Here is a 60948-nt window from a genome sequence, read left to right on the forward strand (position 1 = left end):
GGAGTGTATTTTACACACTTTTGGTACTCAAGTTGAAGATAAAGTTTAAGTTCTAGATATGATTGGAGATCATTTAGTAGAAAGGAAAGGACTTAAAGAAGGAATCAATGTTACTCATCAAGTTAAGTCCATCACTTGGATCAATCAATCAAGCTATTTCAAGTGAGTATCAAGAATGGTTCTTTGGAAAGAGGTCACTTCTCCCTAGTGTAGAGGCTTACCACCTATGTGTAGGTAAACCAAGTGTGGTACTTGGAAGGCTAACATGAGAAGTGGTGATCCGAGGAATATTTGAGATGCTTAGTTGAAGCAATCAAAAGGATTGATCAAGAAAAACAAGCAATACAAAAAAAAGAGCTAGTTATGATATTTCAAGTGGTATTCCAAATAGTTCTCTCATGCAAGCAAAGATCAAAAGATAAAGCAAGCCAATCACAACAAGAAAATGCACTTGATCATAATTGGTATTTATTTCATATGGGTGAAGAATGGAATTCAAAATGGTATCTATTGGTCTTCACCAAGCTTATAATTAGACTTCACATTGCTATTGGAGTAATGAATTAGAATCTATGTGACTATCCTCTACTCCCACATAGTAAAGGTATTATTGTAATGTGCATGATCATTTTGTCCCTTACTAGTATGCGGTTAGTGCATATAGTTCATACTTTATAGGATCATGCATAACAAATGAAATGTTTAAATTCATAGCCTACCACTATTGCTTGAATGATTAATTGATCTAGTGGTTAGTATATGAATTTGTTCATGAGCTAAGTAAACCCAAGTACTTGATTTAATTTGGATTGCCAACAAGTGACAAGTACAACATTGGCAAGATAACCCTTGCAAGAGGTGTGAAGAAGCTTGTCATTGGTTCAAACCAGACTTAGAAGCTTAGACAAATCAATTTAGTTCAAGTCAACATTAGAAGCTCATGATAGTAATAAAAGTACAAGCACAAGACAACAATGTAAATGGATATATAGTTTGTTTGTTCTAAGAGGTATCTAGACTCAAGTATTTCATCAAGAATTCACAAGTAAAGTCTAGATCAACCCACAAGTGATATCCTATAAGTGGTACTCATGAAGGTAGTAAATGTTCAAGAAATGGTCAAAATTGACAAATCCAACAAGTGGTTCCATACTAAAAAATGCTTTCAAGTGGTATCACATCTACACATGGTATCAATCATGCAAGACAATGGTTCCACAAGTGATCCTCAATTTTAAGTGATCATCAAATGAAGAATGCATCCCTCACCTACAAGAGCTCAAATGTATCAAATGGATGACCCATGCTATCACATAGGGGGAGGTGTCACACAAATTGATATCAAGATCAAAGATTCTATGTGTGGTATCTCAAGAAGCCCTACACAAGATACAAGTAGTACAAGTTACAAGTGGTATCTACAAGTGGTATCATTCCAACAATCATGAAGATAGCCAACAATAATGAAGATGTCCATTAAAAATGCAAGATTCAAGCCTCAACCATCTACCCCAAATGTAAACCTTTGCATCAATGATAAGCACACCTTTTATGGAAATTGATGACAAAGGGGGAGAGATTGTACAAAGATACGAAAGCTTTGAGATTGAGATTGAACAAGGGGGAGAGATAAGCTTTGGGAAAGATTGAAAGATCAAAGAAATAGAGGTTGGACATAGACATGGACAAAGAGGGAGCAACATTGGAGAAAAGAGATAGATCAAAATTCTTAGATAAGAGAAGTACACAAGTAGAGGGAGCAAGCTCATGAACTTTGATTGGTTGCATTTGATATGTGCATATTCATGTGCTTGCTTGCATTGCATAAGTTCTTAAATTCAATATGCATGCTTGTGTGATGTATGCTAGTTGTAGAATTTGATTGATGAAATGAAAACTAGCATACATAGGATGATAGCTAGACACTGGGTATGTTTTTCAAGTAATGCTAGTACCTTGATTTTAATGTTGATCTCATGAGGTATCTAGTGCATTTTATTTTTCCAAGTGTTATCTAGCTAACCATGGTGCTAAGGATAAACTTAAAAGTGCAACTCCTATTGGTATCACACTTCAAAGGTTTACTCTATATATCTTAGCATCATTTGGTAGTAATTACTCTCCCACGATTCCAATCTATGCATATGTGTGAGCTTCAAACCAAACACTCTAGCATATATGTAGGGAGAGCTAATACTACCATTTTGGGTTTGTGTTACTTGTCCAAAATCATTTTCACATGATAAAATTGCTTGGGCAAGCAACATGAATCCAAAAGAGCTTAATTTCCATATCTTTGTAGAGTTGTCATCAATTACCAAAAAGGGGGAGATTGAAAGGTCCTTGTGTGGTTTTGGTAATTGAGTGACAACCTAGGTGGACTAATTGGGTTTTTGTGAGATACATAGGTGATTAGTCCACAGGTACATGTGTGTGAGCAACATATGCCATGGAGGTAAAAATGGCTTGGAGATGTTGCAAAGCTCACACATGTGATGATGAAAGAGCTCATTGCAAATGAGACATGACATTGAGTCATGTGATCAAGGTGGAGAAGATCAAGACATGACTTGGCTTGATGGACCGGTTGCAAGCATGAAGGATAAGTTGGAGGCTTTGGAGTGATGGACCGCGTGGCGGTGAAGCTTAAGCAAGACTTGGCGCCGATGGACGAAGGCAACGGTGAAAAGCAAGTAAAGTCAAGATCGATGAACCAATATGATCACGTGATGATATGAAGTGGATCATATCATTGTTGATTGTGTTGGTGCATGTGTTGCATTGACATTGGAGGAGATGGAATGGAATGTGCAAGGCAAAGGTATAATCTAAGGCATTTCATTTCACCGGTCATAGGTGTGTAGAGAAGTTTATGACTGGGTTTAGGATAGATGGCCATACTATCAAGAGAGGCAAACTTGTTTACATATCGGTCATCTAGTGTCACTCGAGTGATCTAACTTTGCATCGTCGCTAGGATCGAGTGGCGTGGCAAGTTAAGTGGCTAATCCTTTGGAAAATGTTTGTGAAAAGCTAACACACATACACATGGTGGTGTACATTTGGTGGTGTTGGCATATTTGTAAAGGAGAAGAAGTTGGTGATGAAAAAGAGTTAGTCGCGCTAGTCACAGAGTGACCGGACGCGTCCGGTATGGCGACCGGACGCGTCCGGTATGTGGCTCAGGACTGAACTGCAGAGTGCGATCGGACACGTCCGATCGCCACACTAGACGCGTCTAGTGTGAATCAATGAAGTCGATGTTCAGTGTAACAGTCGACCGGATGATGGGAGCGTTCGGTCTGGAGTGACCGAACGTGTCTGGTCGGGCCTAGGTGCTTACTAGACTCAACCGGATGCTGAGGCTCAGTGTTCGGTCATTTTCTAACAGACATGTCCGGTCGGCCCTAGGAACTTGCTGAACTCGACCGGACATTGTGGCTCAGCGTCCAGTCATTTCTGAACAGCACGTCTGATCAACATGTTAGAGAGCCGTTGGTGGCAACGGCTAGTTTGAATGGGACACGTGGCGGTCAGGCTGCTATCGGACATGTCCGGTATGGTGACTGGACATGTCCGGTATACACGACCGATGCGTCTGGTGTAGCGTCCGGTGCAAATGAGCTGCGTGTCTGGTCATCCCAAAATTTGCCCAGTGAAGGGGTAACGGCTAGTTTAGACCATGGGGCTATAAATAGAAGGTGGTCTCGGCCATGGCTTCCAAAGAGCACCTCGGGGGACTTTGTGTCCATGCTTGTGAGTACTTGGGAGCCCTCCATCTCACATATGCTTGATAGTGATCATCCAATTGTGTGAGAGAGCGATTCTAGTGCGTTTGCATCATGAGGTTGCATCGAGTGGCACTAGGTGATCGAGTTGCAAGCCGGTGGTGCTTGTTACTCTTGGAGGTTGTCACTTCCTAGATGACTTGGTGGTGGTCTCCGTTGAAGCCCGTAAGAAGCTTGTGCAGTGCTCCGGAGAAGAGCTTTGTGAGGGGCATTGTGCTCGCCCCATAGGAGCCACAAAGAGCAACTCTAGTAAAGCATGTCATTGAGCTACCCTCACTTTCAGGGTAGGTTCTTGCGGCGCCCGACGTGCGGGCTTGGTGGGTGATGCCAATTAGCCGCCGAACCACCAAGTGAGCGGTCGACACAACGGGCACTAGCGTGTTGGCAAGCACGTGAACCTCGGGAGAAAATCACTGTGTCAACCTTGTTCTTCCCATTGGTTTGCAATCTCTTTTACACAAGCTTGTGATTACTTTTATTTACATTGTGCTTGTGTAGTTGCTCTTGTAATTAGTTAGCTTGTGTAGTTCACTAGTTACCTTTTTGCTTGTGTAGCATAGAAGTAGCTCCCTTGCATGGCTAATTTGGTTTGTGTAACCTTGTTAGTCACATTGCTTAGTTTGTGTAGCTAAGTATTTGCGCTCTCTAATTTGGCATTGGTTGCCTTGTTATTGAGCATTGCTAGTGAGCTTAGGTGGCTTTGTGCTTTTGCTTACTAGCATGTGTAGGAGCTCCCTTGTTGCTTAAAGTACTAGTGGCATAGGTTTGTATGACCTTGCTTCTAAAATTGGTTAGGTGAGCTCTAGCTAGCCCAGCACCTTTGTTGCTTAATTAGTATCTTTGAAAGGTGCTAGAGAACATAAATAGATGGGTGTAGTCTTGGCTAGACCGATAGTTTTAATTCTGCACTTGTTTCGGTTAGCCGACGTGATTAATTTTAGAAAGGACTATTCACCCCCCCTCTAGTCCGCCATCTCGACCTTACACCCGAACTACTCGCTCCGACCGCCTGCCGCATTGCAACAATGATCGCCGCATAGAACTGTGCTATGATGACCACGACCGCCGCCATGATGACAGACCGAAGGGCTCCAAACCCGACCAGATAACGTCTTACGTCGCCGATCAGACGTTCTCGCTAAAGATAAGTACCCTTCCTATATCTAAATTTAATATAATTTTCTCCAAGTTTCACCATGTTTTCTCATATTATTATTTCTCCAATATGTCTCCATGATTATTGTCTCCAATAATCTCCATTTGTTCTCCATGCGAATTTTTTAAGATATTCTCCACTCGACTGGCCGACCAGCCACGTTCTTACTCGCGGCACCTAGAAACAGCCCTTACCTCGACTTCGCTCCTACATGTGCATGAGCCATGCTCTGCATTAGGGACAGTCAGCAGTGGCTCCTTGGCAAATCTCTCTCTCTCTCTCTTACATGTATATGGGTGCCGGCCACTCTGCGCTATAGAGTTTGGGCTAGTCAGGGCTGGTGACGTGATATAGAACCAACTGGAAGGAAGTCACTTATATTTAAAATGTGATCACTTCAAACAAACATAATGTTTATCTACTCCGCTCTATTTTCTTCATCGTCGAGTTCATATATTTATTTTTATATCATGTGAAAGCATCTAGGCCCCTAGTTGGGTTTCGATGATTAATGATGACACGAGATTACTATGACTAACGTGTGTTTTGCAGAGGCAATTTGAGTTAGGTCATGGTAATGGAAATTGATTGGGCAATCATGGTTGTCAAGCCCCTATCAATGGAAATCATTTCAGTTTTCAAAGGATGGACAACAAGGTTAAGGACGGACTAGTTCTAAGTGTTATTTGGTGTTGGAAAGACATTTGGAGTAGTGTAGGACTTTGTTTTTTCTTTGGTCGTACTATTAAGGGGGGTATGGACTAGTAGCTTGACCTAGGTGAGTCTAGTGGATTAGGTGTGGTGCACACTTGTCAAACCTAGCACTAGGTAGCTCAGGAATAGCCCTAAGATCAATTGGAGTCAACTTCATTCACATAGGATTTTGAGTTGGAAGTGAATGGAGGGTCAAATGACTGACCGGACGCTGGTCTAGTTGTGACCGAACGCTGGAGGGTGAGTCTGGTCAGTTCATTTGATCAACTATAGTCGTCTGGTACTGACCGGACGTTGAGTGGAGGAGCACCGGATGCTGGGGTGCCTGCATTTGGTCAACTTCAGAGAGGTTCGAGAATGGTTTTTTCTTGACCGGATGTGTCCAATTGGTGCTGACCAGACGCTGGTCAGAGTTCGGTCAGAGCTTAACGACTCTCTCTGACACAGTGGAAGGTATAACTGACCGGAGCGTCCGGTCATCCCGTAGAGTGCTGACTCAGCCTCCAAACGTTATGTTTTGAATGAGGGGGTATAAATACTTACTCCACTCGACCATAGAAGGTCTCTTGCCCATTTGTTCAGCTAAGAAACACCTTTGGAGTGCAAGAGAGAGCAAGAGCCTAGTAAGGTGATTGAGATTTAAGAATCCAAGATTAAGGACCTCATTAGTGAATAGAGAGTAGCAAGTATGCATCCACCTTTCTCATTAGGCTTGTCTTGGTCAAGTAAGAGTTTGTGCTTATTACTCTTGGTGATCGCCATCACCTAGATGGCTTGGTGGTGATTGAGAGCTTAGTGATCATCTGATGGAGCTTATGGATGACCCAAGTCATGTTGTGAGCGATTGAGGGCGATTCACCATGATGGAGTGTCAAAGAATCAGCCCGTAGAAAGCACTTGATCCTTGCACGGATTAAGGGAGAGCTACACCCTTGCGCGGGTGCTACAACGAGGACTAGTGGAGAGTGGTGACTCTCCGATACCTCAGGAAAACATTGTCGTGTTCCTTTTTCTCTCTTTCCATTGAGCATTTACATTTGAACAATTCATTTCATGTCTTTACATTTCTAGAATTGCCATGCTAGAGTAGAATTGGAATCTAGAGTGTAAAACTTTTGTGCAGTAGAACAATAGAAACACATTCTAGGCACAAGGGGTGAAGTGGGATAAGTGTAGGACTTAATTATTGCATAAAATTTAGAATTAGCACAATTCACCCCCGCCCTCTCTTGGGCATCTTGATCCTTTCAATTGGTATCAGAGCCTCATGCTCCCTAAATTAGGCTTAACCGCCTAGAGCAAGATGTCCCACGGGGATGGACCCCTCCTATCTTTGAGTGAGATGATTTTCCATATTAGAAAATTCGCATGGAAGCATACTTAGAGGCTTTAGATGTTAGAGTTCTTAGAGCTGCCTCACAAGGCTTCCCAAAACCTAAGAATCCCGCCAACCTTCAAGGCGATGAGGTTAATTATGAGAAGTGGAATGCAAAGGCAAAAAACACCCTCTTTAGAGGCCTTTGCAAGGATGTCTTTAACCATGTGCGGAACCACAAAGACGCTCATGTACTATGGTCGGACATTTGTGTGCTCCATGAGGGAACCAAGAGTGAGCGTGAGGAACGCTACCACCTTGTTATAAAAAAGCTTAATTCATTTGAGATGCTTCCTAGAGAAAGTGCAAATGAGATGTATTCACGCTTGAATGTTCTTGTAGAGGAAGTCAATGGGCTTCAACTCACACAAATGCAACCCTCCGATGTTGTAAGAAAGATCTTGAGTGTCCTCCCCATTGACAAATATGGGCATATTGTGATGGTGTTTCATCAAGGTGATCTTTCCACCGCTACACCAACTCAAATTTTGGGGAAGATCAATGCACATGAGATGTACATGCACATCACTCCACAAGATGGCTCTTCTTCCACCAAGAAGAAAGATTTGGCGTTCAAGGCTAGCCAAGAGAAGAGGGGCAAAGCAAGAGTTGATCATGATAGTTCAAGTGATGATGAAAGTCTTGCTCTCATGGTGAGAAGAACCACCAAGATGCTCAAGAAGCTAAACAAGAATAGTGTCAAGTTTGATGGCAAGAAGAAGAAATTCTTCACTAGCAGTAGAAGGAAGCCCATCTCCAAAAATGGATTGCTATAATTGTGGAGAACTTGGTCATCTAGCTCATCAATGCCCCAAACCCAAGAAAGACAAGTACAAGAAGAAGTACAAGGGCAAGAAAGATGACTCAAGTGATGAAGATGATGATGAGAAGAAGAAAAACAAGCCATACAAGAAGAAGGATGGCAAGAAGAAGGAATTTCACAAGAAGAAGAATGGCAAGGCGTACATTGTTGGTGATTGGCTCACAGACATTGAATCATCAAGTGGCTCATCCGATGATGAAAGTGGAAATGAGAAGGAGAAGGTGGCCGCTATTGTGATTGATTCTTCACTATCTTCATCAACACCTCCGCCATCATCTTCTACACACCTATGCCTTATGGCTTAGGGTGAATGAAAGGTACAAAATGATGGTGATAGTAGTGGTGATGATAATGCTAGCAATGATGATAGTGATAGTGATGAAGAATTTGAATCACCTTCTTATGATGATCTTGTCAAGTTGCTAAATCAATATACTAAAATTATTACAAAGACAAGAGCTAAAAATGAAAAGGTAGAATTTGAGAAGGACTCACTCTTAGCAAAGTATGAAATGGCCGAAAAAGCTAGTGTTGAACTTAGAGAAGAAAATAAAATTGTGTCATCCAAACTCAAGGAGCTCAAATCCTCTATAAAGGAGCTTAGAGAAAAACATGATAAACTTGAGGTGATACATAATGAGCTCATCACTAGTTATAATTTGCTAAAAGAAGAGTACACCAATCTCAAGATTAATCATGACAATCTTGTTCTTTCTCATGAGTTATTATCCAATGAGCCACATGATGCTACTAACAATGTTGTTAAGATTGATATAGCTACATCATGTGATGACTTAATTATTGAGAGCATTGAGCAAGGTTCTAGTAGCAAAGGCAAGAAAGTGGTTGAGTCCAACAACTATGATGATTATGTCAAGCTCAAGAATGGGAATGAAAAGCTCAAGAAAGATCTTGAAAAGCTATCAACCACCAACACAATTATGATAGAGAATCTTGACAATGACTATGATATAGCTCTTGAGAATGAGATGCTTAAAGAAGAGAACAAGAGACTTAAGATGGAGAAAAATCATGATGAACTTAAAAAAGAAAATAAGAAGCTCAAGTTGGAGAAGGAACATCTCAAGACCGGGTTGAGCAAGTTCACAAGAGGCCAATATCTCCAAAGTGAGCTACTCATGAATACCATGATGAAGATGGATAGAAGTGGTATTGGGTACTTGTCAAATCAAGAGAAGAAAGCTCAAGCTCAACATCAACAACAACACAAGTCAAAGCCTAAGCCAAAGAGATGTTTGGAGTGTGGACAAGAAGGTCACTTTGCTCATGAGTGTCAAACTCCACCACCACAACCCTTGTCCAAGCATGCTAGACCCTTTGCCTTCAATGCTCACTACATGTTAAGAAAGGATTCTAGTGGAAAAATGAAAGTCATGTTCTTAGGTCCTCCCAACAAGAATAAACCTAAGCAAATTTGGGTTGTAAAGTCACTAGTTGAGAAAGTCAAGGGCCCCCATCAAGTTTGGGTCCCTAAACAACAAGCTTGATCTCTTGTGTGTAGGTGAACTACAAGACCGGTGGAAGTCATTGGGTTATTGATAGTGGTTGCACTAAACATATGACCGGTGATCCTTGTATGTTCACCTCACTAGATAAAGAAGTAGATGGTCAAGAAAGGATTACATTTGGTGATAATTCAAAGGGCAAAGTTCAAGGATTGGGCAAAGTTGCAATATCAAATGATCATTTAATATCAAATATGTTATATGTTGCTTCATTAAGTTTCAACATGCTATCCATTGGTCAATTGTGTGATATTGGCTTTCAATGTTTGTTCACCGAGAAGGAAGTGGTTGTGTCAAAGAAAGATGATGATCAAGTGATATTTAAGGGTTTTAGATACAACAACCTATATCTAGTGGATTTCACCTCTGAAGATGTAAATTTGAAGACATGCTTATTCACCAAAACATCACTTGGGTGGCTATGGCATAGAAGACTTGCACATGTTGGGATGAGTTCACTCAAGAAGCTAATGAAGAATGAATTGGTGAGAGGCTTGAACGATGTGAAATTTGAGAAGGACAAGCTTTGTAGTGCATGTCAAGCCGACAAGCAAGTTGTAAACACTCATCCAACCAAAGTTTACATGTCAACAACAAGAGTACTAGAGCTTCTCCACATGGATCTATTTGGACCTACAACTTACAAGAGTTGGGAGGCAATCTCTATTATCTTGTGGTAGTTGATGACTACTCTAGATATACTTGGGTGTTCTTCCTTCATAACAAGACTGAAGTGGCCACATGTTTCAAAAAGTTTGCCAAGAGAGCATAAAATAAATTTGAAGTGAAGCTCAAGAAGATAAGAAGTGACAATGAAAAAGAATTTAACAACACAAACATTGAAGCATATTGTGATGAAGTTGGGATCAAGCATGAGGTCTCCGCAACATACACTCCTCAATAAAATGGTGTAGTAGAGAGAAAGAACCGGATACTTATCACACTTGCAAGAACAATGCTTGATAAGTACAATACACCAGAAGCTCTATGGGCGGAAGCTATCAATACCGCATGTTATGCATCCAACCGCCTATTTCTTCAAAAGTTTTTTGGCAAGACCCTTTATGAGTTACACAATGGGATGAAGCCGGATGTCTCATTCTTCTGGGTGTTTGGTTGCAAATGCTACATCTACAAGAAGTGGCAACACCTAGGAAAGTTCTAAAGACGTTGTGATATTAGTTTTCTTGTTGGTTACTCATCAAAGTCCAAAGCATATCGAATATTTAATCATGCCACCGGCTTGGTTGAAGAAACATATGATGTGAAATTTGATGAATCTAACGGCTCCCAAGGAGCATAGGAGAATCTTGATGATGTAGGTGATGAACCATTGAGGGAGACCATGAAGAACATTCCAGTTGGAGACATTAAGCTCAAAGATGATGAAGATGATGTACAAGTGATTGATCCACCTTCTTCATCAAATGTGCCACAAGATGATGATAAAGATGGGAGAGTAGAAAATAAAGATACTCATGTCTCCCATGATCAAATGGTGGCACAAGCTCAAGATATTGATGCTCCACAACCTCCCCCTCAAGTAGTTGATAGAAGAAATTCGCCCCTACTACAAGCACATCAACAAGATCTCATCATAGAGAATCCTTCAAAGGGTGTAATGACTCGCTCTCAAAAACTTGCTTTATTTATTGAACATCACTCGTTTGTTTCTTGCATTGAGCCTACAAATGTAGAAGAAGCTCTTCAAGATCTGGATTGGATAAATGCCATGCATGAAGAGTTGAACAACTTCACCCGCAATGAAGTTTGGACACTTGAAGAGCGACCACAAGGTGCAAGAGTCATTAGAACAAAGTGGGTGTTCCACAACAAGCAAGATGATCAAGGCATTGTTGTGAGAAACAAGGCAATACTAGTTGTAAAGGGGTTCTCTCAAGTTGAAGGGTTGGATTTTAGAGAGACCTTTGCACCAGTTGCAAGACTTGAAGCCATTTGTATCCTCCTTGTATATGCATTGCATCATGAAATGAAATTATATCAAATGGATGTTAAAAGTGCATTTTTAAGTGGTTTCATAAATGAACTAGTCTATGTCGATCAACCTCCCGGGTTTGAAGATCCTATATATCCTAATCATGTTTATAGGTTGTCCAAGGCTGAAAGGTTCTTGTCTGGTTTTGGTAATTAAGTGACAACCTAGGTGGACTAATTGTGTTTTTGTGAGATATACAGGTGATTAGTCCATAGGTACATGTGTGTGAGCAACATATGCCATGAAGGTGAAAATGGCTTAGAGATGTTGCAAAGCTCACACATGTGATGATGAAAGAGCTCATTGCAAATGAGACATGACATTGAGTCATGTGATCAAAGTGGAGAAGATCAAGACATGACTTGGCTTGATGGACCGGTTGCAAGCATGAAGGTCAAGTTGGAGGCTTTGGAGCGATGGACCGCATGGCGGTGAAGCTTAAGCAAGACTTGGCGCCGATGGACGAAGGCAACGGTGAAAAGCAAGTGAGGTCAAGATTGATGAACCAATATGATCATGTGATGATATGAAGTGGATCATATCATTGTTGATTGTGTTGGTGCATGTGTTGCATCGACATTGGAGGAGATGGAATGGAATGCACAAGGCAAAGGTATAACCTAGGGCATTTCATTTCACCGGTCATAGGTGTGTAGAGAAGTTGATGACTAAGTTTAGGATAGATGACCGTACTATCAAGAGGGGCAAACTTGTTTGCATATTGGTCATCTAAGTGCCACTCGAGTGATCTAACTTTGCATCATTGCTAGGATTGAGTGGCATGGCAAGTGAGAAGGGTTCAAAACTCCACCGACGGAGTGTCCGCCCGTAGAGTGCATACAGTCCAATGGTGCCACCGGCGCCCTATATAGAAAAGATAGGGTCTCACAGAGTTCACCGGACGCTGGTCACACAGTGATCGGACGCTGGGGTCCTGTGTCCGGTTAGTGGCAACAGAGCACGCGTAGGCATCGGTCTTCGACCAGATGCTGGCGCTGAAAGTGACCAGATGCTAGCAGGGTGCATCCGGTCAGGCTGACGTATGGTGATGTAGGTGACATAGAAAAGTTGGAGAAGGACCGGACGCTGATATTGCGTCCGATCGTGACCGACTGGACGCGTCTGGTCACGACTAGTACCTTACTGGAAACGACCGAACGCTGGGGTTGCTGTGTCTGGTCAATTTGTGCAGTTGCGTCCGGTCAACACTTGACCGTTGAGATCAAATGACTGAGGTTGAATGGAGGCAACACGTGGCGAGCATCCATTGACCGGACGCTGAGGTCCTACGTCCGATCGATACGACCGGAGCGTCCGGTCGTCCCAAGTTTTGCCCAGTGAAAGGGTAACGGCTAGTTTAGCCTGTGGGGCTATAAATAGAAGGTGGCCTTGGCCATGGCTGGCACTGAGCACCTCGGGGGACTTTGTGTCCATGCTTGTGAGTGCTTGGGAGCCCTCCATCTCACATATGCTTGATAGTGATCATCCAATTGTGTGAGAGAGCGATTTTAGTGTGATTGCATCGTGAGGTTGCATCGAGTGGCACTAGGTGATCGAGTTGCAAGCCAGTGGTGCTTGTTACTCTTGGAGGTTGCTACCTCCTAGATGGCTTGGTGGTGGTCTCCGTCGAAGCCTGCAAGAAGCTTATGCGGTGCTCCAGAGAAGAGCTTTGTGAGGGGCATTGTGCTCGCCCTGTGGGAGCCACGAAGAGCAACTCTAGTTGAGCGTGTCATTGAGCTACCCTCACTTTTGGGGTAGGTTTTTGTGGTGCCCGACATGCGGGCTTGGCGGGTGATGCCAATTAGCCGCCGAACCACCAAGTGAGTGGTCGACACAACGGGGACTAGCGTGTTGGCAAACACGTGAACCTCGGGAGAAAAATCACCATGTCAACCTTGTTCTTCCTGTTGGTTTGCAATCCCCTTTCACAAGCTTGTATTTATATTTCATATACATTGTACTTGTTTAGTTGCTCTTGTAATTAGTTAGCTTGTGTAGCTCACTAGTTACCTTCTTGCTTATGTAGCATAGAAGTAGCTCCCTTGCGTAGCTAATTTGGTTTATGTAACCTTGTTAGTCACATTACTTAGTTTATGTAGCTAAGTAGTTGTGCTCTCTAATTTGGCATTGGTTGCCTTGTTATTGAGCATTGCTAGTGAGCTTAGGTGGCTTTGTGCTTTTGCTTGCTAGCTTGTGTAGGAGCTCCCTTGTTGCTTGAAGTACTAGTGGCATAGGTTTGTGTGACCTTGCTTCTAGAATTGGTTAGGTGAGCTCTAGCTAGCCCAGCACCTTTGTTGCTTAATTAGTATCTTTGGAAGGTGCTAGAGAACATAAATAAAGGGGTATAGTCTTGGCTAGACCGATAGTTTTAATTCCGCACTTGTTTCGGTTAGCCGACGTGATTAATTTTAGAAAGGACTATTTATCCCCTTTAGTCCGCCATCTCGACCCTACAAAGGCGCTATATGGGCTCAAGCAAGCCCCAAGAGCTTGATATGAACGTCTTCGAGATTTCCTTATTGAGAAAGGCTTCACCATTGGGAAGGTCGACACCACACTATTCATCAAGAAGCTTGATGGAGAGATCTTCATTTGTCAAGTATATGTTGATGATATCATATTTGGTTCATCAAATGAAGATTATTGCAAAGAGTTTGGTGAATTGATGTCGAAGGAGTTTGAGATGTCTATGATTGAAGAGCTTACATTCTTTCTTGATTTTTAAGTCAAGCAAATGAGAGAGGATTTTCATCTCTCAAGAAAAATATACCAAGGACCTTCTCAAGAGGTTCAAAATGGATGAATGTAAGTCAATCAAGACACCAATGTCATCTAATGGACATCTCGACCTAGATGAGGGAGATAAATCGGTTGATTAAACTCTCTACCGTTCTATGATTAGTAGCTTATTATATTTGACTGCATCTAGGCCCAACATCATATTTAGTGTGTGTATGTGTGCTAGATTTCAAGCTAATCCTAAGGAGGCTCACTTGGTTGCCGTTAAAAGAATCCTTAGGTACCTTAAGCACACACCAAGCATTGGTCTTTGGTATCCCAAAGGAGCTAGATTCCAACTAGTTGGCTATTCTGATTCGGATTATGCCGGTCACAAAATTGATAAAAAAAAGCACATCCAAAGGGTGCCACTTGCTTGGTAGATCACTAGTGTTTTGGTCCTCCAAGAAGCAAAATAGTGTGGCATTGTCCACCACCGAGGGTGCTTGTTGTGCACAAATTCTTTACATGAAGCAAACTTTGCTAGACTATGGTGTAGTTCTAGAAAAGGTACCTCTCTTGTGTGACAATGAGAGTACGGTAAAGCTTGCTAATAACCTAGTTCAACACTCTCGCACCAAGCACATAGATATTCACCATCATTTTCTTAGAGATCATGTTGCTAAAAATAATATTTCACTAGAAGGTGTGAGGACCGAGGATCAATTGGCGGATATCTTCACTAAACTGCTAGATGAGGCTACATTTTGTTGGTTGAGGAATGAGCTCAATGTACTTGATTTTAGTAACTTCACTAAAAATGAGCTTGTGTTGTCTCTTGCATTGCATTGTATTATAAAACATGTTTAAATTTTTAGTAATGCACTTAGGGCTTGTCTAACATGGTTAAGATAACTGTCGAAAAACATGTGAAGAAGCTTAACCTTCAATCAAACCTGACAAGCAACTAGACTTACTTTCAAGTATTGCATGGCATGTGCATGTGTGTTGCTTTGTTGTTTCTTTTCGGTTATCTTTTGAGCACCCGTTGTGTTTGCCCACAAATAGGAAGAGCATTTGACGCTTCTATTGATTCTAAATCCTAATGTGTGGCCACATGTTGCTCCTCACCCCTTTTATTGCATATTATCTTAAAAAGAATTATAGCCTAAGGTAAAATACTTTGAAAAATTTAAGGGTTTGAGAGAGGTCTCTCACATCAGTCTCAATTGGTGTTTATTTGTGTCTTATTGAAGTTGGGACTTGATTGGGAATAGGCAGCGCGAATGAACTTTGAAGATTTGCTGAAAAATGGTGACCGAACGCTGCACCAGACTCTGCTTTCAGTGTCCGATCAGTTCACAGGAGGTGAACAGATGCAGCATAGGAGTGACCGGACGCTAAATAGTGTTTCTCTAGCATTCGGTGTAAAGATGGCCCTATGTCCGGTCAAACGAAGAAGAAGATGTCAGGATCAACCGGACTCTATTGAGCATCCAATCATGAGGCACCAGACGTGTCCTGTCGCGACTTCAAAGGTTTTGGACCTCTCTGTTGTCGACTGGACTCTAAGTGGCAGCACCCTATCATTGCCATCGGTGCGTTCGGTCAGTTGAATCTGAGTGGATCTCTAATTTCTTTTCTTCTCTGTCACGCCTCCGCTGCCGCTTTGTACGCCGCACCGCTACTTGTGCCCTAACCCGCCTCCGCCGCCGCTTTGCTCTGCCCCACCACCGCGCCACTGTGCCTACCCATGCCTATGCCACCACCATGCCACGTCCATTGCCACCGCACTATGCCCACATCTGCGCCCACATCATGCCACCGTGCCCGTGCTTGCCTCGTCGCGTCGCCATGCCCATGCATGCCTCACCACACCCACACCCGTGCCTGCCTCACCACACCCACGCCCACGCCTGCCTCGCTACGTCCATGCCCACGCCTACATTGTGCCGCCACACCACCGTCTACTTTGTGCCATCATGATTTTTGTCCAGGCGCCAGAACCCTAGCCTTAGGCGTAACTGCCGATCCCGAGTGGTACCCCGCGATCCTCTCCTTTGCTTCTTGGTCATCGGATCATCGGATTTTATCAGGTAGCAAGCCATTGATTTCAATTTCTCATCTACTGCTTGCTTCTTAGGGTTTCTCACCTCTAGATGAATATAGTGATTATTTATATTTCCTATCTATTCCATCGTGTAGCAAGTCGGTGCTCTTATGGTTGATTTGATTGTGGTAGTTTTACTCGGGGCCAAGCCTATGAGTACGGATTGAGGCCAAGCCTCACGAGTGTCAGTTGGTAGTTGTATCTTGTCAGTGGCAGTGATTCTCGTCAACTTCAGAGATGGCACATTGCAAGAATGTCGGAGGTGATCCCAGTGATGAGGATCCAAGGCCTCCGCCTCACCTAACTGCTCATCAAAAAGGAAAGGCAAAAATGATTACAAAGACAAAGCAGAAGTTAGATGATGTTGCAGAGAGGGCAGCAGTAGTGGCAGCCACCATAGAGCATGCAGAGAGAGGTAGAGCTGGCAGTGGCGTTCGCATAGGCAACCAGTTGTCACCCGCTCAAAGGGCCACCGTCGAGAGGATTGAGGCTAGTCTTGGTAGTCCACCTAGGACTGTTATGCTTGGAGGACGACGTGTCTCTTTAGAGGAGAGTCAGACTCAGGGAGAGACTGAGCAGCAGACATAGTCGATAGAGCAGACAGAGGATGCTCAGCAGGGAGAGCAGGTTGAGGAGGCAGAGCAGGCAGCACAGCCACATCTTCTATGCTCCATCTCACACATACTCAGGTATCACTGAGGCCTGAGACACAGAGGTGGGGTTCTCGTCCACCTCCCAGACCACAGGGTCCGCCTCCGGTGGTACACCTTGACCTGAGAGCAGCCACATCCAGACAGGTGCAGCAACTATGTTTTGTTTAGTTTGAGGATTGGTTTCCGCTGAGGCAGGATGAGCGTGCGTCAGAGCATTTATACACCATACTATATGAGATTTCTATAATGCATATCTCAATAGTGGTGTTGCCGTCATATCTCGGCGGGTCTACTCCATAGAGTGTTTAGTTGCAGCTACAGGCGAGTAGATTTGTCCTCATCTCTCTTATCTGCCAAGGTTGACAGATCTTCTTGGATGGACAGGTCGCTATGTTCTATCAAGGGTTCGTGAGTTCTACTCCTCTCTATGGATTGACCCGAGACACAGGTTTATTCACTTTGCTTTTAGAGGCCATGACTATAAGCTCCAGAGCTCGAGAGTCAGAGAGATACTAAGAATTCTAGAGTCACCTATTCACCTTCACGAGGTATGCTATGGATAGATAGAGCCTTTGAGACGCCCTCATGGTGGACTTGTGCCACCTATAGATCTTGTCAGATTGTGCTTCATAGAGCCGTTTGGTGAGGGGTCAGTAGGACACCATGTGACCTTACACCTATAGCTTGGCTCCTTAATGCTGTTATGAGGAGGACTCTGCTTCCGAGGATAGGCTACCATGAGGGCCTGACATGTATTCAGCTATGGCTGGTGTATCACCTAGTGTCTCAGACTGTCTTTAATATTTGGGATGTGATACTTTTAGAGATGGAGGATACACTAGTAGAGGGCTTCAAAGGTCACCGTCAGCTGCCTTATGCTCATTGGATCACTTTCCTAATCTGAAAGGCAGTTACATAGAAGTCTCCTGAGACAATGGCAGAGTACACAAGTGCTACTACTGAATTTCTGCCATATGACATGACCCAGATGCTACATCATAGTTGTGCGAGGACACCTCACCAGCCAAGCCATCGTCCAGAGGTACCAGAGACAGCAGCTCAGCAAGATGAGATCATTAGACGCATTGTAGCAATAGAGGAGGAGGAGCTTGATGCACAACAGGAGGATGTGGTAGAGAGTGACCCGAGTGACAGCTCTGATGATGACTATCAGCTGATTCCGTAGATGGCTCCTCAACCACACGACAGAGAGGCCAGTGGCTCCAACTCCGCTCCACCATAGCCACCATAGACAGACCAAGATCTTCTAGCTATACTTGAGCGGATGAGGCAGGACCAGGCACGCTAGGCATAGGAGACCACAGCTGCACTTGCTCAGGTTCAGGCTCGATAGGATGAGTTTTAGAGGCAGCAGCAGTAGCTTATGATTCAACAGTAGTTACTTGGTTTCATGCAGCATGTATTCACTATTATTGGGGTCGCTCCTCAGTAGTCTACACCTCAGATAGGCTAGCCTGCTACCACCACTCTAGTGACTCTAGCTGTATAGCTTAGTGGGCTTCAGAGTTAGGGACCACTAGCTACTCAGTTTTCTTCCTCTACAGAGCAGGTGTCCTAGTGGTTTGCTTCACTAGTGATAGCTAGGGTCCTTACTTTACTCCTATTGTTATAGGCTTCACTCTGACTCAGAGTTATTCAGTGTTAGTGATGGACACCCCAGTCTCTAGGAGTCTTGGTGCTACTTTCAATGAGCTTACAAGGTAGCCTACACCTCCAAAGTTACAAGTCCCTATCCCTACCACAGTTGCTCTAGTTGTCGAGACTACAGAGATGATTCCATCGTCTGTTGCATCGTCCGAGCCACCTCAGACAGTCACAACAACAACAATAGATGTGGCTCCACTTCCTACAGTGACACCTCCAGAGTCATAGGCCGCACCAGTTACTGAGCATACCCCAATCGCTTCACCTTCACTTCTAACTATAGAGGGTTAGATCACTTAGAGTTCAGGGTTAGAGGATGATGCAGCTCAGTTCCAGATCTCTCACCGCACCTCAGCGCCCAACTCGACTGCTCCTGTCTAGCCGTTCGACCCTTAGGTTTTAGTGCTTGATGCCATAGAGGGAGAGGGAGCAAGTATGTTAGATCTAGGGGAACATGTGAGATGGTCTCGATTTGATTCTTTTGGTCTTTTGTGTGTGAATACTTTGTGCATTCACGTTTACTTTCATGCATTGCATTATATACATGTGATGGTGAGACTTATGTGACATGTGCTATATATATATATATATATATATATATATATATATATATATATATATATATATATATATATATATATATATATATATATATATATATATATATATATATATATATGTCATGTCACTTGGTTATGCTCATTTGCTTTGCTTCCGCATTTTACTCTAATTCAAATGAGCTTTACTTCATGTACTCATGCTTAATTCATATCTTTTGAGTACACCATCTCTTTGTTCTTATTGTCAAAAGCTTATATGAACCAAGCATGTTGAAAACCTCACTCATCTCTTTTACTCGAACTTGTGTTGTCATCAATCACCAAAAAGTGGAAGATTAAAAGCATCTAGGCCCCTAGTTGGGTTTCGATGATTAATGGCGACACGAGATTACTATGACTAACGTGTGTTTTGTAGAGACAATTTGAGTTAGGTTAGGGTAATGGAAATTGATTGGGCAATCATGGTTGTCATGCCCCTATCGATGGAAATCATTTCAGTTTTCAAAGGATGGACGACAAGATTAAGGATGGACTAGTTCTAAGTGTCGTTTGGTGTTGGAAAGACACTTGGAGTAGTGTAGGACTTTATTTTTCCTTTGACCATACTATTAAGGGGGGTATGGACTAGTAGCTTGACCTAGATGAGTCTAGTGGGTTAGGTGTGGTGCACACTTGTCAAACCTAGCACTAGGTAGCTTAGGAATAGCCCTAAGATCAATTGGAGTCAACTTCATTCATATAGGATTTCGAGTTATAAGTGAATGGAGGGTCAAATGACTGACCGGACGCTGGTCTAGTTGTGACCGGACGCTGGAGGGTGAGTCTGGTCAGTTCATTTGATCAACTGCAGTCCTCTGATACTGACCGGACGCTGAGTGGAGGAGCACCGAACGCTGGGGTGCCTACATCTGGTCAACTCCAGAGAGGTTCGAGAATGGTTTTTTTCTTGACCAGACGTGTTCGGTTGGTGCTGACCGAACGCTGTTTAGAGTTTGGTCAGAGCTTAATGGCTCTCTCTGACACAGTGGCAGGTATAACTAACTGGAGTGTCCGGTCACCCTGACTGGAGCGTCCGATCATCCCATAGAATGCTAACTCAGCCTCCAAACATTATGTTTTGAATGAGGGGGTATAAATACTTACTCCACTCGTCCATAGGAGGTCTCTTACCCATTTGTTCACCTGAGAAACACCTTTAGAGTGCAAGGGGAGCAAGAGCCTAGTAAGGTGATTGAGATTTGAGAATCTAAGATTAAGGACCTCATTAGTGAATAGAGAGTAGCAAGTGTGCATCCACCTTTCTCATTAGGCTTGTCTTGGTTAAGTGAGAGTTTGTGCTTGTTACTCTTGGTGATCGCCATCACCTAGACGGCTTGGTGGTGATTGGGAGCTTGGTGATCATCTGATGGAGCTTATGGATGACCCAAGTCATGTTGTGAGCGGTTAAGGGCGATTCACCACGACGGAGTGTCAAAGAATCAGCCCATAGAAAGCACTTGATCCTTGCATGGATCAAGGGGGAGCTACACCCTTGTGCGGGTGCTCCAACGAGGACTAGTGGGGAGTGGCAACTCTCTGATACCTCGGGAAAACATTGTCATGTTCCTTTCTCTCTCTTTACTTTGAGCATTTACATTTGAGCAATTCATTTCATGTCTTTACATTTCTAGAATTGTCATGCTAGAGTAGGATTGGAACCTATGGTGCAAAACTTTTATGCGGTAGAATAATAGAAACACATTCTAGGCATAAGGGGTGAAGTGGGCTAAGTGTAGGACTTAATTATTGCATAAAATTTAGAATTAGCCCAATTCACCGCCTCGCTTGGGTATCTTGATCCTTTCATCATGTACTACTCATTCTACATATTTATTACAGGATCATCGTCTGGGTGGTCGCATCACCTGGCCTTCGGACTTCTCCACCGATCAACTGGTCGGACCGCTAGGTTCATGGACTTCATCGCCGACCAGCTAGTCGGACTGTTCAGCGTTCACTTCTACTTGGTGCTCACTTCGCCGTCGACCAGTTGGTTGGGCTGCTCGGTGCTTGATTCTTCACTAACCAACTAGTCGGATAGTCCGTTGCTTCATCGTCCGCTATGCTAGGGGCTCGCCAGCTAAGCTGGGAACTCCTTAGTGTTTGGACTGCTCATCGCATGGGCTTCATCGTCAGCTACGCTAGGGACTCCACGGTGTTCGGATTCTTCGTGCAAGCATCACCAGCTAAGATGGGGACTCCCTTGGTGGTCGAATCTTGCTACGTCTCATTGGTGTGCTATCAAGTTGCTCTATGCAGTTCGGATTAGGGTGCTGATCTTGGGCAGCATGTCTAGGATCTTGATATGCGCATGTTAGATGACGTCGGTAAGCTTTCAGACTTCTTTTCTTTGACCCTACTTCAAGATTCATTCTTCATCTTTCAGCAGGCTCGGGGACTACGTGTATACATGTCATCTTGTGATGACGGTATTTATTTTTACACTAGTTTCCTGAAGACTACTACTTTGGACCCTGGCACCACGTGACTACTTCACCTACTGGCAGGCTCAGGGACTAAGTGGCTACACTTCACCTGGCGGTGAATGTAGTGCTTATTTCTTGATTTACCCTCCTTGTTGACGGAGTCTAAGTGGCTATACTTCTCCTAAGGGGAAGAATTTTCAAATTTTATCTTGAACCCCTTACATCCTTCTGGCAAGCCTTACTTGGCTAAGTCTAAGGTCTCCTAACCAGTTAAACTGGTCGACATTGACTTTCACCGCCCAGGTCACCAGTTAAACTGGTCGGCTTTGATTTTCACCGCCTAGGTCACCAGTTAAACTGGTCGACTTTGACTTTCACCGCCTAGGTCACCAGTTAAACTGGTCGGCTTTGATTTTCATCGCCTAGGTCACCAGTTAAACTGGTTGGCATTGACTTTCACCGCCTAGGTCACCAGTTAAACTAGTTGACTTTGATTTTTACCGCCCAGGTCACTAGTTAAATTGGTTGGCTTCGACTTCCACTGCTCGGATCACCAGTTAAACTGGTCGGCTTCACGTCAAACTGGTCGGACTTGTTTAAGACGGCGCTGCTCAAAGGATACAAGGCACTCGGGGACTAACTATGGGGGGGTATAACCCTAGGTACCCACGGCAAGGGACATGGGCCGCACGGTCAGGGACGGTCCAGCCCACAAGATTCAAGACTTGCGGCGCCCGGCACTGCTCGACATACGCTGCAAGACATCTAGAAGATTTGATCGGATACAACAGATATTGTAATCTAATACTTGCCATGTAACCGACTAGAATACTTTTCTTGTAACCCTACCCCTCCAATGTATATAAGGAGGGGCAGGGGTCCCCTAGTCGGCATGCCCCATCCCACATCCAATCACACACGTAATATTATACGATAGCCAATATAAACCAACAGACCACAGGAGTATGGTATTACGTCGTGCTGATGGTCCGAACCTATGTAACTCTTGTGTCTCTGTTGTCTTTTTATTCTTGATTACACGCACCTCTGCCGATCAATCTACCTTCGTGGGATACCCCTCGGAGGAATGCCGACGATATTCTATCGACACTTGTCTTCCAAAGTTCAATTTGCTTTCTCCTCTGTTCGCAAATTGCAACAGAAAACAATTGAGAAAAATCACATGAATTTAATGCATACTTGTGAACACGCCATGTCTTTTTGACTCAGATGCCTATCTTTTTGTGTGACAAAATTATTGGAGCACTGTGGTAGCAAATGATCTGGATCTGCAAATAACCCAACAGAATGACAAAACAAGTGCATAATCGCCCATTATATTGCACTGATTCAGCCTGTTCGTTTGTTGGTTTCAGCCAGGTCTTATCAGCCAGCCAACAGTGTTTTTCTCTCACAACAAACCAACACCAGCCGAGCTTATCAGCCTAGAAACCAATCAGCGAACAGACCGATTATATTCTTTGGAGCATCACTGGTCGAACTACTGCTGCTAATTTGAGCACCCACTACGCTCGCGCGGTGTTAACAGCCTGTTCGTTTGGCTGTGGCTTGTCGTAAACGATCGTAAATTTTCAGCCGGAACAGTATTTTTCTCTCACACAAACCAGCCAGCAGTACTTCTTCACGAACCAGCAACGATACGAACCAGCCAACCGAACAGGCTGTAACTCAATAGGTAACTAAAACTGAAGTGAACTGCAAAAGGCAACACTGCTCCACGGCTAGAGATACAGAACTAGTATACCAGAAAATAAAACGTCAAGATTAAGCAAAATTACCTCTTGGTATGAAGGCATGGCCTCTTCAAGAGACAGAAATAAATTGCAGCTACATGGTTGGTCACTACCACAATGGATCAAAAAGATTATGCAAGGGCAAGCTGCTCGCGGTAGTTCTAACCCTGGGTTTTGCAGGAGACAACACTAAGGACTAAGGACTATTTACAAGTTCTAAGGACTATTTACATGATGAGCACCTAAGAAAAAGAAAAACATAAACCAAAGAACTATTCCGGGGTTCTTGATTGCTGAATATGCATTTAGCTGTGAAGGCTAGAACCATCGATATCATCAGGAGCAGTAGCAGATTCGACCAATCTCTCAAAATCTATGATAGTCGACTGAAAATTGAACTGGTACCCACTTTGCATCCATGACTTCATGCATATTATGGCCTGCATGCTACTAACAGGAAGGCAGTACTGCTGCTTGTGGATGTTGTCCCCTTTACTTGTGAACAGTTCTTCAGGATCCAATGAGGTCCCCTGAATTGCCAGAAAGTCTCGGGCCATCAGGGAGAGACGTGGATAGCGGGAGGAATGGCCCCTCCACCATTCAAGGGCATCAGTGGAAATCGGTGCAGGGGGCTCTGCGAGATACTGCGAGAGCTCATCAGCAGCAGTGGTCATGCTCACCCGACGCCGTTTGCGAATAATCTCTTCAGCAAAGGAGAATGCGCCAGCATCCTCCGTGGTGTCCTGAGCACCATGACCATTTCCAACAGCTTGGAAGGTGCTGCTGTAGTCCCGGACAAAATGGTTCCTTGCATCTTCCAAGTTGCTCCTGGAGTTCAGGGTTTCAGGGATGAGCTCTCCCTTGATCCTTGGATCAAGAATTGCGGCTGTGAAGGTGTAGATGTTGTAAGCTTCAGATGTGAACTTTTTAGCTGTCTCGGACATGTCACCAGCAAAGTTCTTGAGCCATTCTTGGTGGCTGCTGCCATGACACAGATTGATCAACTCAAAGACATGGTCCATGAAGAAGAAGACCAGCCCAAGAGTTCGTAGCTTGCAATTACAAAGGTTGGTAGTAGTTTTGAAGAATGGTTCAAGGTATGAGTGCAACAAATCGATCACTGACTTCTCTGCAGTAGTCAGAACCCAATCCCTTGGTCCAAAGAGCTCTTCAACCTTCTTGATGGTGTTCTCTATTGCGTTAGGAGCCTAAAATTAAAGAAACAGGGTATACAGAACTGAAGAGTTAAACAACAGAGCATCAGCATGGTAAAAATGTACAGGGGTTTGCTATGGTACTCCCATTACTTTTGAGAAGGTAAGATCTCAAATAAATCTGGACCCTTGATTTTTAGAACACAAAATAATTAATAATTATAGTTAGAAAAACAGAAAACAAAAACCAGGTAATCAAGCCCACCTCCCTAATCTACTCGGCGTGCATACATCACGCGCATCCATTCCTTCCTAAAATTGCTCGGTGTGCATGCTTCAAGTGCACCATCGTGTGAGCGCATCATGAGTTGGAGGCTACAGTTTCTGTTCACACACATATGAGTCTATCATGTTACAAGGTCAAAGTTGTATACCAATTATGACAGGATTTAAAAGATTTTTTTTTCCAGCGGGTTCATCATCTATACAATGTTATGTTAATATTTTTTTTGTCTTAAAGTGGTAAAAATTTACACAAAAACACACAAATCATCGTCCATATATATGTTAACGTACAAAGTGGTGGTCAAAATGTATATACATGTCACGTTAATCATGTTAGTGTACAGAAAGATCAACCACATCTTTAAAAAAATGTCACGTCACAGCCTAACATACGCTACATGCAAAATTAAAATATATCATGTCATCAAAGTTCTAAAATAAAAAGATTTGTCACATCCAACAAATCATGCATGCATCAATTAGAATCTAGAAGAAAGATTCTTTAGAGATAAACTTTCCTTATTTATCCTATTTTATAAAATAAATAATTATATAAATATATATTTCACCTAGGAGGTAATAGATAATAATGACCATACGATCTAATTAAATGAACGGCTCACGGTTATTTGGGAGTACAGTAGCAAACCCCAAATGTACATGAATGGACTATGCATTACCTTCTTTACCACATCAAGCATATTATAATCGCTGTTCCAATTTGCTGAATGGTCAAAGGGGAGTTTCCATGAGCCTTCTTGATAAACTTCAGTCCAGTGCTTAAAATCCTCCATCATCTCCTGGTTTGAATTGATGTGAAGAATAAACTCACGGATCTTGGACAAAATTGGTTTCACATTCACATTCTCCAGTCCTGCTTCAATGATGGTCTTCAGTGTTCTAGCAGCACAAGGAATGTAACAAAAGGGGAGTTTACGGGACTCAAGCTCCTGTGCGAACTCCTGACAAGCATGTATTGAGCGTTGGCTGTTATTGTGTGTGCAAGCAAGGATTCTTGAATCGATGTTATACATGACCAAGATATCCATTAGAACTTGAAAAACCTTAGAACCAGTGGATGGGTATGGGACTCTACACACATCAAGTAGAACTTTCTGCGAGACCCAGTTTTCATCAATCCAATGGCATTTGACGGACATGTATACAATTTTCTCGTACGAAGTCCAAAAGTCCAAAGTCACAGAGAGCCGGGAACTGATACAATGCAGAGTTTCCTTGATGTCCTCCTTCATACTTCTGAAGACTTCAAGGATAATTTCTTGAACCTTTTCTTTTGGCCAGAGCCTGACAGACGAGCTCAAGTACTTGCAGCTATCAATAAGCATATTATCTTCGAGAGTGGAAGGTGGAAGGGAGGCACTGATAAGCCACCTAAGAAGTAACCAGTTGACATGGTCAACATCAATCGTTGCTTTCGTTTTAGGTTGAGACCGTAGTTTAGGTTGAGCTTGGTCTTGAACTTGAGATTGAGCTTGAACTTGAACTTGAACTTGAGGCTGAGCTTGAGCCCGAGCTCGCACAGGAACATGAGGTTTCTTGTTTCTATTAAGCATGGTAGCCTCTATGGTACTCTGGGTAGTGAAGCTGACGCCCTCAGGAAGTTGGTGATAACCAGGGTGGCGGTTATTAAGATGCTTTCCCAAATTCCCTGCACACAGTCATGCAAAAGCATATTAGTGCCTATGGTGCATGTATACAAATTATATTCTTATGCGGCAACTAGTAACTCCAAAAAATCATATTTGGTGCTTATCATAATCATAAAAATATTTTCTTTGGCCTATGTGTTTTCCTAGAAATAGGCAACAGAGAAATGCTCTAAGTGATCTTTAGGCCGGCTCAAGTGCCGAAAACAAAAGTGAACGCTGCAAATACTGGAAACCCTGTCTATGCGGCTATGCCTCTTGCAAAACAATTTCCCACTAGGGGCGAAGCTATGTTATGTGATTAGGGTCGGCCGACCCCGACGACTCAACGACCACCTCTCGTACAATACGAATTTTGGCCAGCCAAGACCCCTGCCAAAAAATAGCTTGAACCTGGTCCCCAGTAGAGCACAGCCAGACAAGCAGCGCCCAGCAGCCCAGCGTGGCAGGGTCTAGCCGGCCAGCCTTGCAACGCACTACACAAGACGCAAGGGCCAAAGGCAAGCGGCAAGCCCAGTAGACAATAGCTCAGTTCTTGGACATGCAGCACTAGCACAGCTGGAGCCCAAAATGCTTGGCCTTTGCTAGATCGGCGATTCCTCTCCCTGACTAGTCCCCTCCACCAGTCCAAGACTATTCTGCGTTTCGTTCTCGGCTTCTCGCCTCCCGTCGTCAGGCGGCACACCACTCATCGTAAATGCATCGTCCTGGCGGCTAGGAGTGACTGCGAGGAGGCTCTCGTCTCCTCTACCAAAGAACCTAGATGAGGTAACCCCAAAGGCCCAGATCCCCAATTTAGCAACTAAAGTTGACAAATAAGAATCCGATTTCTCGATTTTTAGAGTTCACTAATCCCCCATTTGTTGCTTGTGTTACAGAAGTACATTGTATTCTTTTAGAATTCCTTAATCACCGATTGATGAATAAGGATATGATTATCTTTTTCAGCTTTTCAGTTATATAGAAGAAGTAAACACCAAATAGCATTACATCATATTTTGTTGTTACTTCTAGCAAATTAAGAGCTTGCTGCCATGCTTTTCCTCATTCCAGCAAGACGTCATGCAAGTTTGAGTTTGCATTTTGTCTCCTTTTTAATGTTTGCTTTTTTGCGAGCATGTTTTAATGAGCCGGAGGCTAGAAGTCTAGAACCGAAATAATGAAAGGTAATGAGTAAAACTTATGAAGAGACCAAAATAAAAATTACTTTTCTAAGAAAAATATGTGCCGCTTCCCCCGTGTAGCGTTTAAACGTTGTGTAAACTAGCAGGCAACCCCGCGCTTTGCGCGGGCAACAGTGGGGAAAAAAAGGTTGGTACTGGGCCGTTTAAAAAAAAAGGCTGGTACTGTTCCGTAACGGGTCGAATACTGTTCATCGTATCCGGTTACTGTTTATGAAAACCCGGTACTGTACACCGCGCGTTTACTGTGCCCGGAACAGTGTTTTGTGAGAGAGGTCGGAGATTTCAGATTGCACGTCTTTTATACAATATTTATACTATTGTATAATACTATTGTATAGATGGGCTACACAACCATTTATGCAGACAAGTGATCTAGTTATTTCGGAGGTGGGGAAGGGTAGCGCAACCGGCGTTTTGGAGGGCGTGAGGATGACTATATTGACGATTGCTTAAATCAAGTTATTGACTTCAGCTTATATAATTAAATTAGGTGTGTTTTAATGAGGCAAATTCTAAATAACTTACTATTACTACTTTGAATCCTAAGAATTCTTTAGAATTTGAGTTGGCTAATATCATATCCGTTGATTTCCATGCAACACAACTAAAGGAAGTATTATACTCCAGTATCATAAGCTAAAAGTAAGTACTGTGTGCTTGAATCGCCGGTGACATTTTATCCTGGCTTCGCCTCTGTTTCACACACACACACACACACACACACACCTGACATCACATCCTTACTCTGACGCAACCCAAGAGTTGAAAGCTCATAAACACTGTAAACAGCACTGAATCAGCCATAGAACATTGTCGCGTGCTGGGAACACAACAGACACACTTACCCGTGGCAGTGGTCATGCAGTAGCTCTTCCTGCAGAGCCTGCAGATGCGGGACTTGCCGTCGGGCGCGGTGTCGAAGAACTTGAGGTAGAGGGACTTCATGGGCTTCTTCCTAGCCTTGCCCTCCTGGCCCGGGGAGGAGGAGCCGGCGGCCAGGCCAGCCACGACCGGCTCGACGCCGGGCAGCAGCGTCATGTCGGTGAGAGTCGAGTTCCCCATGCCCGGTGTGTCCGCTGCGGAAAGGAGAGCAAGGCGCCATAGCAGGATCAGTCAGATTCGACGAGCAATTCGTCAGCATATGAATCCTTCAGAACTAATTGTTATGCACGGAGAGTGAAATTGACAAACTTTATTTCAGTAGGAAAACATTTCTGAGTTCCCTATGCCCCCGGTGTGTCCGCTGCGGAAAGGAGAGCAAGGCGCCATAGCAGGATCAGTCAGATTCGACGAGCAATTCGTCAGCATATGAATCCTTCAGAACTAATTGTTATGCACGGAGAGTGAAATTGACAAACTTTATTTCAGTAGGAAAACATTTCTGAGTTCCATATGCCCGGCGTGTCCGCTGCGGAAAGGAGAGCAAGGCGCCATAGCAGGATCAGTCAGATTCGACGAGCAATTCGCCAGCATATGAATCCTTCAGAACTAATTGTTATGCACGGAGAGTGAAATTGACAAACTTTATTTCAGTAGGAAAACATTTCTGCGACATCAACTTGATGAGATCAGACAGATTCGGCGAAAAGAATCGAAGAGTTTTATCTTGAACAAGGCAAAATCGCAAAAGGATCCTGGTCATTTCGGGCTCAGCGACTCGCGAGGCCGAAGCGAAGGAGAGGGCAGGAAGAATGGCGGGTAGTACCTGAGCGAGGAGATTGATTGGGGGGCGCGGGGGGCGAGCCGATCCGTGGACTGGCAGGGTGCAACGGCGCCGGCGAGGGGGGTGCGGGCGGGAGCCGAGCCGCCGCTCGAGATGGGTGACGGAAGACACAGGTCGGGGGAGCCGACGAGGAGGAGGGGAAATGAAGGGGCGACGAGCCGGTGACGGCGCCGATCCCGCCAGCGAGCGAGCGAGCTAGGGTTTGGCCGATTTGGGTTCCAGCAAACGAGCCCGAGCCTTCCTTGTGATGCTGACTAGTGAATCGGACGGCGCGGAGCGGCTCGGTGGGCGGCCGCGAGCCAGCCGCCGGCTCCCTCTTGGGCTCCTGGGCTGCGCTGGGCTGGGCTTACTCATTCGCGACAACTACCATGTTCATGCTCTCAGGACCGAAACCAACTCGGGCTCACATGTCACACTCTCATCGAATATACTCCCTCTATTTTAATTTATACCTCATTTTAACTTCGACTTCATTTAAATTTTTCTGACTTTGATCAAATTTATTTGAGAAAATTGCGTTCTTGCCCTTGTTCAGTACTCTAATTATGATTTTGCCCCTGCTTTTTCAACTTTGTGTTTTTACCCCTATTATTTTGAAATGAACTGTCTGTTTGCTCTTGCTTTGGATGGGCGTCAAATGGACAGGGAATAGATGAATTAAAAAAATTCAAACCAGAAGAGGAAAGCCAAAATGACCACACTGCCCCTTATCCTTGTATGGCTCTTCCTCATCCAAAACTCGAGACGCGGCCGCGGCTCTACTCCTACGTGGTGTGGCGGCACTTCCGAGGTGCAAGGGTGCACGCGCGGGGGCAGGCCCGGCTCTAGTCGCTCACGCGCCAGGCGATGGCGGTGCCCGGCCGCTGGTCTCCTCGCAACTGACCCAGCTCCGGCGGCTCCGACAGCGGCGGGCACGGCCCTGTCCTTCGCCCTGCTCCGACCTCCCTCGCCCCGGTCCTCTCCTCTCCTACGAGCACCTACGCCCCTGCCCAGTCCCGGCGGGCGTGGCCTTGGCGGCGGCATACCCGGACAGCCCCGATGTTCCCTGTTCTAGCCTCCCCCGCCCCGGTCCTCTCCTCCCCAGCGAGCACCTCTGCCCCGGCCCAGTCCCGGCGGGAACAGCCAGCCCTAGCAGGCAGACGCGGCTTGCAAGTTGTGCCAAATATTTTGAGTATTTTTTCAGTATTAAATCTAATATTTTGAATTTGTTCAATATTAAATCTGAATTAAAATAATTGCAAGTCGTGCCAAATATATTTGACCAAATTAAATCATTTTTGTCAACATGTACAATATAAATGTTTAATTCTAAATCAGGGGTAAAATCACAAATAGACATAAACAGGGGCAGAATTGCATGGGCATTTCTGTCCTTTGTATAAAATTTAGCACCATTAAGGGAGGATGACAGAGTAGGGGCAAACAGGTGATTCGTTTTAAAATCGTAGAGGTAAATTCACAAAAAAAAGACAAAATCACAATTTCGATACAAACACAGGGGTAGAAATGTAAGAGCCCCAATTTATTTTAGGATACACTAACATATGCCAGCTTCAATAGTTTCATTAGATACTACATGAGATCTGTTTTTCATAGTTTACTTATTTGAACTTATAGATGTTAGTAAAACTTTTCTAAAAACTTGGTTAGAGTTAAAATATGGTTTGACTGAGGATAAAACCAAAGTGAAGTGTATAATTTGTAACAAATGGGGTAGCTTTATAATGTCGAAATATAACTATATTTGAGTTGCGATGGGGTTTTAGATGACAAGTGAGGCTAAGAGGATGGAGGGATGGACACCTCTAGAAAAGATGATGACTCATGTTGAAACTCAACAATTTGTTTTGACCACGTAAGGCAATAAGCTAGGTAGGTGCCTGGGGTCGACAGGAACTAACATGGTTGCTGTGTCTGTGCTGCCTGATCACGCCGCCCAAGGACAAGAAACAGGGTTTAGTCCGTCTTTGGTGATGTTTAAGTCCATATAATAATACTTCTCTAACAGAGCGACTAGCGTCTGGACGGTGCGAGGACGCGTCTAGACGTCCACGCCGCCTGCCCCGTGCACTGATTTTATTCCCACCCCGCACGTGCACCCATCCTGTCACAGTGTCCGCGTGTCCACACGACTTGCCTCGCACGCGTAGCTCGCCCTGTCCGCCTCGATTCGAGGCCATTCACCCCGTCCCACACACGCACCCCACCCCGTCGCGCCCCAACCGGCGTCCCCCAGTGTGCCCCGTCCGCAGGACACCGGCACGCCACGTGCCCCGTCCGTCGGCCCCTAGCTCTTCTCGCCCATTATTACCCACCGCCCGTGCCGTGCCACCATCACTCCCCGCGCCCCTTGATTCCGAACAATATGAAACACGTGCAACATGAAACACTTGAATGCAACATCCGTATGAAAATAGACGAAACATCTAAAACATACGCTTGCAACATATGTGTGAAACATATGCAACATCAGATAAAAACACTTGCAACTTGTAACATCAAAACACTTATTGCAACATAAGACTAAAACAACTGAAATATTTGGAACATATTGTTGGAACATATGTGTGAAACATATGCAACATCCAGATCGGAACGCTTACAACATACGTTTAGAACAGATGAAACATTTTGAACAGCACCTCTGAAACACTTGCAACATCCCTCTAAAACACTTGCAACATCACCGATCTACTTTTACAATATCCATACGAAACAATTGTAGCATACCTCTGAAATGTCTGAAATACTTGAAGCATGTGCTTGCAACATGCGCTTTCATTGCAACATTTCCTTGCTAAAGTCGTGCGTCACGGTGGCCACGGCGTCGGCAGCAGTCACGACCTTGTGGTGGGGAACGACGGCGGCGACGGCACCCAAGCAGCACCATGGTGCGTGTGGGGGACGGGACACGGCGTGCAGCAGCGGGGCGCGGCGCACAGCGAGCTGGAGCGGGCGCATGGTTTAGGGTGCGCGGCAGAGAAGACGGCAGTAGCCGAGCAGCGAGCGCACACGCAGCCGCACGCGATGGACGCGCATGTGAGTGAGTGATATTTTGCCGTTTGAGAGAGATGGGGAGACGCAAAGAAACAGGCCTGTTAACGGGCCGCGCAGGCCCAGAAAACGTCGTCCCGTCGGACGGACGTCCGCTCCTAAGCATTATCACTTCTCTAAAGAAGATGACTGGACAGGTAACAAGGTTTAGTCTAATTTTGGTCGGCTTCAAGTCTATAGCACTTTCCTAATGAAGATGATTAAAGATAACAGGGACTTAGGTCGATCGTGAGAAGCACAAACTTAACATCAGATCCAGTAGTCCCCTAATTTTGCTCACTCATTCTTCTTTTCAGAAAACAAAATGACTAATCTGGTTCTCAGGAAACCAACCTGTCGATTCACTAATACAAGTACAGGTCGGAGTTGGAGTAGTATACCCTTCCTCTCTACATTCTGTGCCTGCCGCTGTCATTACAATTATATGTCAATACGCAGATTTGCTATCCCCTTGAATCTTGATGTGTATGCATGCCTGTAGTGTATCTGTATCAACTACCCGTCAGGAACTCAGGACAGGCTCAGCTCAGCCTGCCGTGCTGCTCCCCCGACAGAAACGGAAGGAGCTCCGTCGTCTTGTTCGCAATCGCACCGCCGCAGCGGCAGGCATCACTTTCTCCGCTTCGATCTTCTCCATATCACGCCAAGGGGAAGCGTGAACATCGGAAACGGGATCTTTGGTGGTGGTATGCTGCAAAAATTGTTTATCGACCAATAAGTCAGTGGCGTTGTAGCAGTCAGAGAGCCAGACAACACTCAAACTGAAAACTGTATCTTTATCAGCGTACTGCTTGCTTTTAAACTTTTATTTAATAATGGATGAATGATCAAGCACGAAAGCTATGGCATTTGGAATTAGTGAACTAGCATAGCGACACACGAAAAGGGCTCGATTCGTCAGGGCAGGCACGGAGGCACCCTGAACGCCTTAACGAATTTCCAGAGTTGCAATGTATTCAAGTCGTCAGAGTGGGCCAACTCCATTTGGAATTTGGAAGCACCTAGGCATAATTTATCATAAATTTCAAACCGCACGATGTCCAAGTTACCTAATCTCGATCAGAGCCCAGGAATCCAAGGATGTCATGTTTAGCAGCTGAACCAACCCATTGCACATTGCCCGCCCGTTGTTTTCTATTCTGATTTCTGAAGAAACCCGATGCATGCTAGTAGATGGTAGCCAACAAACCAAACCAACATGCTACTAGAACAGTCGAGCGACCCGATTTGTTTGCGACGTTCAAAGTGCAGACATACAGGTGGCGTGCTTACTGCAAGTTGACGGTCTCGATCTGGGTGAGCTCGGCGTTCAAGAAGCCGACCCGCGCCGTGGCGTGCTGCCGGACGGCGAGGACCCTGCAGCCCAGGCTCCGGACTCTGCTGTACTGGCTCGGCGCCCTGCACCGTAAAGAAACAAGCGAAAGATTCAGGCGACTGGGTTGGAGGGGCAAGCTGCATGTTCAGAGTTCAGAACACGAACGAATTCATCACGAAACCCAAACAGGCCACCTCCATCGCATTCGATCGGTTTCGATCACGCGAGCTCAGGCTCACCTGTAGAGGAAGCTCTTGTCGTGGAGGCCGACGACGAGCGTGGTGGCGCCGAGCTTGTTTACCGTGGCCACCACCGTCTCCCCGAGCTCCCCCTCCGTCACCACGATCTCCACCTTGGCCTGCAACATCCGATCGATCCTCTGGGTCGTCAGCCGTATACGTCGACCACGAGACTGACGCTGAACAACAACAACAACAGCGGCGCTTTCGCCGCCGCTGGCGCGGGACAGCGACAGCAACATCACGCCGGCCGATTAATTGCTTTCGGTGTTCGGTGCCAAGCCCCGGCGACCGACTATCCTACCAAGTACCAACCCAAAATCCAACTGCCCGTGAATCGTGACGATCGAAAGACCAGTACGTACCTCGGCGATGCCGTTGCAGAGGTCCTTGAAGGCGAGCGCGAGCTGGAAGCCGCCGAGGCGGAGGCGGCGGCGCTTCCGGCGCGACCGCGCGGGCGGGCAGACGTGGAGCAGCGTGATGGAGTCGCTGCTGCGGATGAAGTTGCCGACGGCCCACTGCAGCGCCGACCGCGCGGCTGCCGCGTCCTCCACGACCACCACCACCCGCTGGCTCTCCATACATACAACCTCGCGCCCGCCGCCTCCGGGCTCCGGCCTCCCCTCACGATTGCTGGAGCCAACAACCTCCTCCTCCTCCTACTCCTAGGCTCCTAGCAAGCAACCAATTTCCTTTGAGGTTGTTGGCTGATTATCCATGGCGGCCGATTCCCTTTGGGACGAAATTAAGCTCCAGTCTTTCTTGCCTCAGCACTCGTATGTTAGGTCAGGGATGAACTAACTAAGCATGTACACAAACTACACTCTACACACTAGGTGAGCAGCTTAGGCAGCTAACAGCTAATGGCGACACTGTAGAGGATTATAGCTAGAGCAGAGAGGAGCTGTGGCTACTGTCTAGCTAGCTAGAGTTAAGAAACGTTGATGAGGCTGGCATGCTGGCAAGGGGACCAGACCAGAGGAGGAGGTGATAGAGAAGCCAAGGAGGTAGGAGGAGGTTGCAGCTGCAGCCAAGGATGGGGGGTAGGTCCCCTCTCGTCTTGTTAACTTACTGATATACAGCTCCTATTCCTAACTACTATTATACACGAATTGAGATTGAAACTGAAAGGGTGACCTGTACATGTGTGTGTCATCCCACCATGGCCACGCCATGTCAAAGCATATTCATGGCACGGAGAGCACAATCTTACATTATTGCTTGGCTGTTACTGTTTGGACGCTCATCATTTTGCTTCTTGTCTGTAACCTGAGCCCTGTTGGCTTATTCACTTTGGTGTTGCAGTGTGTGTGGGCGTGTGGGCATGCGTTGCGTGGCGTATGGTGCCCTTTTACTCGACGCTGTGCACGCGACGCAACACAGTACAGTAGGGGTGTTTACCAGTCACGCGAAAGAGGTTAGCAGTGGATTACGGCATCGGTTTTGGCCGGAATCTTGTTGCTTCATGTTACCAACAACAGGCAGCAAATCGCAGCTCTTTTTTGTGTGACCTTCAGCGAAAGCCAGGCCAAGAAATGGTCAGAACATCCCCTCGGTGTGATAGCGTCAGATGCGCGAGTCGTGAGACCCGGTCGGATTCGGTTTCGTCTCAATTCAAGTTTTCCTTTTCACATTTAATATATGTACTAGTACTAGTAGCAGATGATAGTAAAATTATAAATAGTATATTGCAATACAATTGTAAATGGAGTATTGTAGAGTTGGCTAGTGTAGCAGTTGGTTCGTTAGGTGGAGTTGCTTGAAAGAAATGTGCGTAGATGGTAGTGCCTCATGTCATGCTACAGATATAAACAAATATAAATATGCAACACATACATGGTTGCGTTGCTACTTCTCAATAGTTTTTGTTAGATACAGTGGAGAGAGCTCCCGCTCTGTGCGGGGTCTGAAAAAAGATGTCAGTGGCAAGTTTTATCCTCGCCTGTACAATACGAGAAGACCGCGACTCGAATCCGGGACCTTCCTGTCACATGCGGTAAGACTCTACCGCTTGCACCAGACCCGCCCTTCTTTATTAGATACAGTAATTGGCTTTATTTGTTTCTAGGACTATGTTCGATTGGACTTATCAACCTGGCTTATCAGTCATGGAACGATGTTTCCTCTCACGATAAATCAGCTTACTGTATCTAATATGGCTGGCTGACATCGGTGGAAAACGCTCTAAAAAAAGCACTCGCTGAACAACTGAATATCCTGTACGGCCATCGATGGGACCAATATGCCCCCATCTCTGTATTTTTTTTGTTTTTTTGAGGGAATCCCATCTATGTATTTTGCTTATAACTAACGGAATCCTTTACCTATAAAAAAATCGCGTTACATGAATAGGGATAATCTGGCCAAGAGACGAAAAGTAGAAGATGATAATTGTCTGTTCTGCATAGAAAAAGAAAACATTCATCATCTCTTTTTTGATTGTGCTATAGCCAAACAGTGTTGGAAAATCATCTCAGAAGCTTTAGACTGTACTTATATTGAGAGTATGTTAGATGTAGGGAAGCTCTGGTTGAGTAACAAGAGAAACTGTGTGTTGAATATGATTACGTCTGCTGGGCAGGCAGGATACTTCGTCTACCTTTTGTTCACCGAGACACCACCTGAAGTTTCACAAGGGTGTGACTGAAGAGGAGATCTGGGAGTATGGAAGTCTGAAGGATCTGTCGGCTGATCAGAAGATGGTGGAGTTACCATGGTGGACAACTCTGAACGAGTCGATGAACGTGGCGTGAAGCGGCTCGGTGTTCTGATGTCTGTAATTGTGATGAGTGCTGTTATTTTGTTATCAGAGTGGAATTAGAGTGTCTTTCATAGTCCTGGCGGACACGTACTGCTGTTGGCGTTAAACTACATGAACTGTAATAACTCGTGGTCTTTTGATTTTAATTGAAAGGCCGGGGCATATGCTCTTAAACTCTAAAAAAAATCGCGTTACATGCAACAGCTCGCATCGGCTCGGGCCATACGGCAGGTATTCGGTGTGTGTAATGGTGTTGTTATTTGTGAGAGAAAATGGAACCTGGGAACAGTAGCCAGCAGGCAAAAATAGCAACAGGCCAACAGCCTACAGCCATCTCTACCGATCAGTCAAGGGTCTGTTCGCTCAGTGGCGAAGCCAGAGTAAATTAGAGGGGGTGTCTTTCTCTTGTTGGTGTAAAAATTTGATCTACAACCATGGTAAAAATTTATTCCTAATAGAGGTTTTTTAAATTTCTGTGGGTGCATGGGCACCCACAAGCTACTATGTAGCTTCGCCCCCGTGTTCGCTGGTTGGTTTCTGGGCTGATAAGCTCGGCTGGTGCTGGTTTGTTGTGAGAGAAAAACACTATTGGTTGGCTGATAAGTCCTGGCTGAAACCAAGAAGCGAACATGCTGAAGGCTTCCTCATATACTCCTACTTCTCGATTGCACCGTAATTGTGTCTTCAGTAAGATTGACTCCAATAGCAACGACGCATACATGAGACATATTTCATGATTTGAGTCACGTACAGGAAAAGGGTCACGCACCCAAAACCTTCATTCTCCAACAGTGAACCCCAGTTTCTCCTCTTCTTCCACCCGGTGCCGCCTACTCCTCCGTCTTCGTCTTCCCCGTGGCCGGCCACCGAGCTGCGAGCTCCGGCGAGGCGCGCGGCCCCTTCGCGGCGCGGCCCCTTCGTCCGCCGCCTCGCGAGCGCCGCCGCGGGCAAGCACCACCGCGGGTGAGAGCCGCCGTGCGTGAGTCGCCTCCGTCCCCACCGTGAGCGGCACCTGCGACCACCTTCCTCAACACGAGATTCGGCCGCCCTCTCCTCTCCTCGCTAAATGACAGAGAGAGCAACAAGGATAGTAGAACCAAGAGGGCCATGCCATGGCGATTGGCATAATCAGCTTTTTTCCTGCGCTGGTGTTTTCGTTGCTGCTGTTGTCCTGCTCCGCACGTGTGCGTGCTCGCCGCCCGCGACGGATGGTGTCATCTGCACTGCATCCATCCATGGCTGGACTGGACCACCGGAGGAACCTACCACCGACCACACACGCCATTCGTGCCCGCCACGGCCTCACTTCCTGACCTCGCTTTTCACGGTTCGGTCAGTTGGTTCCTCGCCGCTGGGCTCAGGCTGTCAGGTGCAGGCACGTCAAGTTCGGTCGTTGCTACCTACGGTGCTACGGAAGCAAATGAAAATTAGCACTAGCCTGGTCACCAACACTTGATTTCGTGCTACTGCCAAAGGCCGCACTAATATTTTGAACTTTGACCGGAGGCATGCCCAAAAGGATGATCACAGCATCTTTGGCGCGTGACAAAACCAAAATAAAGGAAAAGAAGACATTTCTGCTGTTTACGTGTGCGCTGCTTGCTTTCTCGTGCCCGGTGCCGGTACTGGGTGCATGTGAACTCTCAACCCTTCGGTGGCGGCAAAAGTTGGCCGCCGATATCCCAACGCCCCAAGTACAACAGGTACTAGTGTTGAACGGAACCGCTAGGCCCTAGTTCGGCGGGCTCGTAGCGCCGACATTGGGCAAAGTCGGCCCCAGCCCCTGATCATTATGCTCGGAACATGGCCCTGGCAACAGGGCTTATCATGGTGTCTCTCCCTCATCCGTTTGCAGAATCTGTGGGCATCCTACAGCAAATTCTAACCCACCCATCTCGCACCGAATGGGTAGTGGACTAGTGGTCGCCTTATCCAACAGGCAGGCAAGCAGCACCCGTTCCCGTGGGGCAGAGGTCGGCACACCATTGATGAACCAACTCAGCGCCACTCCACTCCAACCAACCATTAAGATACCAACCCTACAGGCCGAATGAATATCATAGCTTACCAAAGAGGAAAGAACAACTAACCCATGGACCCAAACTTATTAGCATACTGCATCTTTGCATTCAACAAAAGCTCTGAATTCTTCGGGGGTTAAAAGCTACAGCGAAAAGAAGAAATACCTGTTATACTGAAAGCAGCATCTCATCACAAGCTAATAAAGATGAACTGCAACAGCACAGATCTTTCTGTTCATGATACAGTTGAAAACTTAAGATAAGCGGTAAAATTTTCAAAGTTACACACTACCACCAACACAACAGATAACACGTCTAAACTTTGTGAAAGGAAAAAGTTACTGAGCTAGGCACGGCGTTGCATGCCTGCATTGAGATCGGCCTATACAACTAAATCCCAAGCGCAAGGTATGCACATCAAGGGCCACAAGCTTATACCTATCAAGCATCAGCTGCTCATCTACTCGTAACTCTCCTACAGAACACAGGTGTGCCACGTCAATGACCAAAAGCTACAGGCCTTGTCTGGACAAAGGAACACCCAAGTGACATGGTGGTAAGTTCCATTTATTTGTTGAATAGTAAGGGATGCATCATGCATGTGGTAAACAACTATGACACCCGCAAGTATGGTTGCCAGCACATTTCTGCTATAATCAATCTCTCCCATAGCCACGGTGAGGATACGAATTTCCAGGGCCACCTGTCCCTGTGTTTCCATAGCCACCCGTCCCTGTGTTTCCATAGCCTCTGCCACCATAATACGAACCACGGGAACGCCCACCACCACGGTAACCTCGGGCGCCACCACGATAAGGCTGCCTGTGCCTTGGAAATTCGCCAAACGTCTGCACACCAATAACAATGAGTAAAGCAGTAACAGTGGAAACTCAAGAATAAGGGTGGTTCCTGTACCTCTGTGTCTACTCTACGCCGTTCAGAAGGTCTGCCCCTTCCATTTGGCCCTCCACGTCCAAATGTTCCACTAGAGAGGGAATCAAAAAAGTCGTCCTTGACATAAACAGGCTGCATTAAGGTCAAGACAAGTTAAGATTCCTTGCAAAGAAAAAACCACCAACATGTCTGAAACAATGATAAAAGAGCATCAAACCTTAACAGCTAGCTCTGGGTTGTCAGTTTCCTCAACCTCCAGGTCTTCATCAAACACATCATCTCCCACCTCACCATCCTTGTCCCTTGACTGGGATTTCTTTCCAAGATGACCCCAGACTTCATCTTTGTTAAACTTCTCATTCATGGCCGTGAAATCAAATTCTTCAGTGAATGCTGTTACAGACTGTGAAAACTGCAAAGCAAAAGACACAAACATGAACAAATCTGACATTTAACTATTTAACAACAAATCATATTCAATCCGAGCATTATTTTCCAAGGTATACAAATACACCCACCATTGCATTTTACACTAACCATTCATTTGTTTCATATATTATACCTTTTTATGATTATAAACTTATGATCATTGGATAGTACATTTGATTACAAATCTAACCGTATCAAGTTTTTATTACAATCGTTAAAAATTGTTGGCGTGTTGGCGAAGTTATTAGTCAAAAGACGGAAGTTTGAACATTGATATCCATGTGCACCTTATCAACCCAGATATGATGCAAGAGGCACTTGCACAAGAAATATCTGAAAGTACACTCTAAAAGGTTTGTAGAGTTTGTAGAGTTTGTCCTTTTTTTTGGGAGAAGGGGGGGGGGGGGGGGGGGGGGTCATAGAGTTTGTCCTTGGAGTAGCTTTGACCCAGAATCAGCTTATGCATATCAGACGGCATACTCAAAAAAAGGGTGTACCCAGCGCAGAGAGCTCCCGCTCTGTGCGGGGTCTGGGGAAGGGTGTCAGTGGCAAGCCTTACCCTCGTCTGTGCAATGCGAGGAGACCGCGACTCGAACCCGGGACCTTCCGGTCACAGGAGGTAAGACTCTACCGCTTGCACCAGGCCCGGCCTTCAAAAGGGTGCACAAATTCTGTACACAGTCAAAGGCAGAGACTCCTACTATATGCTACAAGAAAAACTTGGTATATGGGCATAGGGATCACAAACCACAGCGTAGGAGTAATAGTCACATCCTACAAGTCCTCTAAGAGACAACAGCTCACCCAAAGCACACATGCTTAGGTACACACTGATGGGATCAGTATGCCACCTATCACGAGTCAAAGGTGACATTTTCCAACTCACAAATTGTTTGTAGTGTTACTCGCTTACCAAGCAATTTCACAATAGCTTGCCCGAAAGACCTTTTATGTGCATTGTACATTGTGCGATGTGTGAACTCACTAGCAAACTAATAAAGTGAAGCAGGAAACCACTTCAATGTTTTATAGTACACATGCTTTTCTGTTGATACAAATATCAAAGGATGCACAAGGCTCACACAGCTAAATTGTACTCCCTCCTTGTTCCAAATTGTAAGTCGTTCTGGAGTTTCTAATACATATCTTTTATTATGTATCTAGATAGACATAATGGATAGGTGCGAACCAAAAGCTATGTATCTAGAAAAGCCAGGACGACTTACAATTTGGAATGGAGGGAGTGCATATTAAGTTGTTAACAACAAATTATAATTATCAAATCAAAAAATGATTATAGTTGTCATATTTGTCAAACTTCATGCTTTAGAGTTGACAAAAACAAAATAAAGCTGCATAGGATTGTCTGAACATTATCTCTTCTAAAAATAACATAGAATAATTACATTCAGACAAGTAATGAAGAGGAAAAGGTAGGGACGTGGACCATGAGATAAGGTTAAATTAGCATTCCTTGTCATTAAATATGATCAAATAAGAAAAAAAAAGTGGATTGTATCAACATACCGCACTCCCTCTGCCCCTTCCACGGCCCCTAAAGTTGTGATGGTTGTGCGAACCAGATCCATTGTACTGAAATCAAAATGAGGCACAACTTAATGAATCCATGATAAAACATATACTAAATAAAAGCAAAGATAAATATGGGATAAGCAAGAACTTTCTTCAAAGGAGACATGAAGCATTAATTTCACTACATGGTATTTCAAAATCAAAAGCAAGAAAAGGTATGAAAGAAAGAAAGGGAAACTAATCATTCACTAAAAAGCATCATAGCTAATGAGGTGTATGAAATCGGCAAAAAATAATAATCCATGCTATGTTGCACAGTTTTTGGAAACCTGCAACTTTACCTTATCCTGTAGATTAACTTTCAGTTGATCATATTGTTAAAATATTTCTACGTTTATATATATATCAACCAAAAAGATTCTAGTATGTTACTGGTTTTCATTAGATTAAGTCAGAACAAAAAGAAAGTAATGACCAGCAGAATAATTTTCGTAGTTCACAAATTCAAACTTAAAAAGATTGTGGCTCTAGGTTCACCAGGTCATCGAGAATAACACCAATTCAAAACATGTACTGAAACATCTGCTTATGGTTAAAAACTAACAACTGTTTTCAGTTGAAAAATCTCTCCTTTGCCTCTGCAAGCACGAAGACATGAGTAGAAACGCACATACCTTCTGAGGTGTCTGTTTCGGCAATGGTAATATAGGCTCCTTACTTTCAGGCAGAGCCCGTGATGGTGGATCTGGTAGCAAAGGGTCAGGTAGTAACGGTTCTGCAACCTTAGCCTTAGGCTCAGCTGGCTTAACTTCTTTGCGAGCCACCTGTAATGGTGCCTGCATGGAGTGCGATGATGAAAGCATGGATGATGCGTTCTGCAATAGTTGACCTGATGGTGCCAACAAAGGCACAGGCATCTCCACTTGGGCTGAGCTAGATGGGGTAACAGTTAAAGAAACAGACTGAGATACAGTTTGGTATGCCAATGTTGAGCCTGGAAGAGCAGTAGCCTTGTTGCTACCAAATGAAGTTAAGTTCTGCGACACTGTTGCACTAGTTTCAGCCACGGAAGTTGGCTGGCTTGGAAAAGGAAAAGTTGCACCAAGAGATGTTGCAGGAGTAAACAATGATCCCATGTTCGGCAACAGAGGCTTTGAGCTTTCTGGAGCTAATAAGGTAGCAGAAGCAGGAGCTGTTGTAGCAGGCAGGATACCTGACGAAGGACCTTGACTAGTAATAGGTGGCATCAATGAGGGTTGGAGTTCTGACAGCTTTTGCGGCCCAGATGACAAAGAAGGATTTAGTCCTGGATATTGGAGATTCTGGGGAACAGCCAATCCTGGTGTTGGCTGAAGCAAAGGAGGTTGCTGCAAATGAGGTGGCAGCCCACTTGAAGGTGCATAGTATCCTTGCCAGTACATTGAGGGAACTGAAAGTGTTGAAGTATTTCCTGCTGGAGGCGCCACTGAAGAGCCCCACAGAGCATTTCCTACAGGAGGTGCCACTGAAGAGCCCCACGGAGCATTCCCTGGTTGGTATAGAGGAAGGTTACTCTGAAAAGTTGGCCTCTGAAGCCCGTATTGAACTGCCTGGAAGCTGAGGTCTGGTAAAACTGCACCCCCAGCTGAAGGCAAACTTGACGAAGTTGATGCTGGTTGAGAATAATGTGACTGCAGAACAGTGTTTGCAAGCTAAGCAGCCATGAAGTGACAGAGAACAGTTTATCTATTTTATACTGGTATATGGCGGTACCTGGATTATGGCAGGATCGTTGTGCAGGGAAGCAGCTTGTGGTGGTGGCGGCGGTGGTGGTGATGACTTAACTTGCAAATCCTGCAGAATTATTGGAACCCAGGTAAATTATAATGTTAAATAAATCAAAAAATGGCAGGCAGTTTAAAAGAGGAAACTGTAAAAGTATACATATATACATATTCAAATATGCACACTGAAAACATGACATGGATCCATTCATACATCAAAATACATAAGGCAAAATAATCAATGGATGCCATAAAGTTTAGAGAAGGAAATTACAAAATAGAAATTTTAAATAAGTACATGGCACATATGCATTTATGGATTCCACACATATTGAACTAAAATATTCAGAACTAACTACCACATAGCTAATATTAATTGTCTGCTTATTGTACTAAGTTGGATACATATGAAATATAAATAAACATATACAGAGTCCTCAAAAACAAGTTGAGGTAGGTTAGAGAGGAAACATAACAACAGACAACAAAGAGTGCATGATACAAAAAAAAAAATAGAATTAGCAATAGGAAAATAGGAAAAGATAAATTTCCTAGGTCGTTTTGGCACATGGTACATTCAAGAGGATGTAAGTATGAAAGACTAAAACAAATACATAAGTGTGTCCCTGTGGGCAATATTACTGTAGGCAGGCAACCAATTCAAGCAGCATGTTCTTAGTGACTTTACAGCAAATCAGCAATCTTATATTCTAATAATTTTAATGACACAAACACAGGAAAAGAATGCAAATACAATAATTAGTGAAATAGAAACATGGACACCACGTGTGGGTTTGGCTTAGTTTGGTGAGAACATAATTCCACTATTGCTTTTGCATCCATTGGACCCTCAAACTGATGGGCCAAACTGCATAATAATTGAAACACGGAATGTATTGGTCATTAAGCAGAGACCAGGCACCCGCATGACAGAACCATCAACAGTGTGCATTGAACAACACTCAATTGGCGACAATGAAAATAACATCACATCTGGAGCCCCGTAGATGGCTCCGCATACCTTGATATCAGTTCCCCGAAAGAGGATGTACTCGTAAACTTTGTCGCTAGCAGGAATCTGCATTCCGTCTTTCTTCCGCCCTTCGGTCCCAAAGGACCGCACTACAAAACAAGGAATCGACAGATGTAGATCATAACAGCAGCATCTGAAGTAAAGCAATAGCTAAGGCCTAAGGCGCACACGGCACACGTCTCAGTTTGAAAACTGAAGTTTAACTGATTCAGGCATGAAAGGACATAACAGACGCAACAATAACTGGTGACAAATCGAGTCGAGGAGCAAGTGAGGTGGGTAAAATAGTTCCACCATACAACACTGGAAAAAATCGAATTCCCCTTAATCCCTGAGACCCTGACATTGGTAGGAGGACAAGGATTCGCCTCGCCGGGCGAACCAGAGTGCTGCAAATCTAGGTCTAGAACAGTCGCATCTGAGGAAAATGACAGCAGTGGGTGCGGAGCGAGCGCCCTGGAGAAGGGAAAGCAATTACCATTGCGCAGGCCGATGCTGGACTCCTCGGTGTTGATGTTGTAGAGGACGCCCTCGTACCTGATCTCGCTCTTGGAGGTCAGGCTGATGAGGCTCCCGATGTACGACTCGGCGGACCCGGCCGCCCCGCCGCCGGAGCCAGAGGCGGCCGCGGCAGGCGGCCGCTGGGCCGAGGAGGAGGAGGACGAAGACGCCGACGGTGGCGCTTCCGCCGCCATGGCCGCCGCGGGATCCCGGGGCGAGCGAGGCTAGGGCTAGGGATGCGAGGTGGTGCTGGCCGAGAGGGAGAGGGGGGAGGAGGACGAAACCCTAGCAAGCGGCCGGTCAGATGCTCAGATCCCGTTGGTGCGCACGCTCTCCTCGCTGCTCTCTATTAAAACGGGCTCGGGTCCGGGGATGGATATGGGCGAGGTGATGTGGAGAGGCGAAGGGGCCCAGGCTGCGAATTTCTTTTGCCCAAGATGATGATGGTCCGATCCATTGTGCGAGGAAAGCCCGGCAGCAGAAATGAACGAGCAGGCGTGCAGCGGTGCTGTTAGGAATTTTCCCCATTGTCAGTACCAACGTCATATTTCCAATGTCGAGGATCTCAATTCGTTCTATTTCTTTCTGCTTGGTCGGTCATAAAAATCAACGGAAAATTCAAACCTTCGAAAGTTCTAGTTCAATAATCAAACCTTCCAAAGTTTATACATGAGTTCCTTTGGATCAACATTAGTAACTAAGGTGCTGTTTGTTTCAACAACAAGGCGGTAACGTTAGTGGGAACAGCTACGCATGTTATCTTTTACTCCCTCCGTACTTAAAAAAAAAATGAAGTCGTTTTGGACAAGACTTGAGTCAAACATTGAAAATATAAATCATGAATAACTTTTAAGTTGTTGAATTTGAAAATGTGAAAACCATATGTATAGATTTGTCTTGAAAAATACTTTCATAAAAATTTACATATATTATTTTTTAATAAATATCTTTATAAAAATAAGTAGTCAAAATTAAAACAACTTTATTTTTTACATAGAGGGAGCGCGATGCAATGATCGGCAACTGTAGAGCTAAGAGCAAGGCTAATAATATAGCCGGTTTGCTGGCTGTAAGGTTCTTTGTAGCCTTCTCTCAGCCCACTCATATAGTAGTTAGCTCTTTACAGTTAATACATAGCCCACTTGTCTCTCTCACAGACTTTCTTGATTTTTATGCCTAAGCCGACTGTAAGCTTACAGCCCGCTTCTTTTCTCTTTCCTCCCCTCTCTCCTCCACCTCAGCATTTAGTCGGCTTACCGCCTGCTAGGAGTGGAAAAGCGGGGTGGAATTGAATGACATCGGAAAGGAACGGCTTTACACTAGCCCGTATCGTATATGTCGTGATCGAATACGGTCTAGTCCAACCAAACGTAAAGTAACGCTAACAGACAGCCCTGTTAATTTATTAGAGACTTAAAACGCTAAACCAAACAGCACTTTAGATAAATAAATGTAGAAAGAGGTAAAAGCATGAGCATAAAAAAGGTATTATTGGCGCAGTAGGTTGCCATTAGTACTTTGCCTAACCTTGTCTAGCCCTATATATCCGAATAACAAAAAAAAAACTTACTCAAACAGGTAAGTTATTTTTGCTTTCTCGTACAAGCAAAGAAAAACTCGCTTGCACGGGTTTTAGTGCGCTCCAGCAAAGGAAGGGACGTTTGGAAAGTTTGCTAAGTACTATGCAGCCTTACCCAGCGAGATTGTACAGTATTGTTGTGTGTTTGGTTGTTTTAGCGAGCTCTATCGGGGCTTGTGCTGGCAAGAAAATACTCGCTAGCCTAGGCTAGCCAATCTGGCTCGCCCCGCCTGGCAAGGCTTGCCTTGCCCAACGAGGTAAGGCGAAGCAAGCTGGTATCGGAACCAAACGCCCCATAAACACACAATCTTGCTTGAAATCTTCGCTTAGCTAGGCACTACAGTGACTAGCAAAAGGATCGAACATACCCTAGCGTGCTGGGTTGGATGAAATAAGCAACTAAGCCTACAATATGAGAATAGTGAGACTCTCGCTGAGTGGGCTAAGAAAAAAGCTTAATAAGATAAGTGGGGAAGAAAAAGTGTAGTTCATTTCGAATTGATTCTAAGAATCCCTATTAGATGCTTCTGCACGTTGAATCAATCGATCGTCGTCACACTACAAGTTTAAAAAATGCCCTTTTTACTAAGGTTTCTTTTCACTCTGAACTAGAAATTTCAAACCTCTGCTCAACCTTCAAAATTTGTGCCTCTTTTCTCCTAGATGTAAAATGGGAATGTTGGTTTTGGGTAGATGAGTAAGGCCTTGTTTGGATATGATCTTGTCTACCGCGTGATGCAGTAACGGAGCCACGGCTTCGCGATGACAGAGTCACGGGTTGTAGCGGTAATCGTTGGCATCACAGACCGTTTGGAGCAATTCTTGGTGATTCTTGCAGGCAGCCATCGATAATGGGACCTAAAGCACATGCTCTAGAAAAAAGTAGCAAAAACTCCAAGGCAATTGCAAGCGTGTTGACAAGCAACGTGTGTTCCTCGTATGTTGTATGGAACTATGGAAGGATCTTAGCAAAACAAAAATGAAAATGAAGTGGAAAGCATGTCCCACGGATGGGGCATGGTTGCTTGCTTCCTGGACAGAGACACAGAGTTGGCTGGTGCTATGATTGTGAGTAATCCTAGACATTGGATTTCAACTGCCTTGGAAGTTGGAACATACTTGCAGTCGCAGGGTTGCAAGCAAGTAGCTCCATATCGCGCCTCAAAACATATATGGGATAAAATTGCAATAGCTAAGTATTTGCATTGAATAGTGCTTTTGCATGTGTTACTACTACAAATTTTGTGCTCCACATCTCAACCTCGCTAGTGACTTCCACACCCATGAGATTGAGAGGTCATACTATCAATGACGGGGGTTTCCTAACAGCTAAAAATCGTCAGGATTGACTAAAAAATGTTAGTATTTCTGACGGTGGGCCCTTTTTTGATACATTGTTTTATTTGTGCATCTAGATATACGCTATGACTAAATACATAGGCTTTACTAGAACGATTTATAATTTAGAACAGAGCTTCTTTGTTTACTTTTTCTTTATCAAGATATTGGCTTTGCGTATGCAGAAACCACATGTTTATATTTTTTTGTCCGATTGTAGGTTTCATTCTCAGGCATGATGGTTCAAGTTTTCCATATGAAAAATTAGGCATCTATAAGTTTCCATGTCCATCGTCGCAGAAAAAAATGTCCATCTATTCTGGATGTTTTTACCATGATAGTTTATTTATCAAATCTGCAATAGGTTTATAAGAAAATATATGTGTGGTACACCAAGGTTTGCCTATGTTTTGCTTACCAACACGAAATATAGGTGATTGGCACCTGCTCTTCCATTCCTTTTTTTTCTTTTGTCAATTAATCTCCAATGAAAATACTCCTAATCAGTCACTAAATTGTAAGAAACGGAAATTGTATACTGTACTCCTATGTTCCCACTCTAGCGGTCATGCCTAACAGTGTGTGCTGTGCGAGGCCTAAGGGCCCGTTTGGTAGAGCTCCGGCTCCAGCTAAAATAGCTTCAGTTACAGCTTCACTTGTAGAGCAGATTCAGTCAGTTTTTTAGACCATTTGGCAAAACAGCTTCACGTAGTACATAAAAATAATGAAATGACCATACTGCCCTCTTCTCTTTTTTTTTCTTTTTTTCCTCTCCTATTTTTGTTCCTTATTAGTTCCCTTCTCTCTACTTATCCTCTCACACAGTCTTTTTTTTGCGATTTATCCTCGCACACGGTCGCACGGACGGCTTGGCCTTCTCCATAGCGATCTTCTTCTTCTTTTTCTTTTTTTTCATTCTTATTTTTCTCCTGTTCCTCTTCCTATTCCAATTCTCTCTCCTTATCTCTTCACCGCACGCAAGACATGCAAGCACAACGCCTCCTCGTATTCTCTGATTTCTCTCTCCTTATCTCTTGTGAACCTCTCCCTTCTTCCCTCACCTTCCAATGCATGGAGCACGGAGGAGGGCTTCGACTGCGAGCATAGAGGAGGCCTCACCTGTGCTCCGCCTCACCGTTGTGGCCCGTGCCCGCAGTCTGCATCTCTGTCTCGCTCGCGTCCTGCATCTCTGTAAGTGCATCTAGCCCTTTAGTGGGTTTTGGTAAATTGAATGACAACACCATTAAAGGTCTAACAAGTTTGCTAAGTGTTAAACAGGAAATTGAGTTTATTGCATACACTTGTGAATTGTGAAATAAGAAGTGTATATAGGTTCAACAAGAAGGCAAACTTGATGATATGCCACATAGTATTGAAATGGATGCCAAATTGTATATTGTTGTATTGAAAGATTATGAAAACAATCTAGTTCAAGTAAAAGATAACAATGCAAATGGAATCAATGAAATGGCTTGCTTTGCATGAACAAGAAGAGTGCATAAGTATGAGATATCATAGTATCATATAAGTGTGGGATAATGAAATGGTTTGCTTGAAAGATTATGAAAATAATCTAGTTCAAACAAAAGACAACAATGCAAAACAATATAAGTGTGGGATATCATAGTATCATGAGAAGCAAGCATATTTGGTAAATGGTAAATGAGACATGAGTTGATAATTTTGGATTGGTCTCTATAATGGCTTGCTTTGCATGAACAAGAAGAGTTGGATAGTGGACTAGCTTTGATCAAGGATTAAAGAATGAATCAAGAGTGCATACGTGAGGAAATGTCAAGCAAAGGTGAAATGACAAAGAAGACAATGTATAATAGATATAAGATGCTCTCTACATTGGTTTGCTTGTATGGATAAAGATTTAGAAAATCACTTTGCATTAATATGATCAAACTAGAAGTATGAAGATAGAGATTGAAGTGAGTGTTAGGAGTGTCAAGCCAAAATAAAAAGGATATAAGGAATCGTGAATTGGCTTGACCATATTGATGTTGATCCATATATGTCTCTATGTGAGTCAAACTAAAGCTTGATTGATCTCAACATTCATATCTAGAAGATATTCAAGCAAGGATCACAATAATTAAGAAATGGTTTTTCAATGGATGCTTAATACGATATGACTTGAGTATGACTTGATAAGGTAAAGATAGCAAGGAAAGGGCTTCGAGGGACTAAGCGGATGTGAAGGGCAAGCGATGGCTTGAGGACCGAGGTACCATGGCTAAGGTAAAAAGAGAGTACTTGCATTGAGTCGAGAAACTAATCAAGCTATGAGGAGTCATATTGTGTTGAGTATCAAATCATTAGTAAAAATGACTTGAAGGCATTGAGGTGAACTCATATGTATGGAAATGATATTGAGAAGAAATGGTATATGAAAACATTAAAGACCCAAGTGGTTGAAATGGTTATATTCTCTTGATCTTGAGTATAGGTATGCCGCACTATCAAGGGGGATGCAATACAAATCATAGATAAGTCTCAAGTGCTCAAACTAACTGAACCCAAGTGCTAATATGAGAGAAATACATTAGCACAACACTTGCACTTGTTAATCTTGGTACTTGTTCTTGGCTGGGCTGGATAGCCCTCGAAACAAGCTTTCCGAAAAGTCCAAGATCACTGAAAATAGAGTTCAGAGTAAAAAGTTATGGCATTTTATGTAAGGTGATCTATGTTGTTTTTCACAGCTACGGTAGTGCCATGAATTTTTGCAGCAGTGTTGCACCGCGGCAGTGCCACACCTGTACAGGTCATAACGGCTAGTTTTTGAACTGCAACGGCTAATTTTAGGATTGGGTCTATATATACCCATCCTACGTCTCCTGGTGAGGCTGCTGATGCTCCAAACATTCCAAACCCTTCCCAAGCCATTTGAGAGCTCTCTCTAACCTCTCTTTCTTTGTAAGAGTGGGTGATTAGTGATTGATTAAGTGTTAGAGAGCAATTAAGAGCAAGCCAATCCTTGAGCACTTGTTGGGATGCATCAAATATTCGTTGCGCATCTGTTATGCTTGGAGGGGAAACCTCCTAGACGGCTAGGCGTCGCTCGGCAAGCTCCTATGCTTGTGGTGAGCCGCGGGAAAGTTTATAATCACCCCCATTGATCTAGTGACAATCCTCCATCTTAAGAGTTCACTCTCTTGACTTGAGAACGGGGATAAGGGTTGTAAAGCCCAAGCCTTAGTGGCTGCCTCAACAACGTGGACATAGACAACCCTTGGTGGTGAGCTGAACCACGGGATAAATCGAGTGTCTTCTCTCTTGTGTTGATTTGCATTATCTATGTTCCACTCGATCCACTTGGTTGTGCGTGTTTGTGAGTGTTGGTACTTAGTGGACTTGCCACTGGACATCTCCACGCATATCTCCAAATTTGAGTTCTATGCGTAGCTTGTGTTGAGCTATCTGTAAGGGCGCGGCAGTGCTACATTTTGAGTGAGGCAGTGCTGCAGTGCGACAGTGCTGCAGCATTAGAGCAGCAGTGTCGCGCACTTTACTAATCCGCTGCAAGTTTTATTTATTGTTAATTTTTAGAAGCGCCTGTTGACCCTCTTTAGGCGACGTGAAAGTCCTTTCAATCTCCATCTCGCCCGCATTCCGCATCGCCGTGTTGCGCTCATGGTCTACATTGCCGGCGCGCCCACAACCGCACCCTACCACGTCGTCGCACCCGTGCCGAGTCAAAAGGGTTCGGGCCTGCATGGTGTCAGAGGGAGCGGTGGGGAGCCACTATTTTTAGGCCCCGTTTGGTACAGATTCTTAGCCGGCTCCTGAATCCGTTTTTCTGCTCCACCTGCCAAACGCCTCTGACCTGCTCAGATCTTAGGAAGAAGCCCCAGAATTCCTGCTGAGACAAGGGAGGAGAGAGAGTAGGAGCTGAAATTTGTGGCTTCTTCTGGCTTCCTTTAGCGGTAGCGGGCCCCATTGCGGCCATGAGTCTCCTTTGCCCCCGGCGCGTCTGCGATGGGCGGCAGCGGTGCGTCTGCTGGACACCGGCGCCAGATCCGCTGGAACCGGGAGCGGGGCCCCGCCCGGGCAGCGCGAGGCGGCGGTGCTGGTGAGGCGCGCAGCCGTAGAGGTTGTGGGGCACGCGGGCGGCGAGATGCGGGGGCAGGGCTAGGGCGATGTGCGCTGCTTGGGAGGCGCCAGGAGCCGTGGCCTCGACACGGGGAGGAGCGACAAAGCCGACGCACGGGGAAGAGGAACGAGGCCTATCCATGTGCGGGGTGATAAGGTAGTGAGAAAAAGAATAAATAAAAAGAAATGAAAGGAGAGAAAAAAAGAAAAAAAAATAGTATTCTGGATATTTCATCCTAGAAGTTGTTTTGTCAAACGGTCTAAAAAAATATATTCAAACTCATCAAGTGAATCTCTCCTCAAGTGAATCTGCTCTAGCCCTTAGCTTCACCGTGCGCGAGCTGCTTGTCTCAGCGGGTTTCTCGGAGCTTCATGCGAGGAGCACTTTGCTTTTCATCCGTTTGGTAGAGAAAGAGGTAAAATGGCTCCAGGAGCTGCTGGAGAATCCATACCAAACGCCCTCTAAATAAAATGTAGAATTTCGTTATTGTCAGGTTTGGTATGTTCAGGACGTCAGGTTGTGTATATCATTGGACTGGACGACTGGTGGAGGTGGCACCTGGCAGACAGGCACCTGGCACAGACCGGGTGGTAGTAGAGAATCCCGAGCCCCGGCAAATGAACCTGATTGGGCACCTTATCCACACCACCGGCTCGTCAGTCGTCACCACACTTTGCAAAATGCGCGGCATGCCATGCCATTGCCAGCCTCAGCAAAGCAAACAATGTCGCAGCGAATCCTCAACACCGCCAAGCAGACGCCAGCACCGACGCAGCGACACCACCCTTCGCCGCCACAGCCGCCGCCTAAGCTCGGCCGCCGCGCTGCCGCCGCAGCGGCCATCGCCATCGCGGCTGCGCCGGCGCTCCTGAGCGTCTCGCCGGCGTCGTCCAAGGCGCAGGAAGCCGAAGCCGCTGCCGAGGCAGCGCCGCCATGCCTCGCGGAGCTGCCCGTCACCGCGAAGGCCTTCCTGGACGTGTCCATCGGCGGCGAGCCCGCGGGGCGCATCACGGTGGGCCTGTTCGGGGACGCGGCCCCGGCGGGCGCGTCCCGGTTCCTGTCCCTGGTGACGGGCGTGGGGTACCGGCGCAAGGAGTTCGTGAAGATCGTGCCGGGCTACGTGCAGCACAGCGGCGTGGTGTCGTACCCAGCCATCCCCGCGGTGACGGACCGGCTGGCGGCCGAGGCCGAGGCGGTGCGCGCGCGGTGCGGGGCCGCGGCCGTGCACGCAGCGGCCGGCGCGGTGTCGATCGTGGTGCGGGACCCGAGCCTGCCGCCGCCGAAGCCGAAGCTGGTGGCCAGGGGCGGGAAGCTGGAGGTGGAGGAAGAGCAGGCCGGCGTGGTGCCTAACGGCACCGAGTTCGTGGTCACCACCGAGGCGGCCCCCGAGCTGGACGCGTCGGCGGTGCTGGTCGGGAGGGTGCTGGATGGCATGGACGTCGTGGCCAAGATCGCCGCCGTGCCCACCGTCAGGGACAACACCGGCTCGCCGTACTTCAGGTCGTTTGTTTTCCCATTGCCGCTTCAATGCTCTCTCGGAACCATTAATCCTACTGGAGGTAGCTCCGGCGACTGATGTGTGAGTACCAATGTTTGCAGAGTGGCCAAGCTGATCGGTGACAAGAGAGCAGTTGTTGCAGAGCGAGGCTTCAACCGCCCGTACACCAAGATCTTAGTCACCAACTGTGGTGTGCTCAGTTGAGTCGGCAGTAGAGTGCTCCGTCTGAACTCTGAAGGAAGAATTTTGAAGGATTTGATCGTGATCATCATACTTTTTGCCTTTTTGGTAGAGAGTGATGATTTGCCTGAGGCACGCACGTACTTGCGGGTGCACGAATTCATTTCTCAAAAGTGATCGATATCGATATATAAAAGCTCCAAGCTTTTTTATATATGGTTTGTGCATCAGCCATGCACTTATCACCAGCTCCACTTAGTACCTGTACCATGTCTTCTATTTAGACATTTGTGCGTTCGAAATTTGTCTAGCGCAACAAGTGAACGATCTCCGACGCGATGCCCAGCTTCTCCTCGGTGTCCCGGTTCACCTGCTCCAGCGGCGACACAATCTCCTGCGCGTCGAAGAGGCGCTGGCACTTCTCCGGGAACACGCGCAGCGCGCTCACAGCGTCGGCCACGCGGTCGTCGTACGCCGGCATGTGGGTCACCCTGGCCAGCGCGTGCGCCGCGGTGTGGAGGCAGTCCTTGTACAGCGCCGCGCACCTCGCCACCAGGCGGCCCGCCGGCGACGGCGTCCCTCGCCGCGCCCCGTAGCTGAGGTCCCACGCGCGCAGCCTACCGCGGAGCGCCGATCTCCTGGCGCCCCTCAGCGCGATGATGGCGAGATCCCGGACCGTCGTGGCGCTGCTGCTCCGGTTGCTGGACTCGAGCAGGGATACGCAGAGGCGCTGGTTCGACGTCCTGCCGCAGGTCTGAGGAAGGAGGCGGGGGCGGCGACGCAGAGCAGAGCGCCGAGGAGGACCTTGTGGTTTCCTGGTGATGTTCTGCTCGTTGAAGCCGCCATTGCCGTGGTGGAGCTGAAGTGACCCGGGATGTGTGTGCGATCACTCTTGTGTGTGCGTACGTCCTGCACTTATATAGCTGTACATATATACGATCAAGAAGCATGGGACCTCATCGAACTTAAGTGTCATTGATCGTAGTGAATGTTAATTACTTTAACGCACATCAAAATCAATAAGTATGACATCATTAAGTTGAACTATAGATGAGAATAGTTTTTCCATCTATCTAGACTTTAAGAATCGGGGGTTATAGGCCAAGAATGCACTCTTAGCTAATACAGTTACATTGGCATAAGTATGTATTTCAACGTTTCATCGCTAGATATATTGCGTTTACATTAGCAAAAACAATAAGTGTGGTCATATATTTTTCTAACAAAACAAAACAAAAATGGTGTAATGTTTAAATGTTTAAGGCAATGATACTTCTATCCCCTAATAATAACGAAGAGCCAAAATTTCTATCATACATTTTCCTGCCTCTTCCTCCCGTATTCTTGTATATTTTTTCCGTTCCATTTCAGGTTCTATCCGTATTTAGGGCCTGTTTTGTTTCTTGAGACGAGAGACTAGGGACTACACAGGGACTAAACTATAGTCCCTTATGCTGTTTGATTCAAGGGACTAATCTACTGCACAAAGACCATGATACCCCTATTCAATACACAAATCAGCTAGGGGCTGTACCCTTGTTCCCGCGTTGCTTTTTCTGACCGCGCTGCTTGCTTTGCCTTGCCGCGTTGCCGGCAGGCTTTCCTCTCCCCAAATCATGGAAAAATTCAAAATAGTGTTCATGCAGTTCATAAATATTCAATATTAAAAATCATCAGACCTACAATCTCCTAAATAAACCATCAGCTATCCAATCCCGAAACTGATTCATATTTTGATCTTCGTCCCCTTGACGTATACGTCGTCTATTTCCTTGAGAAAAACACGATGCTTCGGCCATTGGAACGTAGTTTTCATCCTGATCACACATATCAAAGTTCGTATCCGCTAAAGCACTCTCTCGAATGAAATTATGAACGGCCATGCAAGCCATAATTATTTGGCTTTGCTTTGCCATTGGATAACTCGGCAAATCTAACAATATCCTCCACTTCATCTTCAAAACTCCAAAAGACCGCTCGATGACATTTTGAAGTGAAGAATGCGAATAATTAAAGAGCTCCTTTTTACCTCTTGGCATTGGTCCTTGCCAAAACTCCTGGAGATGATACTTTGTTCCCTTATATGGTGCAAGGTAACTTGTTCGGTTTGGGTAACCCGAGTCTACAAGATAAAACTTCCCTACATAACATGGAATTAAGACATAAATGCAGTTGCAGATTTACAACAGTACGTAAACAACAGTACGTAAATCAAACAAGTCAATGGCTGAAAACTTTCATTTTGAAAGTAGGTTTCAACTTGTAATAAAGTAAAGGTCTCTTTTGAGGGAAGACATATTAACGTAGCCGAAACCACTCTTGATGATTGAATTTCAGATCATTGCATTGAAACTTTCTAAAGTTCATTGGAGTACCAGTTTCAGAGTAGCTGGATAACACAAATCCTACAACGCTCACAGTAGGAGTGTCCAGAAGCTGAAAGAACAATCTCAACTAGAATACTTCACCTCAACAGTTAACAACAATGAGAGAGTTGGCTGTCAATCTACCATCAAGGAGCTAAAACTTCACCTCAATAACATTCAACAGCAAAAACATTTCAAATAAGACAGATAAGTAGCAACTAAACCCGCACCACAATATATAGACAAAAATCAAGGATTCAAAAGGCAGCCAAAGGAGAGCTACTGACTAAGATACTATCTATGTTGCTACTGTATCAATTATCTAGGACCCCCCCCCATGAAAATTAGAGAATGAACAAGTAAACAGCATGTATTTCTGTCCAAATTGCCCACTGGTTCATAATACAAGGAGTATATGATTGTCTATATAAGCTATCTGTGATATAACTGGTTATGTGCTCCATTTATTTCTCCCTATACTTATACTTATTCTTACTGAGGATTTATATTTTTTTTCTAGCAGTAGCTACTAATGATCGAGGATTGAGGAAGGAACAAGAGTGCACTAGTACTATTGCACTAACTAGTAACAACATTTTTTTTCTTACTGGAGATGATATTTTCATTTTGAAAGGGAGATGGAAGTTGAAGGCCCTGAGAAAACTCTTAAGAGTGGAATTAAGATAACTGAAGGTGGCTATCCCCCTCCCCCCAAGAAATTCAAAGCGGCTGAGACTAACAACAAAGAATCTGGCCAAACCAGTGGGAAAACCATAACACTTGGAAAGGGTACAGCTGAAGAGAAAAGACAGAGTAACAATGTTACTATGTCTGCACCATCAAAGATTTGTGGGAAATATGGAACTGGGAGATTCTAACAGTGAAACTCTTAGTGACCTAACTCTGATTCTAACAGTGAAACTCTTAGTGACCTAATCAGAAAGATTGATGGCTATTAACTCTCTAATGTCCACTGCATGGTATGGAAGCAGTTGCGGGACAAATGCAAGCAAGCAGGCACAATATCTAGACAATGTAACTGCAACATATCGGTCTGGACTGCTCCCATTCCCACTGCTCGGAGAAAGATGACAGTAGTCAGTTGCGATATGCCAAATCAGCATGATCTCTACTTGAGAATGATCCTTCAGTGTCCAATGATCCTTCAGTGCCCAATGCTCAAACATACTAATGCGGACCTGTGATGCTAGCCGATTGGTCTGCTCACCAAAGGTTGGTTTGATCGACCCAGCAATAGCTTTCTTTGTTTCAGGGGATATTTCAACAGGGTCTAAATTGCAGTTGGGAAAAAACTTGAAAAAAACCTTGTCCGACAAAATAACTGTGTATTGGGCAATCCAAATCCTATTTCTCCTCTGGGGACAGATTAAAACTCTGATGAGAAAACCGATCAACTTCTCAAGAAATGCAATTTGTTTATATTTGACATACACATAGGCAAGTGAAACTCTTAGTTACTATGTCTTTGGATAATGCTGTTTTGTTTTACCATTCAGAGAACAATGTTGATTGATGCATTTCCAGTATTTCTTGTTTGCACGATCTAGTAGCTTTCCTGCAAGAACTGTTTGCAGCTATCTTCAAGTTTGACCTATCATTTTTTCCCCTGAAACAAAGAGCTCCATGTTGTTCCATTAATAGGTAAAAAAATGGACCTCTTGCTTTGATGTTCCAGTACAACATCCTTTATTTGTGACTACCTTATGTGCCATAAGAAAATCCCCATTTATGACTAGCTAACAAGAAATGTTGTCCTACAAAACAAGTGTTGGTTTTGGACCTAAGTAGCTAGCTATGTTTGTGGTTTCATTTGTAGGAACCTCTATGGGGAACCGTTCTCGGCAAAGAGCAGGTAAGGGCAGCATGAAATCAATCAGTGATGAAACTGAGAGCACCAGCAGAGAAACAGAAGCAAGCAAGTTTCACAGATTCAAATGCACAGATGAAACATTGGGAGAGCCATGCCTTGACAGGATCCCTAATTTCCACTGCAAAAGGTGGGTGTTTTTGATGCTACATGCCCATCAGAATGTGTTGGCAACAAAAAGGCTCGTTCTAGTCCATTCAAGAAAATTCTTGATCCTATCATGAAGTCAAAGTCTCAACGGAACCCTTCTCTGGTGGAAACAGAAGATTCAAAATCTAGTAGTACTCTATTTGGAGGAAAAGGCAGAGTACTGCGCAAATCTTTGTTAAGTGATATCTCAAGGGCTGAGCAAAGCCTTGCACCTAATTGCTAGACAAATGGGGAAGCCCAGAAATTGACTGTTACTTCATCACCAACTCAACTTATGTATTTCCGTTATCTTTCGTTATCTATTCTATTCATACAAACTCATGTATTTGAATATAATTTCAGCTCATGTATTTTTCAAATATTAGCTATTTGCATGGCTACTGGTTAGATTGCAACAACACCACAATATCTATTGCATCACTAGCACACATACTGAGCCACTGTTAAGCATTGCACTTGCATGGACTAAATCTACAGAAAAAGATCCGCCAAAAGTAACAGTGGCTAACACAATCTAGGTGAAACATGGAAAGTAACATGAAAAGTATGTCAATCTAGGTGAAACAAGATATGATAGTAGACATCAATACCTTCAGGTGGATGTGGAAACTTGTCACCATACTTCTCAATTGCATCCTTGAATACCCTCATATCATGAACGGATCCAGGCATCCCGCCACAACAAAGGTAAATCTCATATTGAAGTCACATATTGCCAACACGTTCTGAGTAGTGTAACCATGCCTCCCTGTATGTTGCACTACCTGATTAGTTGGCACAACTACAGGGACATGTGTTCCATCTATGGCTCCAATGCATTTATCAAAGAAAGGAGAAACCGAGGGGATTGTAACCTTTGACGCACAGACCTAAAATGAGGATCAATTGTCCTAATGATATCAGCTGCTAGCTTAGACACGCTAGCCAGCACCTTCTCAAACTTCCTACTAACTGTCTCGAGTGATCGTGTAAACCTATTTTCAACTTGTCTAACAGCTTGTTGTCCTCCACATATCCATAAGAACATCCCCAAAGCCTCCACTGATGACATCTTACGTGTGGACTTCAATCCATATGACTCCACAAGGACATTATGAAGCTTATCAAAAACATTTCTGTGCATCCTAAACATGTTGTAACAACCAGTCCTATTACTTAGGTTTCTCATGACCCATTCGTATCCAGATTCTTTAGGTACTCTATACTCAGCTTTGTTCATATATTTGTCGAAGTGAATCATACCGATCATGGATGCAGTAAGGACCATTTGCCACCTCCTCTTCTGAGCCCTCAAGAAATACTCTTCTATTGCAGCATCTTCATCATCCGAACTATCACTGGCACTTGAATCATCATCCTCCAAACTAGCACTGTCACTTGAATCATCATCTGACCCTTGCTCTGAATCATCATCATCATATTTAGTGCCATCTCCCTCAAGTGTTGCTACATTAACATCATCGACCTGAACACACAAACAGCAAATCGCATCAGACCATAGGTTAACCACTCATAAAAAAGGTTCACCACTCAAGACATAGGTTCACCACTCAAGAGTCAAGACATAGGTTCACCACTCATAAATAAATTCATCACAGATAATAGGTTCATCAAGCACATAAGATGTTCATCACACATAATAGGTTCATTAAGCATATAATAGGTTTAACAAGCATAGAAGATGTTCATCGCGCATAATAGGTCCAAAGATACTACACTTTACTTAAGATACTACAGCCATCATAGATACATCAAACACTCCATTGGTTCACACTTCACCCGCTGCTGCGCTGGCACCATCTTCTCAACCATAGAAACCTTGACTCCGATGTGGTGAGTTTATAGAAGATGTTCCTGTTGTATTCTTTCTCAAATAATGTTGTAGCTATGAAGAATTCTTCTGTTTCTTCAGCTGCCCCCACATTCCTTCGCCAAGGCCAAGCATCTATCTATTTGTTCCTGCTTCTCTTGCTTCTTCTTCATATGTCTGAGTACCTTGCTATTTCTGTATTGATCCAATTTTTCATTTGAAAGCTTGCTGTCCTGATCAAACTTGTCCATGATTCCACTCATCATGTTCAGCAAAGGTGTCTTGCTTTTCCTAGGTGGACTGTCGCCTGACTTGCATTTCTTGGATGGACTCTCGGCTATAGTGGCACTACTGCTTGCCCTCTTGTGGCTGGAACTACTCACTGGACTGTTCCCAAACACATCTGCATCACTTCCTGTAGGACTCCAAGCAGCAGCCCCAGAAACATCAACCGCGTCATCCCCTACAACATCACATGCTTGCTGCCTAGGGATGCATGAAGATGACCCATCTACTGTCACACCTTGGAACATCTCGATTAGAAGGTGCAAGTAAGCAGGATTGCTCGACTGAAATTTCTTGCACTCTGCTTGTCCCTGAAATGCACAGATGAAGAACACAAATGATTAGATCACATCACGGCGAGCCTGGCACATGGTCTAGGTGAAACCAAAGTAGTAAGTACCTTTGTGTTGTTGGTCCACCATTCAGGCGATGCATCAATTGTACCATCAGGTTTTCGGCCTAACCCTGTGTTTTGATTAAGCTTCAACCAGAAGTGGTACATTGTCTTGCAATTTTTCACTCGGTTCTTCATGCATTTGGTGTCATGCCAGAGATTAGTGATGTGGTAATATTTTTTTTCGAATTTCGTTGTAACCTCTAGTGGTCATGGTCCCATTATTCCAATTCCCTTTTCTCATTTGCTCAATAAAAAGTTCATAGAAATAGTATATGTTTTGGTCACTCCAATGTGCCTTGTCATAATCCTTCTATAACAGAAAAAAGATGGCATCACATATCTAGAATGCGGCAAAACTCAACTATAAATTGGTGTACAAAATGTAGGCAAATAAGAGGTAGTTGAGGATTCAGCTGATTGAAATAACAGTCACATACTACTTCACATGAAGACAATAAACTAAAACTATAAAAAGGTAATGCTACTGTAAAAAGTA

General features: G+C 44.8%; 3 protein-coding genes and 1 pseudogene across 4 annotated transcripts; 1 reads left to right on the forward strand and 3 right to left on the reverse strand.

The window, feature by feature from the left end:
- Window positions 1–32632: 32632 nt before the first annotated feature.
- Window positions 32633–35532, reverse strand: LOC136461905 (uncharacterized). Of its 2 annotated transcripts, none has more exons than XM_066461268.1 (4): window positions 34290–35524; window positions 33925–34043; window positions 33643–33768; window positions 32633–33061 (listed from the first exon to the last, which is right to left on the reverse strand). In XM_066461268.1, the coding sequence occupies exons 1-4, from the start codon at window positions 34503–34505 to the stop codon at window positions 32980–32982; spliced, it is 543 nt and encodes a 180-aa protein (XP_066317365.1). In that variant the 5' UTR covers window positions 34506–35524; the 3' UTR covers window positions 32633–32979. The 2 variants fall into 2 exon arrangements, with proteins under 2 accessions (XP_066317365.1, XP_066317366.1); XM_066461269.1 differs by having other exon boundaries at window positions 32925–33061; window positions 33628–33768; window positions 34290–35532.
- Window positions 35533–38807: 3275 nt separating this feature from the next.
- Window positions 38808–45209, reverse strand: LOC136461906 (protein decapping 5-like). Its single transcript, XM_066461270.1, has 8 exons — window positions 44837–45209; window positions 44347–44447; window positions 43315–43395; window positions 42237–43232; window positions 41557–41622; window positions 39818–40012; window positions 39622–39732; window positions 38808–39554 (listed from the first exon to the last, which is right to left on the reverse strand). The coding sequence occupies exons 1-8, from the start codon at window positions 45051–45053 to the stop codon at window positions 39363–39365; spliced, it is 1959 nt and encodes a 652-aa protein (XP_066317367.1). The 5' UTR covers window positions 45054–45209; the 3' UTR covers window positions 38808–39362.
- Window positions 45210–52499: 7290 nt separating this feature from the next.
- LOC136457915 (peptidyl-prolyl cis-trans isomerase CYP26-2, chloroplastic-like) lies at window positions 52500–53767 on the forward strand. The gene is made up of 2 exons (XM_066457928.1): window positions 52500–53378; window positions 53478–53767. The coding sequence occupies exons 1-2, from the start codon at window positions 52573–52575 to the stop codon at window positions 53578–53580; spliced, it is 909 nt and encodes a 302-aa protein (XP_066314025.1). The 5' UTR covers window positions 52500–52572; the 3' UTR covers window positions 53581–53767.
- A 96-nt stretch (window positions 53768–53863) lies between these two features.
- On the reverse strand, window positions 53864–59092 carry LOC136460379 (protein ALP1-like; annotated as a pseudogene).
- Between the last annotated feature and the right edge of the window lie 1856 nt (window positions 59093–60948).

Source organism: Miscanthus floridulus, chromosome 6 (genome assembly GCF_019320115.1).
Source record: "Miscanthus floridulus cultivar M001 chromosome 6, ASM1932011v1, whole genome shotgun sequence".
In the NCBI taxonomy this organism is placed as follows: domain Eukaryota; kingdom Viridiplantae; phylum Streptophyta; class Magnoliopsida; order Poales; family Poaceae; genus Miscanthus; species Miscanthus floridulus.

Coding starts and splice junctions, on each gene's coding strand:
- LOC136461905 (XM_066461268.1), bottom strand. CDS start 34,505: ATGGAGAGCCAGCGGGTGGTGGTGGTCGTGGAGGACGCGGCAGCCGCG. Junction 34,044..34,289: donor TCTGCAACGGCATCGCCGAG/GTACGTACTGGT, acceptor CGGATGTTGCAG/GCCAAGGTGGAGATCGTGGT. Junction 33,769..33,924: donor GACAAGAGCTTCCTCTACAG/GTGAGCCTGAGC, acceptor TTTACGGTGCAG/GGCGCCGAGCCAGTACAGCA.
- LOC136457915 (XM_066457928.1), top strand. CDS start 52,573: ATGCCATTGCCAGCCTCAGCAAAGCAAACAATGTCGCAGCGAATCCTC. Junction 53,379..53,477: donor ACCGGCTCGCCGTACTTCAG/GTCGTTTGTTTT, acceptor CAATGTTTGCAG/AGTGGCCAAGCTGATCGGTG.
- LOC136461906 (XM_066461270.1), bottom strand. CDS start 45,053: ATGGCGGCGGAAGCGCCACCGTCGGCGTCTTCGTCCTCCTCCTCCTCG. Junction 43,396..44,346: donor TTCGGGGAACTGATATCAAG/GTATGCGGAGCC, acceptor ATAATTCTGCAG/GATTTGCAAGTTAAGTCATC. Junction 40,013..41,556: donor GAAGGGGCAGAGGGAGTGCG/GTATGTTGATAC, acceptor TTTGCTTTGCAG/TTTTCACAGTCTGTAACAGC.